The 64,284-nt window shown below is 48.6% G+C and overlaps 2 protein-coding genes across 3 annotated transcripts in view; one reads left to right on the top strand and one right to left on the bottom strand.

Annotated features, from left to right (window-relative positions):
- Positions 1-16,727, top strand: part of PEF1 (penta-EF-hand domain containing 1) — a 17,448-nt gene extending 721 nt beyond the window's left edge. Inside the window, exons 2-5 of the mRNA XM_069068082.1 lie at positions 6,117-6,417; positions 12,613-12,768; positions 13,498-13,641; positions 15,418-16,727. Of these exons, the coding sequence (XP_068924183.1) occupies positions 6,117-6,417; positions 12,613-12,768; positions 13,498-13,641; positions 15,418-15,647 (831 nt within the window). The 3' untranslated portion in view covers positions 15,648-16,727. The remainder of the gene's footprint in view (positions 1-6,116; positions 6,418-12,612; positions 12,769-13,497; positions 13,642-15,417) is intronic.
- Positions 16,728-43,318: 26,591 nt separating this feature from the next.
- Positions 43,319-56,629, bottom strand: TINAGL1 (tubulointerstitial nephritis antigen like 1). 2 transcript variants are annotated; one of them, XM_069068064.1, is made up of 12 exons: positions 56,389-56,629; positions 54,868-55,185; positions 53,347-53,410; positions 52,065-52,157; positions 51,843-51,957; positions 49,476-49,599; positions 49,159-49,309; positions 48,699-48,888; positions 48,496-48,541; positions 47,840-47,963; positions 46,784-46,829; positions 43,319-46,528 (listed from the first exon to the last, which is right to left on the bottom strand). In XM_069068064.1, exons 2-12 carry the CDS (start codon positions 55,169-55,171, stop codon positions 46,385-46,387), a joined length of 1,401 nt encoding a protein of 466 aa, XP_068924165.1. In that variant the 5' UTR covers positions 55,172-55,185; positions 56,389-56,629; the 3' UTR covers positions 43,319-46,384. The 2 variants fall into 2 exon arrangements, with proteins under 2 accessions (XP_068924165.1, XP_068924164.1); XM_069068063.1 differs by lacking the exon at positions 56,389-56,629 and adding an exon at positions 56,172-56,357.
- Positions 56,630-64,284: the final 7,655 nt, after the last annotated feature.

Below are 64,284 nucleotides of genomic sequence, written 5' to 3'. Positions count from 1 at the left end.
AGTCTCCCGCGCCTGCCTCGGTGTCCCCGTCTGTACCGTGATAGGATGTCCGAGATCTCAGGTCGCTTCGACATCCTGTGTTCTAGGGTTCTCTGTCCTAAGCTTCCTCCCCTTTCTGACATTATATGTTCCAAGGACCCTCCCCTCTCTGATATTTTGGGTTTTAGGGCCCTTCTCCCCCACACACATTCTGTGTTCTAGGTGCCCTTCCAGCTCTGACATGTCTTGTTCTAAGGGCCCTCCTAGCTCTGACATCCTGTGTTCTAAGGACCCTCCCCCCTCTAATATTTTGGATTCTAAGGCTCTTTCTCCCTCTGACATTCTGTGTTCTAGGTGCCTTCCCAACTCTGAAATTCTGTGTCCTAAGGACCCTCCCCCCTCTGATATTTTGGGTTCTGAGGCCCTCCCCCCTGACATTCTGTGTTCTAGGTGCCTTCCCAAGTCTGATATGTCCTGTTCTAAGGCAGGGGTGGGGAACCTGCGGCCCCAAGGCCACATGTGGCCCTCTAGGTCCTTGGGTGCAGCCTTTGGACTGAGCTTTGTCCTGTGAAGTCTGGATCCAGTCAAAGAGCCGTACATCAGGACCTAGAGGGCCACGTGTGGCCTTGAGGCTGCAGGTTCCCCACCCCTGTTAGAAACCATCTAGGCCTTCTCTTTCACTTTACTGAAGAAATTGTGATCTGGAAACACTAAGGTCTTGTCCAAGTGAGTTAGTAGCAAAACCAAGACTGGAACTTCTGGTGACCCTCCAGGCCAAGGCCAGGCTCTTTCAATTAATGACAGTCATTCATGTTTATTTGCAATTGTGTTTCTTCACTGTAGACCAGTGAGGTAGGTAATGGTGGTGATGATAACAAAATAACAAAAGTAGTAATAATGCCTGACACTTTTAAAGTTCTTTTAAAAGTCTTTACTCCCATAATTTCTCTTGATCTTCACAACAGATTTGTAAATAAGTTTATCACTGTAGTATTATTTATTATATTATTGAATGTTATAGTAATATACTATTATTAAACATCCTGTATATTTTATTTTCTGCATCTAAAAACATTAGGAGGCTTTGTTTGCCTGCCAAAAGGGTCCATGACACAAAAAAGGTTAAGAACCCTGGATTTCATCCAAACTCCTTAGTTTATCAAGAAGGGAACTGAGGCCCCCAAAGGGTAAAGTACCCTCAGCCACAGAGCTGTCAAGTAGTAAAGCTGAGCTTCAGATCCAACATTCCTTTGTCCATAACAAGGCACCTGAGCCCATGTTATCCTAAACCAGGCTTGTCATTGTCCCTTTCCCTATTTTATCTTGGTAAGGTAAAAAGTGGAGGGTAAGAGCAGCTCTTGCCCATGAGGAACTCCAATCTAGTGAAGACAGGATGTCAGCTCAAGAAACAGCTAGAGAACAGGACCTTGTGTAACTTAGTGCTTCCCTGGAGACAGACACAAAGATGCACTGCCATCCGCCCTCTAAGCCAGCCCTTCAAAACTTCCCTGTTTCTGTGGAGGCCCCACTCTCCTACCCAGGTTCATAACCTCTGTCTTCCTTTTCTCCTCTTCCTTCCTAGTCTTCAGAGCTGATCAGTTGTTGGGTCATGTAAATTAGGCTGCCACACCTCACATCCATTGCCTTTCCCATCATATCTGCTGCCCTGTTACAGGCCCCTATGGCCCCCCCTCATCTGTTCAAATATTGTTCAGGACAAAATTGGTCTCCTTGGTCTCTGTTCCTTCTTCATGCCACTACCAATATCAAAATAATCTTCCTTTTTATATCATTCCCTTGCTCAAATAAGATGGGTCATTCCTGGAATGCAATCCTCACTTTTGCCATTAAGGCTCTTCCATGAATCTTTCCCTACTTCCCCCAATTAGTCACATTTTCTCCTGCCTTAATTTTTCTTATTATAGTTAGCTTTTATATAGTGCTTTAAAGTTTGCAGAGCACTTTACACATATGATCTCCTTTGATCCTCACAACAACCCTGTGAGGTAGATGCTGTTTTGATCCCCATTTTATAATTAGGAAAACTCAGACAGGCAGAGGTAAAATGACTTGACCAAAATTATTTGACCAAGGTCACCCAGCTGGTATGTGTCCAAGGCCTCCAGACCCAGCCTCTCTCTAGCTGTCTCATACATTGTGTATGGTGGGGATGCTTCCTCCCCTTTTCCACCACCCCCACACATACTGCAGGGATGGGATCTTAAATATGTGTTGAATTGCCCAGAGTGAGAAGTTGAAAGAGATTCTTTTATTCTTTTCATTCAACAAATGGCAAATGCCTAACATTAAGTGTTTGCTGTGTGCTATGGCCCAAATCATGAGCAAAACCGAGGACAGGTCTTGTCTTCAAGGGGCTTCCTTTTTGCTGGGGGAGACATGTCTGGGAATTGGTCCATCTAAGACAGGAGGTAACCAGAGAAGGAGAAGCAGCTGAGTCTGGAGAAAAGCCCAGGACTGCCCAGGAGGCAGAGAGAGCATCCCAGGCCTCAGGACCAGTCTGGGCAGAAGTAGACACAGGATGTGGACGTGGGGGTGGCCCCAGACAAGACCGAGATGAGAAATGAGGACTAAGGCTGAACTCAGTTCACTCTCTATTCAGGAGTTTATATTTCCTGTGTCACTGGGGCAGCCTGTCACAGTAGAAATAACAGGGTTTAGACTCAGAATGCCAGAGAGTACCTTCAAGGCCATCTAGTCCACCTGACTAGACAAGGATTCCACATAGAATAAATGCAATGGTGAGTGGGGCTCCTCTTGAAGATAGGCTGAAGGAGCCCTCTGCTGCCTCCTTAGAGCTGAACTAGAAGCCAAGTATGGGAGCTCTAGGGAGGGAGATTTGGGTGTCTCACCCATTTCATGCATCAGTCCTAGTTCAGTCTTCTAGGACCTAGTAAACAAGTTAAATGTCTTTTTCACATGAGGCAGAATGCTGTATTGGTAAGTACTATATTTAGCATCAGGAGCACTGAATTTGAGACTCCTGCTTCAGACAGATGTAACACACATGTATGTCAGTTAACATCTCTGAGCCTCAGTTTCCTCACCTGTAAAAATGACAATGTTACTTGCTTCACATGGTGGTTTCTAGGAATATACTTTGCAAGCCCTGAAGTGCTGTAGAAAGGTAAACTTCTATTGTTGTTCAGGAGTGGCAAAAATCACTGTAGCTGGTTTTAAGTGTGGAGGGGAGTGGATGGGTCTTGGTACAGGACAAGCTTGTGAGGTGGCACCCTGACCAGAGGATGTTTCAAGTCCTCTGTTTACTCTCAAATCCCATCACAGCAGAACTTAAGTTTCTTAAGACTGTCTTAAATGAGACATGTTTGATTTCGTCAGATTTGAATTAACTCTTTTCTTCCCCTTCTTTCCATCTGCCCATGTCTACCATCTTTGGGTATTTGAAGTCTTCCTCTTTCCATAATCCCTAATATTTGAAAGGTAGCAAGATGTAGTAGAGTTAGCCTCTGGATTTGGAGTCAAGAGACCAGAACTAGCTGTGTGACCAGAGGTAAGGCCCTCCACCTCTCTGAGTATCAGTTTCCTCATCTGTAAAATATTTGGGCATCATAAGTAATACCTCCCACCCCACCTCTCATTGTGACATGGGGCATACCACTGTCCATGGAACTTCAGTTCTCTTCTCTGTCAAAGGGGCTGTAAGAAGTATCCTCCCTACCTGCCTTAGCACAGATATATAGGCCAAGGGGTTGGGGGAGGTGGGGAGCAGGTGTGCTTGTTAGGCAGGTGTGAGCATTATTAGGAAATTCCATGAATTACACTCACATATTGTCTGTACCCTCATTGTGGCACTGGATTATAACTAATTTCGGACTTGATTATTTATCAGCCTCTATTGTTGTCTGGGTGTATCCTCCTTATGCCTGTGGTCTCTGGCCCCAGGCCAGCCTCCATAGGGCAGAGTATACTCCTTGGAGGCCATGTGTGGCTTGGTAAAGGTCACTTTATGAATAGTTATTTAATTGAATTACCACAAACTACCTATGACCCCATTTATACCATGTGACTGTTCATTGTGAGTAACCATGCTGGAAGGAGTTTCCACACAAGATGAATTCTCTGAAAGGATCAGCAGAGTAGTGATATATTGACAATAGTGGTGCAACCCAAGGGACAGAAAAAATTATTTTCCCTGCTTCTCCCCACCCCTTGTCCTTTTTCTTCAAACCTCCTGGGTAGCCACACTCATATGTTGTTTCACACCTCACTAAGTCTTGTTCCTGCCCTCCCTAGCCCTGCCTCCCAAGCTGAACACAGTGGGACTCTGGAGAATTCCAACCTGTTCCCGAAGACTCCTGGTAACTTTCCACTGACCTGGAGCTACAGACCTGAAAAGTGGTGCAGATGTTGGAACTCCAGTAGTAGAGGAATCCCTTCTAGCTAGGAGATGGAGGGAGGTGTATGGTGTGGTGATCCTGCTTTGGGGTAGGAAAAGATCAGAAGCTCATGAAGGTCCTCTAGTCCAAACCCCTGCATTTGAGGGCCCAGAGAATCTGTGACTCATCTCAAGGTCACCCCAGGGCTCTCTCTCTTGCGTGGCTCTGGCTCTACCACCATTGTGCCTTAATATAGTAACAGCCCCCATTTCTATAATGAATTAAGGCCTAAAAGTTTTGATTATCATTTTACAGATGAGAAAATGGAGGTTCAGACATGTAAAGTGACTTGCTTAGTGCCATACAGGCAGTTTCCAGGATGGAGTTTAACCCCAACTGTTCTGATCCCATGGACAACGTGTGGTCTTGTCTGGAGTGGAATAGGTACTTCCTGGGGCCCCTGGCCTCAGGTCATGGGTGTGAAGCAGCCATAACAATTGAGTGGTTGCTGGTTTCTGGATTCACAACCTACATTTCTTTTTTTTTTTTTTTAAACAATTGGGGTTAAGTAACTTGTGCAAGGTTACACGGCCAGGTGTTTCTGGGTGGGTGCTAAGTGTCTGAGCCTGGATTCGATCCCCAGGTCATCCCGACACTGGGGCCGGTGCTCTTACTCACTGTGCTACCTGGCCACCCCATAACCTACATTTCTTAGAAGTCTCAGGCTGGTGATTTAAGGAGCCTTGCCATTTAATTGCTCTTTTTAATTTTTTAGTACAGTTGCCCATAATAGTAATAGTTGACATTAATATAGTGCCTTAAGCTTTACAAAGCATTTCACACACACTATATTGTCCCCATTTTGCAGATGAGGAAACTTCGGTTGAGAGAGGTTAAGTGACTTGCTGGGGTTAATGCAACTAACAAGTCGGAGAGAGCATTCTAACCCAGGTGGTCCTGACTTCTGCTACATGAGGCAAGATTTGAACACGTCTCCTGGCCCTCATGTGCATGCACTACTTTGTCCAGTAATGCCTTACTGGTTTACAAATAAAATAAATTGAGGCTCAGAGAGGCAAATTAATTTTCTCGTGATCAAGACTACAACCCAATCACAATCTGATTCCAAATTGAAAATTTTTCTTACTCTACCCCGTTGCCTTCTTATGTAAAATTTGTCTCTTCCTTAATTCCTAGAAGGGGGTGCTATACACAGAAGGTGCTTAATAGATGTTTGAATTAAATATACTAAGTGCAAAAGTGCAATCCAAATGCTGTGAGAGATTTACTTCAATTTGTCAATGGTTTAATTTGAATAATGGGGGAGGAATCACTTCTTGCCCCAGAGCCTTAGTGTATAAGGTCTATAGCCTATTTGAAATCCACTTTGGAGCCAAGGACAGGCTTTTCTTGGCTAGTTTTACACATTAGGGTTTGTGTGTTTTAGATACAGCAAGTAAGGATTTAGTTGTTGTACCCAGAGTATGGAATTTAGCTAAACTTAAGGGTGTATGCCTCAATTCATTGACCTTGAATTCAGTAAATGACAAAAGAGATCACTGCTTCTTCCAGGTGTCACTGATCACTGAGCTCAGGGGACAACCTAGAAAGAGACCTTGCTTGTCACAGTCTTCAATGATCCCTCTAGGATCACTCCAGTCCTTGTCCTGCTTTCTGTAAAGACCAGGAGCTGCTGGGAAGTACCTTTAACAGGTGTGAGGGGGCGTCTTCCGAAGTTTGTGTCACTGGTCTTACTCTTGATATCTTTCTTCCTTTCCACAGGGCTACCCAGGAACTTCTGGACAGGCTCCAGGAGCCCCACCAAGCAGTTATTACCCAGGACATCCCCAGTATGGAGGGGGACTACCCCCTGGTGGAGGATATGGAGGCCCAGCTCCCGGAGGGCCCTACAGACCACCATCTGGTGGTGGAGCCTATGGACATCCCAGCCCGGGGGGGCTCCCTTCATCAGCTCCTGGAGGCCCCTATGGAGGCTCTGCCCCAGGAGGTCCCTATGGCCAGCCTGCTACAAATCCCTATAATACCCCTCAGCCAGGACCTTATGGGCAAGGCCCAGCAGCAGGTGAGTGGAAACGGCTAACGTCCTCTCTTTTCATCTCTATCTCCGCCTCACTCTTCCTGAACATATCCATTGTCCTCATTCTGACTTTCAGCTCATTACCCCTGCTTTGGCCTATTTCCTTTGCTTAATAGACTTGACTGTGTTGGTTCAAGTTGTTTCACCTGTATCTTCTTCTGCTCTGAATCCTCGGTCCCTTTATCCTGTTGTTGCTCACACTTTACCAAGCCCCAGCCCTGGATTACCCCCTCCCCTCCACTCATCTCTCCTTCTGCTGATGTGCTGCGTAATGCCACTGGAGGAAGTTACTCAGCTGTGCCCCCTGGGCCATTACCCATTTAGGAGATCTGATTTCAATTGAGCCCTCACTACTGTGTGGCAGTCTTTTTATTTTCCCTGACTGACCAACATACTTCCAGGCTTTTCCTTCTTTCCTCAAATTCTCTATACCCTCTTCTATTCCTTGGAACCTCTTTACATTCTCCATTCTCCTCCTTTGCTCTGTCTCTGACACAAAATAGCCCCTTCGAGCCCTGCTCGAACCTCCCACCTTCAGTCTCCTCTTATACACTGGCTTCTTCCTTACTACTTTCAGGTCTTAGCGATATTCCCAGATCTCCCCCATTCTAACAAACCAACACCACCTTTAAATTGTCCTACAGCTCCCTTTGTACAGTCAGCCTTCTGAGAAAAGTTGTTTGTGTTCATTGGCTTCTTCTTCATGCCCAGCACCTAGTAGGGTTAATTGTAATTAGTATATGTAACCAGTGAGTTCTGGTTAATTGATCTGCCGCTAATTTTCTATCAGGCATCTCATAAATGCTAAAGCCTTCTCTCAGGCCTCACTCTGCTTGACCTTTCTACAGTTTTTGGCACTGTTATCTACCCCTGCCCACTTGTCTTAGATACTCTCTTGCCTTGGCTTCTGTGACATCTTTACCTTTGGTTCTCCTAACGTTATTTTGAGGAGTCCTCCCTTTCCCATCTTTTGCTGAATCATCATCCACAGCCTCCCTTCTAAACATATGTGTGACCCCCCCAAGGCCCTATCCTCGTTCCTGTTTCTCTCAGAGTGATTTCATCCCCTTGGCAGGGGGTAGGAGTGGGTGTCGGGAAGGAATTCGGTTATCTGTATGCAGGTAGATGATTTCTGTATCCATGTGTCCAGCCTTATTCTCTCTCCTCAACTCCGGTCATGCATCATCAGCTACCTGCTGGCCGTCTTCCCCAGTGTCCCATCAGTATCTCAAGTTCAACACATTCAAAATGGAATTAATTATCATCTTCTTCTAGAAACCTTCCCTCCTTTAGATTCCTGTTGTTCTGTTGAGGCTCTTACTTTATCCCAGTCCCCCAGAGCCATACATATTAAACTGAATTTGGATACCTTTTCGTGTTACTTCCATTGACATCACTGTGATCCTATTTATTGTTCTCCTGGTCTTGCTTTCTTTACTCTGCATCCGTTCATGTAAGTCTTCTATGCTTCTCTGAATTCCTCGTCTACATCATTTCTTAACGTGCAATATTTTATCATTATATTCTTATATCCTTGTATCACACTTTGTTCAGCCATTTTCCACTTAGTTTATTTGCAGGTTTTTGTGCTTCTGTAAATATTTTGGTATATCTAGCTTGCTTTCCTTTTGATTAGATTTCTTTTCAGGATCTTCCCAGTGGTGGGATTGCTGGGCACAAGGGTATAAATAATTTAGTCACATTACTCACTTAATTCCAAATTATCTTCTACAACACTTGACCCAGTCTACCAACAGCTCTATTGTCCCGGTGTTATTAGTCTCCCTGTTTTCCTAGAGCCCCTCTAACATGGGCTGTTTCTACCTTTTTTCATCTTTGTTGATGGAAATTGAGAAAGAAACCTTAGAGGTGTTTTAATTTACATTTTGCACATTATTAGTGATTTGGAGCATTTAAAATGTTTTTTAATGGTTTGAATTTCTTCTTTTGAAAACTTTGTGAACTTATCAGACCAGGTCCCTTGTTCCTGGCCTGGCCACCATGGATGCAGTAGTAGATACTGCTCACTCTAATTCAGAAGGGATATCTGCTCTGTCCTCCTGCTCCACTCAGGTGACCTACTCTCTGGGATAAGTGAGAAGGATATTTTAAAGAATGCCCCCTGATTTGATAACAGACCTCCAAATAGCACTGTGAACACTAACCTTGCATTTTGTGCTTGGTTGTTGATAGGCTTTATGATGCACTTGAAGCTGCTGGCTTAAGAAAGCATCTCTTCAGTGCTCCTCAATAAAACAGCTGGTTCCATGACCATTCATATGACCTCTTCCTTTTACAGAAAGTCAACAGGAAGTCTTTCATTCAGCTTGGTTCAATGAGCATTCGTCTATGAGGCTGTCTATGATGACAGCCTGTGCAGAGTTGCACAGGTCTTGTCTTGAAGGTGGACGCCCTCCCAGGCATCACAGCTTGTGAAGAGATTCAAGGCCTTTCTGGGCTCCATTGAAAAACAGAATCTAGTGTCTCCAGCCAGCCTTTTAATCTCTCCATTCACTGTTGATTGACTCAGAAAGGGTGGGCATTCCCAACTGTAGGTGGGTATTCTGATCTGCACAGTCATCAGAACAGACTTGAAGCCCCAGCTTGCAGAGTTAAGCCAACAAATTAAGATGGCTGATTCCTTTACCTGGCTATAACAACAAGCCAGACTGTAGCTAGTTGCCTTGATCCAGTATATGGATGGAACATTGATGATTCTAGTGGTGACTAGAGAGATTGTGATATTTAGCCATTATGAATGATGTAAGGCAGAGGTATCAAAACTACAGCCTGTAGACCTGCAGCGGTCTAGAGTATTGCCTGAACCAAAATAAAATGGAATAGGGAAATATTTACCAAATGAGAATTCAATAAAACATAGATAATACCGCATTTTAAAACTAAGTCAGTATGGAGCCTGCAGGGATCTTTATGTGCAGATTAATGGCTTCTTTCTATTTGAGTTTAACACCTGATGTAAGGAATTCTGTGGATTCCATGTTCCCATTTAGAAGGGAAATCTGCCACAGTGTAGCAGCAGCTAAGCTGAGACTGTGGAATTATCCAAACTTGGGTAGTAGCAACATATTGCTGGTCAAAGAGTTCTCTTAGATGTTCTCCCTTTCAGGTGCCTGAGGGGCTGAGCAGGGCAACTGTCATGATCGCCATGTTAACATCAGGCTTCCTTTGTTAGATCCACAGAGGGGGCCAGAGAGCAGGAGACATGCCCAAATAGGTCGCTGAAATCCTTCAGGTATTGGAATCACAGGTTATTAGTGGCTCATCACTTAGAAAAAAAGCATTCCTTTGACCTCATATATTAGGAAATGCCTCTTAGTGTACATTTGTATCAGTTCTATATATATCTGGGATATCAGACTTTGAACAGAGATATTTGATGCCAGGATTTTTTACCTAATCAACATCTCATTTTGGTTGTAATGATTTTGTGCAAAAATTTTTTAATATTATGGTATTGAACTTTTCAGTGATCTCTTTCTTTTGTCACATTCTGAACTCTTTCCCAGCTATAGTTGTGAAAGGCATCTGCTTTCAGTTGCCCTTATTTTTTTTTTTTTATCATATGGCCTTTTATGGATAAGTCATTTATTCATTTGGAGCTGATTATGGCACATAATGTAAGGTGCTGATCCGAATGGGTTTTCTGCCAGCCTGCTTCCAGCTATCACAGCAATTCTTGTCACATAGAGAGTATTCCCTTCTTGATTAATTGAACATTGGGCTACTTTCTTTATGTTTATTACTTTCTAAGCCTTGCTTCCCTAGTTTATTTCACTTTTCTGCTTTTTAACCAGTACCAAGTAGTTTGATGGTTGCTGTTTTCTAATATAGTTTGCAGTTTGGGGATATAGACTCCTTTTGTTCTTATCTCCTTTTCATTATTTGCCTTGAAATTCTTGACTTTTTATTCCTCCAAATGAATTTTGCCATTGTCTTGTACCAGTTCTGTCAAGTAACCCCTCATTAGTTGGGGCCAAGTGTTGATGAACATGTCAGCAGCTTGGCCCCTGACCCTCCAGAACTTTACCCATTAATCTGAGTCTTAGTTCCTACATCCCAACTCTGGTCTTGTTTCCTAGGGCTGTGTCATGGGAGCAAAGGGCATGATGGAAAATAGGCAATGATAGAGAGCATGACTAGCCTTTAACTGTGCTGCATTAATTTGGAGACCCTTTAAGCCAAGAGAGAGATACAGTGAGGGAGGAGGAGACAGAAAACAACCTGCAGGGGTGAGAGAGTGAGGGGGGCATAGGACAGGGACTAAGGTGCTATAAAAGGAGAGAATCCTTGGATTGTGGGACTGGAGAGAAAAATTGGGCACATCCATCCAGAGCAGGCATTTCAGACATCCCCATCAGAGAAGCCACCTTGTGCCTCCCTGCTGCTAGCTTGCATCAGCACTGCCATGGCGTGCCAGAACCATGGACACCAATCTACAAGGTTGGCAGTTTGGGGCTTATTCAGGCACCTTCTTGAAGGTCCCCACAGGAATGGTGTTGCTGGGAAAGCAAAAAAATATATATACTTTGAATCCGTCTATGCACATAGGCTGCTCTCAGGGGAGAGGCTCGGGCTTCCAGCAGTGCTGGGCTTGCTGAGCCAGCAGCTTTATCTTGCTGAAGCCCCAAAGCTCCCATCTGTTTGCTCTTAACTCATACAGCTTCAGACTGGATTTTATTTTTCCTCTTTTCTTCTCACCCTAAGCCTAGACAAAGGCTCCAGTGTAATCATCAGGGCCACTTATTCATCCCCAGCATGGTCCTACCTGGGCATTTTAGCCTCAGTTTCTTTATCTGTAAAGTGAGTGGACAGTATCATATAGTGTCTCTAAGATTTCTTCCAGACCTGACATTGTATATCACAAAGCCCCTCCCAGCTCTGAGTCTTCTGAGGACATTTTCAGCTCTGATAGTGGTCTAAGATTCTTTCTTTTCCTGCTGTTCCAATAATCTGTCATTCTTCAGGAGTAGCCTCAAGTAGGCAGCTTCTGTTATGTAGACATACACAGAATCGCAGTTTTCTCCACTCTTTTTGTTGTTCACTTTGCCCCTCTCTTCACCTGTCCACTTTCCCTTCCTTCTCCCCCCATAATTGCTATATTAAGGCATTAGCTGAATTTTTCTTGGATCTCCTAGAACTCAGTATCTATGGAAACCTTGACATTTCCTCATTTGAGCTGGGATAAACAAACCTCCTTCCCTCAACACCCCCAACACCCAACTTCTCCATCATTTCTTAATTTGTGATCATTCGGATCTTCCCCTTCCCGGCCCCAAATGACATTCTCCTTCAGCATCTTATCGTGGTATGGTGGTAACCTTGGCCTCTTGGAGGCCAGTGGAGTGTGAACTCTGGCAGAGCCCACCATACTGGAAAGCCCCCAAGTATGGGCCCAAAGATAGACTCTGTGTCCTCCTGAGGCCCAGAATAGCTGAGTGTCCAGAGGTTCTTACCCAGAGGGAGTTCACAATTAAGGAAGTTTTTCAGCAATAGCAACTAATGAAACTTCCTACATGGGCATCAGAGGTATCTGGGGCTGTATGTGTAGAAGGGAGTACCCATCCTAGGAATCATTGTTCTTCAAGTGATTGTTCATACACAGACTGATTCTTAGTGAATAAAAAGTTCAAAATATACTGCATCATTGAACTTTTCATTTTTACGTATTGTTATGTAATGCCGACCTATTGTTATATTTTTATTAACTCATGCTTACAAATCTATAAACCCAACTTCTTCCTAAAAGAAGACAGACTTATATTTTTACCCTCTTCTCTTTAAGATGTGAGCCTTCCTCCCCAACCCTTCTCCTTGCTCCTTCACTAAAAGGACACTTAGGTTTCGGGAAGTTTAGTGACCTTCCCAAGAGGTCAGACCTCACTACATGCCTAGTGCTGTTTTAACTATACCACATCTCAGGCAATCAACATGCATTTATTAAGCTTCTACTCTATGCCAGTCCTTGTGCTTGGTATTAGAGATATAAAAAGTGAAACAGTCCCTTCTCTCAAGGAGCTTTTGGTCTGTTGGTATGTAGTCTTTTTCCTGCAAAGCAGGGGGGAGATATATCATCCTTTAAAACTCAACCCCTTGTTGCCTGGCCCTTGGGACTGGAATCAGAGGCTTGACCCAGGTTCTACAATCTGCTTGCTCTCCCAGGCAACATTCCTCCTGGTGTAGACCCTGAAGCATACTCCTGGTTCCAGACAGTGGATACAGATCACAGTGGCTACATCTCTGTGAAGGAACTTAAACAGGCCTTGGTCAACTCCAATTGGTCCACATTCAATGACGAAACCTGCCTCATGATGATAAGTGAGTCCCACCCCTTTGCCCCATTCTACCCTTTCTTTTTCTGCTTCCTGAAGGGCAAACCAATGAAATCCCCCACATCCAGGGACCCTGAAGCAGGAGGAAGTTGGGAGGGAGGCAGCTGTTTTTGCAGCCTGAAAAACTGGCTGGTCCTTGGTGCAGCTCTCTAGAGATGGCTGACTCCCTGGAAAATGACTGCATCTGGGGGGTAGAGACCTGACATAGGAGTCAGGAAGGACTTGGGGTTGGGGTGGTCCCAGTGTGGCTTTCCTGACTGGGTGGAGCAGAAGGGCACTGAGCTTGGGGATTTGGGTAAGAGACCTTAGTTTGGATTCTAGATCAGAGGAGACCCATGACCTTTTGTGCGACTCTAGGAAAGTCATATCTACTTTCTGAGGCTCTGTACCTGCGTTCTTCCCTCCAGGAGAAGCTCTGAGGTTCAAAGGAGATGGCCTAGGTGAAGTGATACAGACATGTCAACTCTTATGTTCTAGAAACCCCAGCAAGCTAGTGGTAGAAATGGAGGCACCTGGGAAAACACCCAGAGAACTTAGAGCCAGAAGCTGCTAGTCCATCTTCTAGCCCTGCCTCCATCTGTGTCCTTTCCTGTGTTGAGAGTTGCCTTCCCTGAAGTGGAGATGTGGAAAGTTCCCAGGGCTTACCAGGCCAGGTGCCCAGAGCCCTTGGTTTTCAGTGGTCACAGCCTCTTTAGTCCCAATCCCTTCCTTCCAGACATGTTTGACAAGACCAAAACAGGCCGGATCGACCTCTTTGGCTTCTCTGCCTTGTGGACCTTCATCCAGCAGTGGAAGAACCTCTTCCAACAATATGACCGGGACCACTCAGGCTCCATCAGCTTCAATGAACTGCAGCAAGGTGAGCTGGCCCCTAAGGCTTGACCCTACCCTTCCCTATCAGGGGGTCAAAAGGGATGGTGTGTCCTTTTGCCTCCCCCAGGCCTCATGCCCTGTGACCCCTTGGAACCTGCTGTATTCCCAACTTGGCTGCAGCAACATTTGGGGTGCAAGCCTAGCATTCAAGAATGATGGCAAGGGCTGGACTAGGAGAAAAAAGTACAAGCCTACCTGTAGCCACACTGGGAGGTTTGAGCCCACAGATTCCATCCAGTTCCCCTGGCCCTTGCTTGTTTAACCTAAGACCCAGGGAGTTGGGAGCAGGTCCAGTCAAAGTAGGGGCAAGGTCTCATGTGACTGCCCCATGAAGAGGGAAGATTCGGGGAGATCTTTGCCCTTCACTGCTCCCCCCACCCCAGTTCTTCCCACAGAGACATGGTCCCCAGGGGCAGAGGTTGCAGACTAAGCTGATGATGTTAATGCAGCAAAGGGGGAAATGGTCTTGGGGTTATTTTCCTGCATTAATTTGTTAAGAATTGGACAGTAAGCTCTTGGTGACCTGTGAAGGAAATCCCAGGTAATGAATGCTGTCCTACCTCCTCATGGTTACTGATTGCAGCCCTTGATAAGTAACCTGATCTGCAGGCTTGAGTTTCCTTTCTCTCTACCCATTGGTCAGGAAGACCAGTTGGGACCTATGTAGCTGATACATTGGATAAAGGAGCCTTATCTGCAAGCCCTCGAAGAACCAGTTACGTCGATCTCTGGTGTCACGTGGTTCAGGGCTAAGGGGGCCTGGAGAGTTTTGGAGAACACTTCCTGAGCCTGGGGCTGCTTCCCAGAATGGTTGTGACCTGCAGAGCTTAGTATTGCCCCCAGCTTCTCCCTTCGCTGGCTGAGGATGATGTCTGAAGACAGTTCAGGTCAGGTCAACAGCTTGGGCCCTGTGTGCCCAGCTCCATGTGCTAGGTTATGTGTGGGGTGTTAGAGTAGGACTGCAGGATTTAGAGCTGGGAAGAACCCTGAAGATTGTCTGATCTTTGTTTTACAGGTGAGGAAACTGAGGCCCAGAGAAGTGACTTGCCCATGATCACTCCAGCCCCAAATTTCTGGTTCCAAATCAGGTGCTCTTGCTTCTGCACCACAGTGCCCTTTGTGAAAGACTAGGTCCTTAACAGCACAAAGCCTGCAGTCTTGTTGGGTACCTCACTTCCTCTCTCTGAGCCTCAGTTTCCCCCTGTTTAAATTGAGAAGTTGGCCTCGCTGCTCTTTATATCTGTCTAGTGAGCCTATCCATAACAGCCCAGCTCCTACTCGGGGGTTTGTGCCATCGTGCCTTCCCTCATCAGGTGTCATGGGAGTTGGTGAAGCAGGTGGGCCTGGTTCAGGAGGCTGGTCTCAGGAGGTGGAATGGGAGCAACCTTTGGGTAGAGGGTGGAATGGAAAGTGGAGAGAGTGGAGATAACACTGAACGTCGAGTCCCAGCTCCCTGCCACTTAGTAACTTGGTGACGTTAGGCAACTCTTCTTCCCTGCCTCCCACCTCAGTTTTCCCCTTCTGTGAAATGAGGTGGTTGAACTTAGTGATCTCTTTGGTCCCTTCAAGCAAGAGATCTCTGATGCTGTGATTGGCAGGACAGACAACCTGTTCTGATTGGATTGGGCAGATTTGGGGCCTCCCTCCTGTTGTGTTCTGCCCATGAGTGAGCCCTTGCTTGTCTCCGTGGACACCAGTGGAGCCACGCTTCCATACAGTAAGGTGCTTCTGGGTCAGCCTAGATGTTTGTCCTTCTTTCCAGCTCTGTCTCAGATGGGCTATAATCTGAGCCCTCAGTTCACTCAGCTCCTGCTTTCCCGATACTACCCGCGTTCTGCCACTCCTGCCATGCAGCTGGACCGCTTCATCCAGGTGTGCACCCAGTTGCAGGTGCTGACCGAGGCCTTCCGGGAGAAGGACACAAGCATGCAGGGCAGTGTCCGGCTCAGCTTTGAGGAGTTCCTCATCATGACAGCCTCACGGATGTTGTGACCTCAACACAATGCATGAGTTCTCCTTAGGGGCAGAGCCAGAAGGGACGCCTAGCCTCGGAGATCCAGGGACCTTGAAGAACCTTCCCCCGCCCTCCTAAACTGGAAACAGTAAAGGGGGTTTGTTCCCTGTCCTCTCCTTTCTCTCACCACTGCCCCCAAAAGAAAGTAGATCTCCCCTTTCTTTGAGTGGTAACATTCCTAGAAAGGAGTCTTAGAACCTGATTGTGACTGCCATGCTGTGGACATCAGAGGAGTGACCACCGCTGTAGGCCCTGGGGCCTAGGCCCTAGAGCAAGATGGGGACCTGACCCCTCAGACAGGCGTGTATCCTCACCAGTGGGCAGCCTAGCTTATCTCCAGGCCTGGGAGAAAAGAGGCTCAGCCCTTTTGGCTTAAGACTTCAAGTGACTTGGTCAGCTCAGGCCTTTGTATCCAGGAAAGTCTTGTGACCTTTCCTGATGGCCTACGTCAGCGCTAGCTCATCTCTTACCACCGTATATACTCTCCTCACTTCTTTTGTGTCGTTTTATATTAGACAGACTTGGGTTTTCTGAACATGAAACAGACCAGGGCAGGGCATTTCCCATTGAACCCCCTGCTGCCCAGCCCTCATTGCTGCTTGGGTATCCAGGGGCAGGCACTCCCCAGCCCCGCCTGTGTTGCCTGCTATTGCCAATGCATCTCTATGCTATTTTCAGTCTCTAGGGGCCAAAAGTCCAGCACATCCATAAGCTTCAATAAAGGTGTGCTACCTCAAGCACATCCTCTCTTTTGTCCTCATTTTGTTACCCCCATCAGCAGCAGCAGATAGATGGGGGCTCTCTGACCATTCAAGGAAAAGGAGCTGTTGTGTGTGGCCCACTCAGAAGGGAGAGCAGCAGGCCATAGGGCTCAAATGGTCTGCGACTTCCCTGTAAGTGGTCTGTTCCCCGGGTCCCAGCACAGTGCCTTGTGTGGAGTGGGGGCTTCAGACACATGTTTGCTGGATTGACCATATTCCCTCCCACTCTGGACAGCTCTTTGTCAGGATGTTTTTCCTAACATTGAACTTGACTAAATTCTTTGGAATTATAAAACATCATGTCAGTGTCTGTGCTCTGTTGTTGGAGGAACCACTTATTGTTACCGTCTTTACATTGAGCTGAAATCTGCTTCCATCTAACATTTTCCTCCTTTTCCCCTTGTTATGATTCTGCTATCTGGCTCCAGGCCGAGCAGGCCTAATCCCTCTTCCACGTGATGGCCCCTCACATAACTTGGACATCAGTCACATCCCCAAAACCTTTTTCCAGACCCAGCAGCACAGTTGGATACAGCCCCTGCTGGTGAAGCCGGGCACGTGGGCTCGCTCCCTGCACAGGTTTCTTCCCTTGCCCAGCCAAGTTCATGGCTTCTGCCCCGTGTCCCCAGAGAAATAGTGGATAGGCCAGGGCTGGAGACAGCTTCAGTCAGTGGCAGTTGAGGGCATCCTCAGACAGAGAGGATGCCCATTTGAACCCATTTCCCACTGCTTAGGATCTGTGCTTTCTGATAAGCCAGTCACGCCAGGAGCCTGGCTCCCCTGGAAGAAGGGTTGTCATGGGAAAGACTCTGCAGCATCAGAATTGTTCTGCCCCTCTCCAGAGGGCAAAATTAGCCCTGGGGTGGTGGGGGCTGTTACTGAGGCACAAATTTCAATGCAGATGTGACAAAGTTCCTTAAATACCATCCACAAGTGTAGTGGGCTATCCCATTACCTCTGACAATGAATGACCCAGTGGGGAGAGTGCCAGACCAGAAATTGGAAAGACCCGAGTTCAAATTCAGCCTCAGACCCTAGTTGTGTGACTGAAGAAGTCACTTAACCTCTGCCTCGGTTTCCTCAACTGTTTAAAAAAGAAAGGATAACGACCCCTACCTTCCAGGGCTGTGAGGATCAAATTAGATGGCATTAGCACAGCCCCTGGCACACAGTAAGCTTGTTTTCCTGCCTGGGTGAGCTAGGCAGCACCTTAGGAGTGAGAGTGAAGCCTCAGCAGTGAGTCCGACTGTCCTCACTGAAGCAGCTGCGACCAAGCAGAAGCCATGAGCTCAGCTGGGAATGCTGCAGTCCCATTAATATTGAGTTGAGCAGACACAGTGGTCAGGGCTGCAGCACCTTCCTGAGCCAGATGTCCAGCGTTCCCCTTGACCGAGCTCCACTCCACAGAGGGCAGCTCTGCCTCTGTGAGGGAGTGTGTTGGACTGCTTTCTCATTACCCCCCCCACACACACCCAGTAGATGTGAGGAGTCTGGCAGGGCCCAGCAAGGAGGCCCTCTCGTGGCTGGTGGGTCTGAGCGTTCCAGGGACAAAGCTGCCTGACCAGTGAGCAGAGACAGCTACGTGGTGAGTGAAGATGCCAGGCAGGTCACTTTTCTGGATGCTATTTCCACAGCTCATAGACAAAGTAGCCAACCATATGGCTTTGACTCTCAGCTGGCAGGTGGATGCTGCAACTTAGTCGAGACAAGGCAGTGGCCAGTTTGGATGATGGGCTGCCAGGAGCTAGGCCTGAGCCAAGCCCTCTAACCCCCTGTCCCCTGCTGGCCCACCTTGCTGCCACCATCTCTGTCCAGAGCCTGAGCCGTTCAGATCTCAAGCAGCTTTGACAGGGCAAAGGGAACATTCTGCGCCATCTGTGTATTGTATTAGCTATGACCAGCTTTTAATTAAAACAGCAGTAGGCTGGGGGCCAGTACCTCAAACAGCAGGGAGGCAGCATGGGCTTTAACTCAGGCCACTGGTCTTATCACAAGTTAGAAATGGGATTTGGTGCCACATCAGTCATTGTGGGGTGGGACAGGAGCACCTGGGGAGGAGGCCTCGAAGGGTGTCTAGAGGAGCCTTTCCACCCGTAGTCTCTCACTCATCTATTAGGGTAACCTAGCCATGAGGGAATAGCTGCCTGGCCTGGAGCCCAGAAATTCCACTGTGCCAGCCCTCCTGCAGGGAGCTGCAGGCCTTCAGCTGCAACCAGTCAACGGATGACATTTCTTAAGAGCTGTCTGCAGTTCCAGGTACAGAGACAAAGGGGAAAGACCTTCACTTCAAGGGACTTACCTTCAAAATAACATGTATGGGGGGTGGCTGGGTGGTTCAGTGAACAGAACACTGTTCCTGGAGTCAGGAGGACCTGAGTTCAAATGTGGCCTGACATTTAACACTAGCTGTGTGACCTGGGGCAAGTCACTTAACCCCAATTGCCCTGCCTTCCTCCCCCCCCCCCAAAAAATAACATGTACATGTAAATAGGTGCAAGATAAACACAAGGTGATGTTGAGGAGGGCACAGCTGGGTATCACAGCGGAGAGAGCACTGGGCCTGAAATCAGGAAGAGCTGAATTCAAATCCAGCCTCAGATACTTAGTAGCTGGGTGACCCTGGGCAATCTGCCTCAGTTTCTTCCATTTTCAAATGGGAATAATTCTAGCACCTCTTCCACAGAGGATCAAATGAGGTAATATATGTAGTGTTTAGTACATTTGCCTAGCATATAGTAGGCGCAATAAAAGTTAGCTTTTATTATTATAGCAGTGGGGGATCAGGAAAGCCTCTTGTAGGAAATGGTATGTGAATGGAGCTTTACAGGAGACTAGGGATGGGTTAGGAAGGCTAGAACAGTCCAATGCCTGGTCTGTAGCCTGAGTACTGGAGGATCCAATGTGGATGAATGGAATGACCAGTGGAGCTCCATGAGGCCAACAGAGACCCTCCAGAACGGGCCTTGGGGAAGGGAGACCAGGTCCCTTCCAGGTAAAATAAGGACGATGCCAGTGGTCACCATGTGCTTAGAGCCTGGGCTTGGGCAGCATCTTCTGAAGGCTGGGGAGGATTGTCATTCTCTGAGCTGGCTGGGCCCTGTGTTCTGTGGGGAGCTGCCAGGCCCCAAGGCAGAGAGGTAGAAAGAGAAAGCCGCATCCATTGTTCCCAGAACTTGCCCTTAGACAAAATACACGCCCACAGATGGGGACAAACATCAAGGGAGCTAACACAATGGGGAGAATGTCTCATCTGTGACCCCAGGGTACCTTGCTGCAGATGCGGGGGCGGGGGATAGACAAAGGGAAGCGCTTGTGGAAGACAGCTTTGGGGTACAGGCCCAGCACTGAAGGAGGAAACAGCTCTCCAGAGCTCCCGCCCACCCCAGCTTTCTTTGTGGGCCATAATCCAATGCAACTAGCGTCTGTGTGTGCCCTGGAAGTACAGAGACAAATTAAAAGCAGGATCTGCCTTCAGAGAGCTTACATTCTACCAGAGGAATACAAAATACAGAATTAACATGGAGAAATGGGGGGAGGGGAAATGGGAAGTGAACCTCAGCTGGGCTTGGAAGGAAGCTTCATTCATCAGGCATTTATTGAGCACCTGCTGAATGCCAGAGACTGAGCTAGACTCTGGGGACCCACAGACAAAATGCTCCATGGGCTGACATTCTATGAAGGTATTATGTCATTTAAACAGATAACTAACTTGAGAAAGGCAAGGATGCTAGCAGAGAGATCAGGAAAGGTGACCACAGTCATGAATTCATCCCATTCCCTAAAGGCTTCACCCCTTTTATAGGGTGATTGATTGTAGGCTGGGACCTCTAAGGAGAGAGATGACCTACTCTCCTACTCAAGGACTAAACTGGTGTCTAGGTTCCCAGACCCAGGAACACCTTGATGCCCTTTGCCCTGGGCCAGGGGGATTCTGATTTACATTGAGCTGATGGCCACCCTGGCAAGATGTCAACCACAATGAAAGTACCAGCCCCAGAAGTGCTGGCTCTGAAGGAGGCACCCTACCTCATTTCAGATGGAGAAGGGTAAGGTGCTCTTGAGAAGCAGCTTTGGGCAGATTTCTTCTATGACCACATGCAAACCCTCCAAGACCCCAGATGGCCTAAGGCTACCATGCTACACTGGGCTCATGAAAAGGAGCTGGTGGTAGATTGTGAACCTGCAGTTCTGGGCAACGAAAGTGAGCCGGACTGATGGGGGCACACACCATCTGCCCAGCAGGCCCCTTCTCAAGTATCCCTGCCAGTGTAGAGTAGAGCAGGAGCTCAACAAATCCAGAATCAGATAATACTGTCCAGCAGGAAATCCAGGGAGCCTCTGATAATCCCAACATAGATAATCCTCTAAATGGATAACCCAAAATACCAGATAATCCAAAAATCTTTGCTCTGCAACTCTGGGAGGCATTATGTGATTCCCTTACCACAGATGTCCCTTCTTGCTTCAGTGAGGTGGAGAGAGAACTGAGGGCAATGGGGCAGGGAGGAGAGGAAGAGGCATCCAGAAGCACCCAGGAACCCGGAGGCCCCCAGACCAGGTCAGACTGTGCTGCCTACAGGCAAGTGCCTCGCTAGAGTTTGAATCCAAGAGATCAGGCCATGAACCAGAGACTACAGAGAGGAATCAGAGTTCAGGCTCTGCCCTGGAGGAGTCTGCATAGAAGGGGCAGGAGAGGTCAAGCATCAGACCCCCAAAGATTGATGGGAAATGTGGTTGCATTGCTAGGAACTGGAGTCAGTGACAGTCCCCAAAGGAGGCTAGGCATCCCACCCTACCCCCAACCTTGACATTATTGCCCTCCTCCCCAACTCACCCTCCCCATGCCTGGGCCATCTCACTGGACCCGGCCCAGGCCGAGCTAAGAGCGTGGGAAGAGAGAAAGTCTGCTAGGACTGACTCTGCTTAGTTCAGCTCCCAGACAAATCCTCCCCCTGGGACAGGGATAGAGAGGCCTGGGTACGTGTGTTTGGAGCTGGGTCTGAATCTGTATGTGCAAACGTGCATGTAAGTTTTTGCTTGTTTCTGTATATGTTTTATTGTATACAGGCATGTGCATGCAGGTCTCCAGTGGAACTGTTTCCATGTATGCATAATCATCAGTCTAAAAGCAGTTAATTAAGTGCTTGTTAGCCTCTAGGTACTAGGATACAACAACAGCAAAGACAACAGTAAAACAAACAGTCCCAGCTCCCCACCCCCACCCCCACCCCCATTAGCTCTCATTCTACCAAGGAAGTCAGCCTGCAGAATGGATTTATCAGCAGGTACCCACTTTGGACAACATTAACAGAAGTTAGTCTGAGGCCAGGGAAGATGCTAGCAGCCAGGGGACCAGGGGAAGGCTTCAGGTAGAAAGAAGGTGGCATTTGAAGTGAGTTTGGAAGGAAGTCAGGGATTCCAGGCAGAGGGAAGGAGGAGTGTCTTCTGGGCTCGGGGGATGTGTCAGTCTTTTTGTGTATATGAGTATGTATCTGTATATGCAAGTCTGTGACTGCACTTCTAAATCTGTGCTATGGGCCTGTATGTTGGGCCGCTTCGTGTGGGCAGATGTCTACGTGTGTGACTGTGTGCCTCTGCATGCCGATCTGCTGCCCTTTGTGGCTAAACTACTTGAAAAGGCCATAAGTGACTAATTCTCCCCTCTCGTTCACTTCTTAACCCCTTACAATCCAGTTTCCAACTTGCATCATTCCACTGACACTGCTCTCTACAAAGTTAGTAATGGTCTCTTATTGGCCAAATCCAACGGCTTTCCCTCAGTCCTTATCTCCCCTTGACTTCTCTGCAGCCTTGGACGCTGCTGATCACTCTCTCCACTGGGATACCTCTAGGTTTTCCCCACACCCGCTCTCCTGGTTCTCCTTTTACCAACCTGACCACTCCTTCCTTTTCTCCTTTTCTGAACCTTCCTCCAGGTCACCCCCTCTAACCACAGGTGTCCTTCAGGGCTCTGTCCTGGGTCCTCTCCCTCTTTAACTATTTCACTTGGTGGTTTCACCAGCTCCCATGAATCTAATCACCATCTCTAAGCTGATGACTCTGAAATCTACCTATTCTGCCTTGCATTGTTCATTAATTTTTAGAATTTCAATTGTGACTAAGAAAATGGCACCACAAGGGGGTCTTTGTGGATCCAGTAAGGGGCAAGACCACCTAGTTCCTGAATACTCATCAGGAAAAGCCAGAAGGACAGCAAGTGGGGAGTAATGCTCCAATCACACTTTAATAAGGTGCAGAGGATACAAAGGCAAACAGCACAGAAAGACAGAAACAAATAGCACAGAGGCCACAGAGACAGAGGGCCGGAGGACAGGAATGGGGTGGGAGAGCCAGGCAGTCAGCCTGGGCAGGAGAATGGGGAAGGGAATTGCATTGAGAGTCATAGCCTCTGATTGGCAGCATGGGCTGGAAGCAGATGGAGGATGCTGGAAAGGGAAGCAGGAGTTTATGGGGTTTGGGCTGGGTTTCAAACTAGCTCTTACCCTGCCATTTTAGGATTAGTTCACAAACACATCCACTCGTTTCAGAGTTATCAGCAACACCTTGTGGGTTAGTTCATTAGCATAATGTTTGCCGGCATTCTGCTGGTCCTGCCTTGGACATCTGGAGTTTATCTGAGGCTTATAACGGTGGGTGGTTAGCAGGACAGAGGGGCCCACACAGTAAGGCCTAGTTGGGTCCCCCTGATTTAGCTCATAGTCTTAGGATGTGGTTTTAGTTAATTTGTGAAACAGTTTCCAGTGGCCCCTGTGCTCCCTTAATGTATAAGTGACTACTAGGTTCCCTTTGCAATCTTACCTCTCACCATTGTTACTTTATACTAGTTATTTATAAATTTACTTACCATACTAACTGGAAGAGGAGGAGATGCTCAGGGGGCCAGAACAAGATACAGTTTTAAGGTATGCCCAAACTTTCTGCCGATCTCCAGTCCTGCATCTTCAGCTGCCTTTCAGATGTCTTTAACTGAATGTCCAGTAAATGGCACTTCTCATCTTCCCTCCTAAACCTCCCCCCACTTCTGCCTTTCCAGTTAGGGCAGACAACAGCATCACCCTTTCAGACCCCCAGGCACCCAATCTAGGAGCCATCCTGGATTGCTCACTAGCTCTCATTCCTCACAGCCAATCTTTCCAATGCCTCTTGATTTTGGCTTTGCAACATCTCGAGTCCACCCTCTTCTCTGACCCTGCCGCCACTCTGGTCCAGTCCCTCATCCCCTCACCCCCGCATTATTTCACTAGCTGCTGGTGGGTCTGCCTGTCTTGATTCTCCTCACTCCAATCCATCCTCCATTCAGCCACTGAAGTGATTTTCCTAAAGCATATGTCCGACCATGTCACCGCCCCCCCCCCCCCCCTCAGTAAACTCCAGTGGCTCCCTGTCCCCATCAGGATCAAATACAAAGCCCTCTATTTGGCATTGAATCCCCTTCACCTTAGCTTTCTAATCTTCTTATACTTTACACCCCCCACGAATCCTGCCATCCAGTGACACTGGAGCCCTTGCTGACCCACAGACTGGACACTCCATCTCTGAGCTCTGGGCATTTTCTCTGGCTGTCTCCCATACTTGGAATGCTCTCCCTCCTCATCTCTTCCTACTGTCTGCCCTGTCTTCCTTTAAGTCCCAACTAAAACCCCATCCTTTACCGGAAACCTTTCCCAAGCCTTCAGTTCTAGTGCCTTCCTTCTCTTATGTATTTATTTCCTCTTTGTCCTGTATATTCCTTGTTTGTATACACTTGTTGTCTTCCCTATTAAACTGTAAGCTCCTTGAGGGCAGGCACTGCTCTGTCTTTTGTGTCTTTCACGCGGCGTGGAGCCTTTCCCATAGTAGGGGCATAATAAATGCTTATTGACTGAATGGCTGTGTGCTTCTGTTTCCTATTGAAAACCTCCGGGTGTGACTGTCTGTGTGGACACATGGGTACGTGGGTGTATGTTTTTTGTGTGGTCGTATCTCATAGATTTCTACTATGTCCATATACATATATGTTTACATATCCACTTATCTCTGTTTATGTGTATATGTTTGTATACTGGTACCTGTGCAGGAAGTAACTTAGTGTAGTGCACAAACAGACAGAAACACATTGAATTTGAAATCAAAAGACGTGAGTTCAAATGTGCCTTTTCTCCATTTCAGTGTGACCTTGATGAATCCCAGTTCTGCCACTGACTGTGTGATGCTGGTCCTGTCCATTCCTATCTCTGGACCTCAGTTTCCTCAGCTATAAAACTAAATGGATTGAAGCAGATGATTTCTAAAGTCTGTCCCAGTTCTAAAGCCTCTGTCTAGCTGTGCTCACGGTGTGTGTGTGTGTGTGTGTGTGTGTGTGTGTGTGTGTGTGCTGAAGACAGCACCAAGGAGTGGGAGGGGGGTTGTAGGGGGAGGGGAGGCTGAGCTTTGCTTGCTGCTGAAGGACCCATCACCCACTCCTCTCTGGCCCAGTCCCTCCATGATCCCCCCTCCTCCACCTTTGCACACAGTCAGGGCCTCCCTCTTCTCTGTTGCTCTGCTTCCTGGCTGTCTCATCCCCTCCCATCTCACTGGGGAGAGATGTTATTCATCTTTCTGTACTACTCCTCAGTTCCTTTTCCCTTGCTTGCTTCCCCAGTGCACATCTTTTTAAAATCTATGTTGGAAAGTAAAATGTTCATCGATCAGGAAATGGCTAAACCAACTGTGGTACATGAATATAATGGAGTATTACTGAGCCATAAAAAATGATGGATATGAGCGGGACTGTGGCAGGCAGCTGGCTGTGGTGGCTGAAGACAAAACCTTGGCACCAGAAAGGCCTGCTTTCAAGCCCTGCTCCTGACCCGAGTGACTCTGGCCAAAGCTCTCGCTGACTCTCTAAGGCTCCTAACTTGCAGGTCAGAGGTCCAGGAGTTATCTTGTTTCTGCACCAAGCCTAGACCACCTCCCACTCATAGGCTGCTGGCCTGCTTTCTGATTTATGCCCAAAGGGGATAAATCAGCTGGTCTGATTCTTCCCGCTGGTCACTAGATGTTTCTGTGGGTCAATTGCCTTTATCTAATGACCAAGGCCCATTAATCCTCTCGAGTTGATTAAAGAACTCCTTTACACCATGTTGCAAGCTTACAGGAGAGCTTCTTAAACACTCCCTTCACGGCCTTCAAACTGATGTTGTCTCCTTTACAAATGGAAGTGGAGTTCAGGAAGTTAAAAGGAGGACTGAGTTGAGTTAGATGGGAAGCAGAGAGAACAGAGGGGGCTTGGGAGTGGTAAGGACTGGCATTCAGAACCCTCAGCTGGCACTCAGGATGCCTGACTTGTTCCTGTTCTACTCCTTGTGCTGTGGCCTTGGTTAAATGACTTTCCAGAGGAGGAGGAAGAGGTAGAAGGGGAAAGAGAGAGAAAAGAAAATCCATCCCAGATCAAGCTGAGAGCTGGGTGGGAAGTGAGCAGCAGCCCTTCCTTGGAAGCGTAGGCCTGGGTCAGGCCCTGGGGCAAGCAGGGTAAGGGTGTGTGTGGAAGGGAGGTGCCTGGGTCTCCTTCCCTCCCTGTGCAGGCAGGGCAGACCAAGCCCAGGTTATTTTGAATTTAGGCTAAACTCAGGGCCCCTCCCTCCTCTCCCTTCCCCTCCTCTCTCCTCCACTTCCCACCCTTCCATTGCTTCTTGCCTCCCTCCGGGATGTGCATTTTGGGGTTGAGGCAGAGGATGAAATGAAATGTGCAAAGTGAGTCGCCAGGTGTCGCTGGTGCTCTGCTAACCTCTGCTCCTCCCTCCCCCATGCAGGAACGCTCCCTTGGAGCCACTCCACCCCGTGCATTCCCTGAGCCTTAGGTAGGGGCTAAGGGCATGGAAAGGGATGCCCCTGAGCACCCCTGTCTAGACCTGACTCTCCATGCAGAGGGAGGAGGATCAAGGGTCCTTTGGACCCTGTGGTGGGAACAGCATTAGATCTGAATTCAAATCCAGCCTGCTACTATTAGTTTGACCTTGGGCAGGTTATGTATCTAGCCCTTACAGGCTCTGGACCTACAGTTCCAACCCACACAGGCACCTGAACTTCGGGTGGCTAAATCTCCTCTTTAGGGAGAATGAAAGGAGCAGGCTACTGGCTTGTCCTTGAACTGACTCTGTCTGAAGTCCGTCAGAAAAGATGGCTAGAATGAGATGATGAGGATGATGAGGAGGAGGAGGAGGAGGAGGAAAGAGGAGGAGGGGGAGAGGACGGGGAAGAAGAGAGGAGGAGGGAGAGAAGAGGAGAGGAGGAGGGGGAGAAGAAGGAGGAAGGGAAGAGGAGGAGGAGGAGGGGGAAGGGGAGGAGGGGGAGAAGGGGGAAGGGGAGGAGGGGGAAGGGGAGGAGGGGGAGGAGGAGGATAGCTAGCATTTATATGGCACCTACTATGGGCCAAGTACTGTGCCAGACACTTCACAAATATCATCATTATCAATAATTACCAAAACTAACATGTATGTGACCCTCTAACATTTGTGAAGGGTTTTGATTTCCTTCGATCCTTACACCAGCTCTGAGAGATTGCTGCTGTTATTCTCCTCATTTTACATATGGAGAAACTGAAGTCATGAGAAGTTAAGTGACTTGACCAGGATCACACTGCTTGTATGAGAGACTGCATTCTAAGCCAGCTCTTCCCGCCTTAGAACAGCGAGACAGGCTCCCAAAGTATGGCACAAGGAGATACACCAAAACCAAAACAATAAGGAGAAAAAGAAGAGAAAGGAAAGAAGTCCTCGCAAAGAAGCCTACCCCAGCCCCAAATGCCTACAGAGACTGAACAAATAAGTAAACAAGAAAATCTCATAACATAATGAAGAAATGCTATAGGGTGGAAGCATGACCCACATTTTGAAACAGCTTGTGTTACATCCCCTGCAATTTCCTGAATCTCTGAAGGCTTGAGAGAAGGCAAAATGCAGAGCCTGGGAGTGAATTGCCTGAGTCTTTTATCATAAACACATTAGGGAAAGGTCATATAATGCTGTACTGTGGCAGACCATTTAAAACAAAGAGGACACGTTTTATAGCAGGCATGCCAGGCATACCAGAGGCACACAGCAAGGACAACGAGCCTGTTTCGTAGGGTAGGGTATGTGTGTGGGGGCTGTCTCTGCTCTGCTGGGCATCCATGGATTAGAGACAGAAGCTTTTGAACCTCCATAAGCTATAAAGATGGCAGGCACCCTGAGAGAAGCCTGGCAAGAGAACACAGAGATGATGAGGGGCAGTGTGCTAGGCAGAGATTGGGGCATGAGAAGACGGATCCAGCTCCTGACCTTGGTGCTGACGCCTACCTATTGAAACACCAAGCTCCTTGACCTTGGAGTTATGGGACCTGAGGTCAAATCCTGGTTCTGTTACTTACAACCTCTTTGACCTTGGGCAGGTTATTAAAACTCCCTGAGCCTCAGTTTCCTTCTCTGTAAAATAAGGGAGGAGGTTGGGTGACTTCTGAAGTCCCTTCAAGTTCTTCCAGTGACTCTTTCCCTTTCTTTCAAAGACTGAAAATGCAGCATTGTAAAGTGTTCCCATAAAAACATCAACTGGCTAGGTGGTGCAGTGAATAGAGCACTGGCCCTGGAGTCAGGAGGACCTGAGTTCAAATCCGACCTCAGACAATTAACACACACACACACACACAAAAACTAGCCATGTGACCTTGGGCAAGTCACTTAACCTCAATTGCCCTCCAAAAAGCAAAAAAAAAAACCATTCATTCAGGTGAACTGAAGACTCAGAGGAGGGAAGACATTGAGATTTCAGACCAGATTTGAGAACGGTGGATGGCTCAGGCATTTTGATGTCGTATTTTTTATTCCTGTCTCTGTTCAGTAAATGTACTATAATCTATAATAAGAGTGTATGTTCCTTTGGGTCACATGAAGTTGGCAAAGAGATAAGACTATTAATAGAACAGGGTATGAAGACATTTTGATAAAGCTATGAAATATAGTGTGCTAATCTGTATATTTTAAACCCTAGGCTAAACAAGGCAAGATAGAACCTGGGCAGGCATTAGGAGGCTGGAGATTGAGTTGCAAGCCCTGTAAACTCAGAGAGGGTCCCTGCACAGAGATCCAGGCAGGCAGTCCACATCCATTCATTTTCTAAGGGGAGAATGAAGGGAAGGTGGAACTCAGAGCACCACCTAGTAACATGTAATAAATAAGTCAGTTACAATTAATTGCTTGCTGTGTGCCAGGCATGGTGCTGGGGATCCAAATAAGGGGGGAAAGGTCACCAATTTCAAAGAGTTTACATTCTAATAGGGGAGGATACTTGTACATAAGTAAGGAACACATGAGATACATATAGAACAGACACAAGGTGGCATTAGAAGGGAAGGTGCTAGGTCTGGGAAAGGCTTCCTGCAGAAAGTGGGATTTGATGTGAAAGTCAAAAGAAGCCAGAGATCCTGAGACAGACCTTATAACAGAGGGGGGAGAGGGAAAGGGAGAGAGACAGAAACAGAGAGACAGAGACAGAGAGACACAGAGATAGGGAGAAAAAGACAGAGACAGAGAGGGAGGGAGGGAAAGGGAGAGGGAGAGGAAAAGGGAGAGAGAGGGAGAAGGGGAGAGGGGGAGAGAGCACATATAGCTCTAAGGAAGGGAGAAGATCTCAGGCATGGTGGGCAGTGAGTGCAAAGGCAACAGCAAATAGATCAGTATGGCTTGCCAGTGGAGTGTGTGGAAAGGAAGGGGAAGGAAGGGACTGAGCGTTTATAGAGTGCCCACTGTGCCAGGCACTGCACTAAGTGCTTTAAAATTATTTTCTCATCTGATCCTTCCTACACCCCCAGAAGGCAGGTGCTGTGGCTATCCCTACCGAGCAGTATAAGAAGACTGGAAAGAAAGGAAGGCTGTAAATCCAACCTGTTGTCCAGAGCTCTCACTTTCGCCTTTGCACCTTCTCTCCAATATGCCCCCTCCTCTCCTCTGATGCTGCCACCGCCCCGCGCAGTTCCTCATCCCCTCACTCCTGGATTATTGTACTAGCTGATGCTGGGTCTGCCTGCTCAGGTCTTTCTGCTCTGCTCCAATCCATCCTCCATTCAGCCACTACAGCGATTTTCCCAAAGCCCAGGTCTGACCGTGCCACCTCCCCAGCCCCATTCAGTAATAATAATGATGATGATAGGAAAAAATAATAACAACAGTAATAGGATAGCTAGCATTGCTCTAGCACCTGGTCTGTGTGAGGTGCTATGCAGGGCACTTTACAGATATCATCACTGGGGTAGGTGCTATTTATTATCTCCATTTTACAGTTGAGGAAACTGAGTCAAACAGCCATTAAGTGACTTACCCAAGGTCACACAGCTAGCAAGTTTCTGAGGCTAGATTTGGACTCAGGTCTTTCTGACTCTAGGCCCATCACTCTATCTACTACACCACCTAGCAAACTCAACAACAATAATAGCTAATATTTCTATAGCTCCTACTACATGTCAGGCATTGTGCCTTCATTAACTCCAGGATCAGATATAAAATCCTCTTTTTTATTTTTCACAGCTTTCATAACTTGGCCTCCTGCTGCCTTCCCAGGTCTCTTACACTTTAAAGCTAAATAAAATAATTAAAGGATGATTTCCACCACCACCCATCCTTCCCTTCTCCTGCCCCCCCTCCCCCAGCCCTGTCCTAGCCAGCAGAGGGTAGAATGCCAGATCTGTAGTCAGGAAGACCTGAGTTTAAATTCAGCCCCAGACACACTTATTAGCTGTGTCACCCTGGGCAAGTCACTTAACCTTGTTTGCCTCAGTTTCCTCATCTGTAAAATAAGCTAGAGAAGGAATGGCAAACCACTCTAGTATCTCTGCCAAGAAACCCCAAATGGGGTCAGGAAGAGTTGGACACGACTGAAAAACGACTAAAAAGCAACAACCACAACAAATCTGGATCTGAGGTGAGAGGGAGTAGTTGGGGCCGACCCTGAGGTTGGGAATCTTGGTGATTGGAAGGCTGATGGTGCCCTCAGCAGTAACAGGGGAATTTGGAAGATGAGGGAAATGAGGGGGAGGGGATAGTGAACGAGATCTGTTTTGTCCATGCTCAGTTCAGAATGATGCCTGTGGGAAATCCAGGAACCAGAGCTCAGGAGAGAGACTGGGGCTTGATATATAGATCTAACCCTAACCCTGTAGATCTGGGAACCATGGGAATCAAGATGATAATTGTACTCATGGGAACTGATGAGATCACCAAGTGAGAGAATATAGAGAAAAAAAAGAGAAGAGGGTCCAGGACAGAGCCCCGGGAATACAGCCACAGTCAATGAGGTCAGGGAAACCCTGGTATGAATCCTGCTTCCCCCTCTAGACATCTAGTAAGCTGTGTGAGTCTGGGTAAATAGCTTACCCTCTATTTGCCTCAGTTGCAAAATGGGGATCATAATAGCTCCTTCCTCCAAGGGTCATCATGAGGGTATAATAATATAGCCCTTGTGCCTGTCTTTTTGGGGATGGAGGTGTTTTTGTGGGCAGCTTCAGAGGAGCAGTAGACAGGGCGAGACTGAAAATTAGAATGAGAAAGATAATATCTGATGGGGGAGAGCAGTGGTGTGGAATGCAAACACTGAAGAAGACAAGCGAGGATGGGACCAAAGTATACATGGAGATTAGCTGGCCTTGATACCTTTTCATCAGAGTCTATGCTCTCAGAGATTTTACTCTGAGTACTATTCTAGCCTATTCTGTCAGGCACTTCTGCAAAAAAAAAAAATTGAGGGCAGTACCTGATCCCTTACAAAGAAAGGAAGGAAGGAAGGAAGGAAGGAAGGAAGGAAGGAAGGAAGGAAGGAAGGAAGGAAGGAAGGAAAAGAAAGGAAAGAAAGAGAAAGAGAGAGAGGAAGGAAGGAAGGAAGGAAGGAATTTCCCAAAGAATGGAATAATGCTACAGTAACTACAATCAAGGAGGCAGCTGGATGGCTCAGTGGATAAAGCACCATGTCTGGAGTCAGGAAGATTGAGGTTCAAATCTGGCTTCAAACACTAGCCATGTGACCTTAGGCAAGTCACTTAACCTCTGTTTGCCTTAGTCCACTAGAGAAGAAAATAGCAAACTGCTTCACATCTCTGCCAAGAAAACCTCATGAATATTATTAATATGCTATGGTCCACAAGATTATGAAGAATTGGACACAAAAGAACAACTACAGCCAAAAGGAGCCTCAGAAAACAACTGCAAAGTGACAAAGAATGATTTTGAAGCTAAATAAAGGAATTAAAGGATGATTCTAGAAAGAAGATTATAGCCCTTAAGGATTTCCAAGAGAATCAGTGACTTAGAACAAGATATGGAGGACTTATAAGGTGGCAGACATTCTGAAAAAGAGAACATCAGTGACAGAACATAAAGATGCCATGCATCAGGAAATATTAGAGCAAAATCAAGACAACACAATCTGAAACTCATTTACAATCTCTACAAATCTCTCTTTAGTTCCAACTTTGTCCCTGTCTCTGGCCCTACACCTTTTTCAGTCTCTGTCCCCATCTCTGTTTCTGTCTATATCTCTTACTCCTCTTGCCCCTGTCCATATCTCTTTGCCTCTATCCCTACTTCTGTCTCCATTCGTGTCTCTTTCATTGTCTCTGTCTCCATCTCTGTCCCTGATCCTATCTCTCCCTTTCTGTCCCTTTCGCATTCTTTGTCTTTCTTACCCAGGAGAACTTTCTGTGCCAGTGGTCCATATCAGAGAGTGTATATGGCTCAGGCTTTGACTCTTCTTGGTGCCAAAGATCCATCTCCCAGGACAGGTTCTGCTCACTTTAAAAGACCCTGTCCCACTTCACTGGACATTTGTTAAATGATTGTCTTTTGGCTGGTACAGAGATTCCTGGCACCATGGGTCTTGTGGTACAGAGCTCTTATGAGCCTTTGGAGGCATATAGGGGTGGGAAGGTGAGGACTTTTACCTTGTCCCACACTTTGGAACTCTGTGATCTGTGTTTTGTAGCTCTCAGTAAAGCAGCGTTAAGAGGCACAAGGAAGAGACCAATCCCAATGCTTTCTGCCCCGTTCCAACCCCAGCTGGAATGATGTGACCAAATGTGGGGGCCATGTTTTAAACTGAAGCCGAAGCACATCTAGAGGACAGTGACCAAGGTGGCAAGAGTACTGGAGACTGAATTCTAAAGGATCTGGAGACTGAGTTCTAGAGGATCTGGAGACTGGGTTCTAAAGGATCTGGAGACTGAGTTCTAGAGGATCTGGTGACTGAGTTCTAAAGGATCTGGAGACTGAGTTCTAGAGGATCTGGAGACTGGGTTCTAGAGGATCTGGTGACTGAGTTCTAGAGGATCTGGAGACTGAGTTATGGAGGATCTGGTGACTGAGTTATGGAGGATATGTTGAGAAAACTGGGGATATTTAACCTCATGAAGACTCAGAGATGACATGGTAGCCTTAAGGTATGTCCTGGAAAAGAGGCATCAGACTTGGGTTTCTTGGCCCCGGAGCACACAATCAAGAGAGAAAGGTGGAAGGTACAGGGAGGCATATTTCAGTTTGACATTAAGGACTTCATAACCCAACAAAGCTATTCCCAAGTGGAATGGGTTGCCTCTTAAGGTAGTGAGCTCCCTGTCAATGGAAGTATCCAAGCAGAGGCTGGATGTTCACTGGCTTGATGTGGGAGAGGATATTCCTATTCAAGCAGGGTCTGGACTAGGTATACTCTGAAGTCCCTTCCAGTTTCTGTGATTTTACAGTATTGAATTACCGAGTGTTGCCAAGAGGTACATAGTGTTCCTTGGTGGTTGCTATGCATGCAAGCATGTCTCCCCAGAGAGGGGAGTGCACCCAGAGGACTGCCTAATGAAGACCCACCCTCTTTCCTGTGGCTTGGGTCCCCCACCCTCCCTAGCCCAGGGAGGACCTTGGCTCCTGCCCGCTCCGGGAGTTTTCCAGGCTCAGGACGTCCCCGAAAACAGGAAGTCAGACAATGGCTGCCCCTTATCGGTCCCACATTCCTTTCAGGTGATGCCCAAGGGGGAGGGGCAGGTATATGTCCCTGCCTGAATCCCCTGACCATGACCAGGGCATGGGGGTGGGTTCTCCTTGGCTGGATCCCACAGGAGCCTCAGCAGTCACACGGGCCATCCTCTTGACCTTGTAAGGCGAGGACCTCCCTAGCTTCCCGAGTTGGAAAAACCCCAGCCACCTTCCACCCCCGTCAGCGGTGTCTTCCTGTTGCCTGTCATTGAATCCTCTGGCCCTCTCTTCCTTCTTGACTTGCCTGGGACAGGAACAGGGAAGCTAGAGTTATAGAACATCAGAGCAGAATGTGACCTTCCAGGCGGCAGCAGAACTGCTCACCTATATAACAGTGTTTTAAGGTTTGCAAAGTACTTTACAGATAAAATTTCATCCTAACACAACCTTGAGAGTTATTTTTATGCCCATTTTAGAGATAAGGAAATTAAGGATCAGAGAGGCTAAATGCCTTTCCCAGGGTCATACAGTCAGTAAGTCAAACCTGGGTCTTCCTGACTCTAGTCTCAATACTCCATCCACTACACCAGTGTTTGGACTCTTTTTTTAAAGGAGGAACCTTAAAAAAAAAATAGAATGTTAATTCCTAGAATATCAAGGCAGAAGAGACCTTAGAATTCATCAAATTCAATACTCCCATTGTATGGATGAGGAAACTGAGGTTAACAGAGGTTAAGTGACTTTGCCCAAGACTAGGTGCTGAGCTAATGATCAAGATGGACTGGGGAGACCTGGAAGGATTTTGAGACCCAAAGATCCTCTCTCAAACAGGCAGCTTCGGGTACAGTAGAGCAAGAGGCCTGGAATCAGGAAGACCTGAGTTCAAATTTGACCTCAGACATTTACTAGATGTGTGAGCCTGAGTAAGTCACTTAACCCCCTGCTTACTTCAATTTCCTCAACTGTAAAATGGAGATAATCACAGCAGCTATCTCCCAGGACTTTTGTGAATGAGATAATATTTATAAAGCAAATGCATGTAGTAGGTGTTTAATAAATGCTTATTCCCTTCCCCCTGTCTTCCCTTCCCCAGTGTCTAGCACTGACTGGCTCTTTACCCAGCAGCCTGCACTGTCTGATCCTGGGTAGATGAGAATTCAGCCAGGAGGGAGGGGGCAGCATATGGAGGGACGGAAAGCCTGGGAAAGCTGGAGATTGCCCCCACTTCCAGAGAACAGGGAGACATCTCTCAGCTCATCAGGCCTGAGAGGCTGATCTGTGGGGACAGCAGCTCAGACCTCCTCTCCTCTCCACCCCTCAGTAGGAAGATTTGTGACAGCTCAGCAGATTCCTGGTGGAGTAAAGGAGGGGGACAAAGGTGAGGATTCCACCCATTCCTGCTTCCCTCTGATCTCGCAGGCCCACCTCCATGTCTAGCCCCTTCCTACTCCTAGGTCTAATCCAGGGTCCTGGCCTTTCTGCTCAGTCATTTCAGCATGGGGTAATAGAAAGAAGCCTGGGCTAGGAGTAAGGACATTTGGGTGCTTGCCCTGGCTCAGCCTCCAACTCAGAGGATCTTAGCAAATCACGGCACCTCTCTGGGTCTCGGTTTCTCTATCTGCAAAATGGGTACATTGGACTTAATTAAGCAAGGGTTCTTAACCTAGAGTCTTGACTTTTTTTAAAGTCTGATTACTGTATTTCAGTATGATTAGTTTCCTTTCTTTTTATCTTATGCATTTAAAAACATGATTCAAAGCAGGGGATCATAGGCTTTACCAGGCTGACTGCCAAAGGGGCAGTGGGACAAAAAGAGGATCTCTGAGGTAACGACAGGATTCTAGCAGGTCACTGGCCTGGGAACATGGGGGAGAAAACCTGAGCAAGCCAGCAGAGAGGCAAGGCAGCAAAGTGGACCGACCACTAGACTCGGGCTCAGAAAGACCCAAACTCACAAAATCCCAGAAGATCAGGGCTTGGAAAAGACTTGGGGGCATCCTGAGGCATCAGCAGGCCCCAGGCAGCCCACAACCTTCCTGCGTGCAGCCTGAACTAGATTAAACCCAGACCCTCCATCTCTCCTAGCCTCAACATTCCCATCTATAAAATGGGTGCATTAGGCTAGCTCAAGGTTTCTTGACCTGGAGTTGTGAGCTTGTCGATTGTTTGTTTTAATATTTTGATAGATGAAATGTATTTGGGAAACGATTCTTGACATAACTGGGAAAACATTTGATAAAACAAAAATACGATAGAACATAGATAATATTAATTTGTAGGTTTTTAAGTCAAGATGACACAGTGGCTAGAGCATGGGACCTGAAGTCAGGAAGATTCATCTTCCTGAGTTTAAATCTGGCCTAGACACTGTCTGTGTGACCCTGGGCAAGTCACTTCACCCTGTCTGCCTCAGTTTCCTCATCTGTAAAATGATCTGGAGAGGGAAATGGCAAGGCACTCCAGTATCTCTGCCAAGAAAATCCCAAATGGGGTCATGAAGAGTAGAATGAGACTGAGAAATGACTGAATAAAGCAGGGGATCCTTCTGTCCAGTTTAATGGGACCCATTTCTATTTGAGTTTCAAGCCTCTGCTCTAGTCTGACCTCTTCCTTTTGCAGATGAGGAAACTAAAGTCTAGAGAGGATTAGAGGTACAAAGTCACACAGTGAGTTAGCATCAGCACTAGGACTGGTCGCTGCTTCCCTGAGTTCTGGTTCTGATACTTGCAAGTTGTGACCCTGGGCAGGTCATGGGCTAAAAGGAACCAGACCCACCATCTAGTAACAGGTTCAGGAATCCAGACCTGGAAGGAACCTCAAAGGCCATCTAGCCCAAATGTTTGTTTTATAGAATTCCAGGGAGGTGAGGGACTTGACCAAAGTCATACAGGTAAGTAAAGAACAGTGTTGGATTTATGCTCAGACCTTAGAACTCTGAGTTCAGTGAGTTTGCCCCTGTACACCATGCAATAAATTAACCATTTAATTTATTTTAAAATTATTAATAAATTAATTTAATGTAATTAATTAATTCTACAAAGCACATATACTTTTCTTCTGAGAAAGGGAGGAAAGACCTATTGTCCATGATCCCAAAAAGATCCTGGAACTTCAATCCCAAGGTCAGCAAAATGCTCTAGAAACTCTCATCACTGACTACAAGTGAAAAAGTCAAAGATGCTACCAAAGTGAATCCAGCACCCTTATTGTACAGATGAAGAAACAGGTACAACCACTCTGGAAAACATTTTGGAACTATGCCTCCTCCGCCAAAAAAAAAATCCGCTAAATTGTGAATAGTGTGTTGAATAAGTTCTGACCTCACTCTCCTAGATCAGTACTTCCTGTATCTTTCCTTTAAGGTTCTAGAGTTATCCTGGGGTGGGGGTGAGGGTTGGGGGGGTGTCTCTTCTCTAATGCCATTGAGACAAAACCAGCTGTTTCCCCCACTGTTAGCTGCCAATGAGTACCCAGTTCTATTTAACATCAAGTAACCCCCCCAAAAAATGGGAGGGAATGGATATTTATTTCAAAGATATATCAAGAATATTTCCCCCTAAGACTTTAGGGACGTACTCTCCCCTACTTCACCTTGTTCTCTGGGAAGAGTGGGCTCAAACTTAGGTCAGTTTCTTCATAGCATTAGTCCTACCAAATTCACATCCAGATGCAGCATGATGGTGAAATGAGTCTGTCTCAGCTGCTGCTGGGCTGGGTCCCAAAGGTAAATCCCAGTGGTCACTTCCTGCTCCTTGGGGCATTGATGCTGGGCTGACAGCAACACCCAGATTCTGGAATAGTGTCCCCTCTGCCCCAACCGTAAACTTGTCACGCTCTCCCACAAATATCCACAGTATCAGTAACAAACATGGGCACACACATAAAACCTACTAATAGAAAGGCACACACATTGTGAATGTACATACTAAGGCAACTCACAGCTCCAGAATTTGGGGTCCCAGGGTTTTTCCACGTTTGGTGATTTCCTCGTGCTTCTTACCATACTATCTCTAAGGGGTAAGTCTCTCCGTAAGGCTTCCTCCTCCTCTCTTCAGCTGGACCCTCTGGGCTTGCTCCCTGGGTGTGCTGGTGCAATGTCTCCTGCTGGAGAAATTGTACCACCTCAGGATGCCATCACTAATGGAGGGGCACAAGAACAGAAAGATTCCCTTTCCTCTCCTGCATTCTGAAAGATTTGCAAAGGAAGAGACAAAGAACAATTCCTTCCCAAGAGTTAAGTTCTATCTCCACATCTGGGTCTCTCCTTGACTACCTGAATGAATTCATCTCAGAGTTTAATCATACTTTTTAAGACCCCCAGATATGTTGTTGATCCTTTGGCCAGCCAATGGCTAGCCTCGTGTCCTTCCCCTCCCCCAATAATAATAGCTAGTGAGTTTAAGGTTTACAAAACACTTTGCAAATATTACATCCTCACAAAAACACTGGGAAGGATTTTTCTTTCCTCGCTTTTTGGAGGGGGGAAGGTAGGGCAATTGGGGTTAAGTGACTTGCCCAAGGTCACACGGCTAGTTTTGTGTTTAGTGTCTGAGGTTGGATTTGAACTCAGGTCCTCCTGACTCCAGGGCCAGTGCTCTATTCACTGTGCCACCTAGCTGCCCCAAGGATTTTTTTTAGTCCTCATTTTACAGTTGAGGTAACTGAGGCAGATAGTAGTTTAATGACTTGCCAGGGGGCACACAGCTAATCTGTGTCTGAGACTGAATTAGAACCCAGGACTTCCTGCCTTCAGGCCCAGCACTCTACATACTGTACCACCTATCAATCAAGGAATGACTAAAGTAAACTAAAGAAATATTATACTTCCTTTACACCAACCCTTCCAAGTCTGAAAGGGGCTGAAACCATTGGGCCACTCCTAACTTCACACCCTTTCTGGTTGGAGAGATGGTTATTCAGGGTGTGAGCCACTGAAGGGCTTTTATAGGAAAAGCAACTAATCAGACTCTGAGTGAGACAAAACCATAATACTTCCTTGTGTAGTTGGCCTTCACACACACACACACACACCATCCTGTGCCCCTCCATGACTCTCCAGGTGATACTCATTATGAACCATATAACAGGAAGGAAGGTTCCTTCCTTCCTTCCTTCCTACCTTCCTACCTGTTATATGGTTCAGAAGAGGTAGGAGGTGGGGAGGGAGGGAGGGAGGGAGGGAGGAAGGAAGGGAAGGAAGGGAAGGAGGGAGAGAGGAAGTGGGCACAAAAGTTGGCTGTGATTTTCTCAGTTCCCTGCACTTTTGATGTCTCACCTACTATAGGAATCCTCTCCTGATTCCTGACATTACCAGCCCCTTCCCTGGGTTATCTATCCTGAGTACAATTTTCACTTAGTTTCCCTCATTAGACTGTAAGCTCCTTGAGGGCAGGGATTGTCTTTTAGCCTTTGTATCCCCTTCATTAGCATATTGGGTTCCCTCTTGCTCTAATTCAGGGGCCATGTTCTCCTCATTGCTTGTTGGCACCATGCTTACCCATTCAGTACCGTGATATTGGGCACCAAGCTGTGATGATTCCATTGGCCATGATGGTTCCAAAAGAGTCTCGTGTTGAAATTTTGCAGATCTCTTCCATCTTCACCTGTTGTCTTCCCTGGTTCATCCTTAGTTGCCCTCAGGATGACTTGGCATATTGGGGTCTGCTACCAAACACTCCTTAAGCTGGCTTTAATCCTCTCCCTCCCTCCTCTCTGATTTAGGTGGTTCTCCTCAAGGTCTTTCCTCTCTACTACACCTCCCTCATCAGCTCACTCTCCCACTCTCCTCAGCGGCTCTTCCAGACCTTTCTGGAACTTTTTTCAGACCTCCCTTGCCTCCTCCCCCTCCCCCTCTCTCAGTCCAGAATCTTGCCTCACATTTCACAGAACAAATTAAGGCTGTTCACCATGAACTTCTTCTTTTTCTCTCTTCCTCATGCCCTGTCACTCAGATGCCTTCTGCCACCCTCTCCTCCTTCACCCCTGCCTCACACAATGAAATGGCCTTACTCCTTACCAAGGCTAAGCCCTCTACTTGTTCAAGTGATCCCATCTCATTCGGTTTCCTCCGACAGCTCCCTCTGTCATCCCCAATCTCATTTATTTATTTATTTATTCATTCGTTTTGCTTTTTAGAGGGGGGAATGCAGGGCAATTGGGAATTGGGGTTAAATGACTTGCCCACGGCTAGTAAATATTAAGTGTCTGAGGCTGGATTTGAACTCAGGTCCTCCTGATTTCAGGGCCAGTGCTCTATTCACTTTGCCACCTAGCCACCCCTATCTCATTTATTTTCAATCTCTCCCTGTCTACTGGCTCATTTCCTACTGCCTACAAATATGTCGGTGTCTCCTATCCTGAGTAAAGCCCTGACTTGATCCTCCCATCCCTGCTATCATCCCACATAGCTAAACTCCTCAAAAACTCGTTCTACAACAGGTGCCTTCATTTTCTCTCCTCTCGACCTCGTCTTGTCGGTTTACAATCTGGCTTCCTCCATCATTCCACCAAAACTGCTTTCTCCACAGTTACTAATAATCTCTAAACTTTTTCTCAATCTTCATTCTTGATTTCTCTGCAGGTCTTGACCCAGATGACCACTTTCTCCTCTTTGTTACCCCATTCTCTCCTGGTTTGTTTGTTGGGCTCCCCCCCCCCAGTCTGTCTCTGGATGACAGATCCTTCTCTGTCTCCTTTGCTGGATCATTACGCACACCCTCTAACCATAGGTGTCCCTAAGAATGCCGTCCAGGGCCCTCTGCTCTTCTCCCTTGATAGTATTTCACTTGGTGATCTGAGCAGCTCTGTGGATTTCATTACCATCTCTATGCTGATGATTCTCAAATTTACTTGTCTTACCCTATTTTCTCTGCTGGCCTCCAATCTTGCATCTCCAGCTGCCTTTCAGACATCTCAAACTCAATATGGCCCAAGCTGAACTCATTGTCTTTCTCCCTAAACCCTCTCTTTCTCCTTCCCTTTTACTGTAGAGGGCAACCCCATCCTCCCAGTCCCTCAGGCTCACAACCTACCGGTAGGAGTCATTCTGGATTCCTCACTATCTATCCAAGCTGTTTCCAAGACCCACCTTTCCCATTTTCTAGTACCTGCCATTCTTTGACACTGCCACCACTCTGCTGCAGGTCCTCATTGACTACAGTAGCCTGCTGATGGGTCTACCTGCCTCAGGTCTCTCCCCACTGCAATCCATCCTTCATTCAGTTACCAAAGCAATTTTCCTAAAATGCACGTCTGACCATGCCATCACTATAAACTCCAGTGGCTTCCTATTGCCTCTAGGATCAAATACAAAATGCTTGTCATTCACAGCCCTTCACAGTTCAGTCCCCTCCTACCTTTCCAGCCTTCTTAGCACTTTGTTCCTCACATACTCCTCAATCCAGTGACATTGGTCTCCTGGCTATTCCATGAAGAAGACCCTGTGTCTCTGAACTCCAGGTGTTCTCTCTGGCTGTTCCCCCTAAAGCCTGCAATGCCCTACCTCTTCTGCTCTACCTGCTGACCTCCCTGGCTCTCTTTAAGTCCCAACTAAAATCTGGCCTCCGATAGGAAGCCTTCCTCAACTCTTTTTAATAATTCCAGTGCCTTCTCTCTCTTACCAATCTATCCTGTATACAGACTATTTGTGTCCAACCTGGGGTAGACTCTAGCCTTCTGAGATCATATTGGTCTGGTCAGCCACAGTCAGACACACTATACCTTGATCCTGACGTTATGATGTCACTTTGGTCCTCTAACACATAAAGCTAGCTTTGTATTTGTTTGCATCCTCTCTCCTCTGTTAGATTGGAAGCAGTTTGAGGACAGGGACTATCTTTCATCTCTTTTTGTATCCTCAGGGCTTAGTACAGTGCCTGGAACGTAGTGGGTACTTAATAAATGAACGGCCTTCTATGTAAGATTTTACAAATGAGTTTGTATTGTAAGCCAATATTGCCCTTGGCTATTATATCTCTTCCCTTGGCAAATAAATCAATTGTTTATTGGATGCTTTTGGGGTTTATTTAACTTTTAAATTACATTTACTTTAAATTAAACTTAGGTTTACCTAACTTTCTTTTTTTTTGACAATTGACTTAAATAAGTTTAACTTCTATATAAAATTACTCTCAGAGGTGTCTGTGTCTTTTATTTCATCCAGATTCCATTTTCCATCATTAATTACCTGTCTAAATGGGTTGGGCTGGAGCTGTTGTAAGTATATGTCATAGATTTTTCTCGTTTTAATTTTCTTCTAGCTTTGTACTAATTTGGACCTTTGCTCTAACGAGCTGGTGGTGTGACTATATAAAGAAACAAAAACATGAGAAATGCCTTTCACATCAACAAACAGTAATTTCCTGTCTTTTAAAGTCCAATCAGTTTCACTTTCTGGGATATGTATGATTTGTCACTCTGTCATATGATTCTTTTTTTTTTAATAGAATTTTTTTTTTTGGAGGGGAGAAGGCAGGGCAGTTGGGATTAAGTGACTTAAGTGACACAGCTAGTTTTGTGTTAAGTATCTGAGGTCAGATTTGAACTCAGGTCCTCCTGACTCCAGGGCTGCTACTGTATTCACTGTGCCACCTAGCTGCCCCTGTCATATGATTCTTTTCTAGAGATACTTTGATGTAGACTGCAAGCCTATCACATTCCCCCTCCCTGGTCCATATTTTCCATTGTCTTATATCCTCTTCACATTGTTTCCACTTTTGCATTGAAGTCTCTGAGCACCAAAATCTTTGATGGGAGAGAAGTGTTTGGTAAGATCCCCTTCAGGGGAGCCTTCAACCTTGAGGCCACATGTAACCTCTCTAAGTCCTCAAGACTGGGCCCTTTGACTTCAAGGACCACACTTAAGGACCTAGATGGACCACACTTGAGGACCTAAAGGGCCACATGTGGCCTCGAGGCCACAGGTTCCCACCTCTGTGCCTAGATGAAGAAATTCCTTCTACTAATTCAGGTCATCCTGTTCTTGAACACTGGGCCTGGAGTCAGGAAGACCCAAATTCAAATTTGGCCTCAGCCATTAACTAGCTATGTGACTATGGTCAAGTCACTTAACTTCTGCTTACCTCAGATTCCACAACTGTAAAATGGGGCTAACAACAGCACCTATATCCCAGGGTGCTTGTGAGGATCAGACAAGAGAAGATTTGTTAAGCCCTTGGCACAGTGCCTGGCACAGAGTAGATGGTTAGTAAATACTTGTTTCCTTCCTTCTTTGCAATTTATCAATTTATAAATAGACGCCTTGTGGGGGCACTGAGAAGTCACTTGACCAGAACGTGCCACATTCTGTGTCATCCAGAGGCTGGACTTTCACACCCAGCTCTTCCCGGTTCCAAGACTGGCTCCCCATCCATTACCCATGTTGCCTCTCCTCTTGACGTACATGATTTAATTCAGAGAGCTTTATGGAACTCTTTGTAAAATTTCTCTACCCCTTCTTCTCTTGGGCTGGACTTTGGAGAGTAGACTCAGACAGTCCATTGTTGAGACTCTACTCAAAGTCATCATGGAGAGTCTATTTTCTACTTGCATGTCCTTGTATTTGCTAGCATTTCCCTACATATGTTACATCATTTCAGCCTCAACAACCCTGGAAGGTCAGTGCTATTATGATCCCTGTTTTACAGATGCAGAAACTGAGGCTGAGACAGGGGAACCCAAAGTCACACAACCAATAAGTGTCTGAAGCAGAAATGAACTTAGGTCCTTCAGACTCCACTGTGCCACCTCCGATCATCTCCACCTCAAGATGGCGGAGGCATCAGAGGACTTTGTGGAGGCTGCTGGGTCTTCTGAGGGAGAAGGAAGTTTAGGAATCTTAGAGCACTGGCTGTGACAGCCAGTTATCTGCTCTCAGCTCCTTCTTCGCTGGGGGCTGTATGTGAATCTCCAAGCACAGGTTCAATCAATCAATGGATCAAACACGAGTTTATTAAGCACCAAGTGTGTACTGTGCTAGATGCTGAGAATACAACCACAAAGAACATTGGGCATCCCTGCCCTCAAGGAGCTTACATTCTATAGGGAGAAAAACATATGGATATAAGGAGATACAAGATACACACCAAGTAAATTTGGAGGGAGGCACTAACAGCTAAGGGGCCTTGTATAGGAAACTGATTTGAACTGCAGCCTGAACCAATTTAAAATATAATTGGGAAATTTTTAGAAAATACAATAAAACACAGATAATACTAATATTTGTGGTATTCTGAGTTGATATGTGGCCCATAGAGATCCTTCTCTAAAGCTTAGTGGCTCCTGTTTCTATCTGAGTCTAACATGACATTTAAAAGAAAATTTGGAACTTGAATAGAAGCGGATGTGAGAGGGAGGGCAGTGAGGGGGTGGGAGGTGGTTTGTGTAAAAGCATGGAGGTGAGAGATGGAATGTTGTGCCTGAGAAACAAGACCCCCAGTTCAGTTGGGCCATAGAGTGGGTTGTGGAGTGTCTCTGTGTATGTGAGAATAAAGCAAAATGAGCTTGGGAAGGAAGGTTGGGATGAGGTTGTGAAGGGAATTAAGTGTCAAAGGAATTTTTATTTGACCCTAGAGATACCCTAAGGATGAACAGCTAGGTGGCGCCATAGTGCACAAAGCACCAGGAGTCAGCAAGATTCATCTTCTGGTTCTAAGTTCAAATCTGACCTCAGAAACTTACTAGCTGTGACCCTGGGCAAGTCACATAACCCTGTTTGCCTCAGTTTCCTCATATGTAAAGTGAGCTGGAGAAGGAAACAGCAAACCACTCCAGTACCTCTGCCAAGAAAACCCCAAATGAGGACATGACTGAAATGACTCAACAACAAAAGTAATTGGGAGGCTTTGGAGTTTCTTGAATAGGGGAATGCCTGATGATCAGGCATTGTACTTATCCATTTGGAAGCTGATTGGAAGATTGTGTAAAGAGGGGAGAGAGGTTATAGTAGGAGTCCAGGTGAAAAAAAAATGAGGTTCTGAACTAAGGGGGTGAGCGCAGAGAAGGGGGAACACTTGAGAGAGAGGCTGAGGCAGAATCCACAAGATTGAAGAGGGGGAGGGAGAAAGTGAAACTGAAGAATGGATGACTTTTTAGGCTGTGCCCCCAGGGTAACTGGAAGAAGCAGAACCAGGGAAGCTTGAGAGAGGAGTGGGTTTGGGGATGGAGCATAGGGTCTAGATCTAGAACTGAGGGACCTCAAAAGCCATCTGGTCCAACTCCCTCATTTTACAGATGAGGAAACTGAGGCCTCTGGAGGTTGAAGGACTTCCAGTTACACAGTAACCCTGCAGTAGGAATCAGAGGCAGGTCCTTAGATTACACTATATCTCGCTGACTCTAAGAATAAGTTCTGTTTTGGATATGAGCTTGGAATGTCTATGGGTCATCCAGATCGAAATGTCCTATAGGCAGCTGGAGCTTGAGAGAGTTTAGGGCCAGGACTGTAGATCTGGGAGCCATGAGTGTAGAGATAAAAAACCAAAGCCATGGAAGCTGATGAAGACAGAGATTCAGAGGCAGGAGACAGAGTCAGAGTCAGAGAGAATCAAAGAGATAAACAGAGACACACAGAGATAGGAGAGGGAGAGAGAAAGCAGAGACAGAGAGGGGGAGAGAGAGAGAAATGTAGAGAGAGACAAAGAGACAGATTCAGGGACACAGAGAGAGACAAAGAGATGGAGAAATACAGAGGAGACTGAGAGGGAGAGGAGGGAAAGGAGGGAGGGAGAGAGTCAAAGAGAGAAAGAGAGAATGGACCTGGGCCTAGAAGTTAGCAGGAGCTTCTGGAAAGCAGAGCAGCCAGCAGGGCTGAGCTGGGGACTTGAGCAGCAGCTAGGACAAGGAGGGAGTCCAGAAAGGAAGGGAGCTAAGGGGCAGCCCCTTCACACCAGAGAGCGTCAGGTGGGTCGTCAGGGACGTCTCTGTCCAGGTCCTCATTGGACAAAATGGTCTTTGCTGAGATCCTGTGACTTTTGGGGACATCCAAGGGAGGAAGCTGTGGCCGTGTGTTCCTGTTCCCTGCCTCAAGCTTGGGGAGCTCCTGCCCTGCATGTGAGTTGCATATGTTTACTGAATGGAACTGACCCATCCTCTGTAGGGTTTTGTGGGTCTTCCCCACTTCCTATCCTTAGCCCCCCCACACACACACACATCCTGGGCAGAGCACTCATGCCCAAGGGCCTGCAGGCAACAGACAAAAAGGGGCTCTGCCTAGCACAGGAGGCAGCCCACTGTGTGTAAATCAGGTTTATTTACAGTCAGTAATAAGCAAAATAAATATTCTCAAAGACTGAAAGTACAGGAAAGAGAAAGGGAAAGTGGCATCAGCCTAGGCAGTGGGGTGAGGAGGAATCACAGGTCTGAAGCCAGGCTCCTCTCTCCCGCTGGGGGAAGACCAGCATGGTGCCCATCAGGGCTCAGGGGGTCCCCAGATGCACCTAGTTGGGCTTTCCCTGGCTCAGCAGGCCCTGGGCCATGGAGAAACGAGAGGAGACAGTTTGGTGGCAGGGGTGAGGGGACCTGAGAGAAGAGGCTGGGGGATCAGGGGCCTGCAGCTTCCTCTTTATATTCCTGGGAAAGAGGAAGTGGGAGGGGGGTCCTGGGGGCTCTGAGAACCCCTCCTGCCCCCTCTGACTTCCTTACCCCATGCTCCCATTCTCCTGGGACTGCAACATCATCAGGCAGGGATTAGGGGCAGCTCACGCTTCAGTGAGGTTGAAAGGCAGGATTTGGGGAGGAGGGCAGGGGGTAGAAGGCCCTCAAGGGAACTGCTGGCTCAGCAGACTGGGTCCCCCTCCCTTTGGACAGGGAAGGGGCAGGGATCGGGAGCTCTGCTGTCTGTGGGATCTGAACCTCAACCCAAGCAAACTTCTTAGCACCACTAGGCTGTGGCTCCAGATCTGAGCAGCAGGGGATGGGTGGTGGGCATTTCTTGGAGGATGCCCAAATCGTCATCCAGGAGAAGGCCCAAAGGGCTCCAGGGAGGCCAAAGCTGAGGGGTCAGTGGTGTGGGGTCATGTCTTCCATGCCGACCCTTCCCCACACACCCACCACAAAGCTCTCGATATCACATTCATTGGCCCCTCGGACAATTCGGAAATATCCATTCTCTCCCCATGTTGGGCCCCACGAGTTGGCTGCTGTCTGTTAGAGAAAAGAGGAGGGGTGCAAAGACAGTGGGGGAGTGGGATCCCTGGTCACAACCAGGCCTTAAATTCCTGGATTCAGCATTCAGACCAGCAGCTCCCTGAGTGTAGGGCCATGTCTACTCCCCTCCCCCTGGCTAGGGGCTCCCCGAGAACAGCTCCCCTCTCCTCCCACATAGGGTCTCTCAGAATAGGGGCTTTGGAGTTCTGAAGGTCCCTCCCCTCCCACCTCCCATGACATGTTGGGACTTACCCAGTATTTCAGTTTCTGTCCATCAGGCTGAATTTCCTCTCCCCACCTTTAGGACAGGGGAGGGGAGTTAGAGTCAAATTCACAAAATGTCAGAGCTGGAAAGAGCCCAGACATCATCTAAAGGAGAAAACTGAGGTCCAGAGATGGGCAGGGACTTGTCCAGGGTCATACAGCATGGCCTAGGAGTAGAACCTAGATCTCGTGGTGCCCAGGCCAGGGGCCCTGAGGTACACCACACATTGCCCTGGCCTTCCCAGGGACAGGGCCTCCTCCCCAACCCTCAAAGGTCCTCAGCTGGGCCTCCCTAGGGCTGCCCCCCCTTCCCTTCCTCAATCCCCAATTGCCATGGTGACTGGGGTTGTTGACTACCAGTCTGGCTTTCCTCCTGGAATGTTTACTGCCCTGGGGATCACCCTTTTCCCCCTCCCCTTCATGCCCAGCAAGTGGGGAAGAGGAACAAACCATTCCTTCCTAGTGCCAAGGGGAAGGGTGCTGAGCCCAAGAACCCTGGATTTGGAGTCAGAGGATCTGGGTTAGAATCTTAGCTTTACAAGGCCCTGCTTCATGAGTCTCAGTTTCCTTCTGTGTCCACTGAGTGGGTAAATTAGGACTGGTCACTTTTAACTCTCAATTTCATCCTCTCTGTGTGCCCTCCAGCTGTGGACAAGGCAGGGTCTGGCAGGAAGAGGTGGGCAGGGTGGACACTGCCCCTCAGTGCCCAGGACAGCTACTCCCTCTCAGTTCTACTACCCTTGTAGAAATCAGGGACATCTCTAAGGCACAATGAGAAGAATGACCAGCAACTCATAGAATTCCAGTTCTCCGACATGGTCTGGTCCAACCCACTCATTTTACAGATGGAAAGACTGAGCCTCAGAGAAGGGAAGGGTCTTGACCAAGGTCCAGACGAGTTGGTAGCTGAGCTGGCATTTGAATCCAGAATGCCAGGTTCCAAATGTGGAGCTCCTCCCACTTCACTTGGATGCCCCTTTGGAGCCCCCAGACCAGGCCCTGCCCATGCTGGCCCTGGCACCCTTCCCAGAAGGCACTTCTCACCCTGTGATTTTGACGGAATGAGTCCCATGTTGGTGGTAACGTTCAGGTTTCCCCAGACTGGTCGGTATGTGCTTATAGATACCACTCTTGTATAAGAAGAAATCTTCATGCACTTCCATGAGGGCTGTGGGCATAGGAGTGTCTGATGGGCACTGCTCAGGGCATCCCCTCAGCGCTGCCTCTCTCTACCCATACACCAAGACAGGAGGAGGCTGAAATCCATCAGTGCCCTCTCCACCTTCTCCCCACCAAGCACCATCTCCCTGTCAGAGCCAGAGGTGGGGATGGGTTTCTGCCCTAGTCTGGGATGGATGGGTTGGTGGCCTTGGGGTGCCCACATTGCTTCCTTAGAGCCAGCCAGGGGTGAGCATGGCCCTGAGCCTGTGTTTAATGTTAAAGGGAAATGGGGTCTATGAGGGGGTGTCTACTGTGACCTCTGCTTGACAGGCCTGGGACACAGAGCCTTTCATAACAGGTGGGTATGAGGGGGGAGGGTTGGTCTCAGGACAAGGTGGAATTTCCAAGGTTTCTGCCAACTCCTGAGTGTGAGAGCCAGGGCTGGGGAGAGAGGGAGGGAGGGAGAGAAGGGAAAGGAAGAGAGGGACAGAGAGCAGAGGGAGGAGGATGGTGGGGTGCAGAGGGGAGAAAGCCTTTACCTTGGACAGGCCCATTCTCCATAAGCTCCTTCATGATGTCTTTCTCCTAGGGAAGGGGATAAGGCTGACCTGAGGATCCAGAGGCCAGACCCCCTTCTCCCTGTTTTTGCCTGGGTCACCCTAGCCTGTGGTGGCTCCCACCTCCCCCCCTCCGCATATGCTCCCAAGTTCCCTCCCATCTGCCCCCAAGCCTGGGCTCTCACATGAGAGGAGAGGCGATAGGGAGGTGTGGCCTGGTAGATGTGGTTAGCATGGGCCCGGCTGTTGGGGCAGTGGGCTGTGGCCTGGCGTTTGCCCCGGCCCATGTGGCGACTGTGCATCATGCATGGGGCCGCAGGGGCTGCCCCATTCTGATCTCTCGCAGAGAATGGGTAGCAGTGATTGGACACTAGCCTGTGAAGAGACAGTGGGGAGGTTGGAGAAAAGAAGGTGAAGGAGAACCCTTCACTCTCAGTCCCCTCAGCCCAGCCTTTCAGAGTGTATGCCTTGCCCTCTGCCCCTCCTGCCCACTTCCTCCGCGTCCCCTTAGCCAGGATCCTCTCCTTGGCTGCTTGTCCTGATTCTTCCTCTTATCCCCCAACCCCCAGTATCTAGGCCCATGGACTCCCCCCATGGTCCCTTTCTGCAGCACTCAGGGGCTCCCCTGTGCCCAAGTCTGCTCACCCACGGCGACGCAGGAACCACCAGGCCCCATCGAGCCGCCCACCCCGGCACCCCTGCTGATTGTGAGTGTCACAGGACAGCAGGTTCTGAGGGGACAAGGCAGGGGTCATATGACCCATGGAGTGGATGGAGATGCGGTCTGAGGCCACAGCTAGAGAGAGGAATAGGGTAGGTAGAGATGGTGATGAGGGACACTGAGCAAGGTTCTAGCCTCGCCGGGCTGGTACCAAGCCCACGCCCAACCAAACCCCCTGGCTCCTCCTCCAAAGTCCAGTCCCAGCCCCAGCTTCCAGCCCGGCCTCAGCCCCAGCCCCTACCTGCTGTGGAGAATGCCCAGGAACCTGCACAGTTCCCCTGGTCCAGGGGCTCATGGATCAGGCCAGGCCATTTAGCTGAGGCATTGAAGGCTGAGGGGAGAGTTTCATCTGGTGACATGACCATCTACAAAGTATAAACAAACCAGTGCCCCCTGAGCTTCCCCCAGAAGTCCTGGGCCTCAGGCTAAGTGGAAGACCTCACGCTCTAGGGGCGAGGCCCAAGAACTAGAGCCAGACCCATGGAAGAGAGATGGGCGACGGGACTGGGCCCCTCCCAGGACAGGCCTCAGTAGTACAGACTCTATCTGCGTAAGGGGCGTTTGGGCTAGATCTAAGCCCTTTTTCAGCTCCAAATGAGCTGACCTCATGGTCCCGTCATCTGTGATTTTTTTTGTCCATTTAGTTTCTTTTTTTTTTCCTTTTAGAGGGCAATTGGGGTTAAGTAACTTGCCCAAGGTTACACAGCTAGTTTGTGTGTGTGTGGGGGGGGTCCTCCCAACTCTGGGGTCAGCGCTTTACTCACTGCACCACCTAGCCACCCCATTTCAATTCTTTCAGGGGGGAAGGAAAAGGAACAAGCATTTATTAAGCACCTACTGTGTTCCAGGCACTGTGCCAAGCCCTTTACAAATATTATCTCAGATCCTCACAACAACCTGGGAGGGAGGTGCTGGTATTATCCCCATTTTATAGATGAGGAAACTGAGGCTTGAGTGACTTGCCCAGGATCCTACAGCCAGCAAGTGTCTGAGGAAGGATTTGAACTCAAATCTTTCTGACTCCATGCCCAGTGTACAAGGCACCGTGGTGTCTCCTAGCTCCTGCTGCTTCTTTCAACAAAAACAAGAGCTTCAATACAAACCTGTTTGTGTTAGGGGCACCTCCTGCGACCCACGGGCCCTCCTAACATTGGGGAAGAGGGGAGTCAGACAGTGGTCATTATTCACATTGAACAGAGAGAGAAACTGAGGCCCAGAAAGAGATAATTCATAGGCTCAGAGCTGGAAGGACTTCAGAAGCCTCCTAGCCCACACCTAGAATTTTACAGCTGAGGAAACCAAGGCCCAGAGAGGGAAAGCCAGGGCCTCCTGGCATCCCTCCTGCACCAATCTTCCTTCAGCCCCTCACCTCTATCGCCCCTCCTCAGTCCCTTCCTTGAACATCCTCCCTCTCACGCTAAAAAGCTGTCCAAGGCCACGGGGACCTTTGGCTTGGAGGGAAGGGAACGTCACTGAGGGAGCCCCATGACCTGGCCAGCTACCAAGAGAAAACAAAGGGAGGCAGAAAATAGCCAGGGGCGGGAAGCCCAGGAGACTGGGGTCATTGAGTAGGGGCCATTCCTCTGGCCCCAGAGGCCTCCTGGGGTCATCTCCACCAAGGCCACTATCCCTGCCCCAGCCCATGAGACCGATGGAAGCAGAAGACCCTTGGGGGAAGGGAAAGGGGGAGCACAGGCTCATAGCCTCCAGCTCCAACCCCAAGGTCCCAGACATGGGACCCAGCCTGTCCCTGGGAGCTGCCAAGAGTCCAAGGCAACTGGGGGCTTTCCCAGGATTGGCCAGCTTTGGGGGAGGAGGAGGGAAAAGGCTACAATGGGGCCTCAGTTTCTCCATCTGCAAAACTAGGTAGTATGTGATCTAAATATCTAAGTCTATGAATGGCCCCCTGGAAATATGCAAATGAAGATGCTAACCATACTGAGGCATCACTGAGGATGGCAGGGGGATAGCATGATCAGCATGGAGTCGTACATCTAGAAGGCACGAATCTGAATCCTGATTCAGACAGTTTCTTACACCAAGACCTTGGGTAAGTCACCACACCTCTCCACTCAGTTTTCTCATCTGTAAAATTGTGATGATAATAATAGTGCCTACCTTGAAGGGGTATTGTGAGGATCAAATGAGACAATGTATGTAAAGAGGTTTGAAAATGGAAAGTGCTACAGAAATTGTCGTTATCAGAATGCAGATATAAGAGGGAGCTCAGAGCACAGAATGTCAGAGCTGGGGGAGAGCTTAGAACATGGAATGTCAGAGCTTAGAACATAGATTGAAGGGTAGGGGATGGTCATGGTAGAACACAGAATGTCAGAGCTAGTAGGGCACTTGGAATCTATGAATATAGAATGTTAGAAGTGGAAATGACTCTTGAGATCATCCCAGGGCTTTACAGATAGGACTTTACAGAGGATCTACAAGCAAGGCCAGATAGCAAGTCCAGAAGCCCTAATTCCTGATTCACATTGGAAGCTGTGCTGGGGCCCCAAGGTGGGTGGGGTGTCTTGGGGCAGTAACTGTGGAGCTGCAGGGGAGGCGGCCTCAGGCCTCCATAGTGCACTTGGGGACCCCCATCCCTCCAATTCACCTGTATCTCATTCATGTTCATCACAGAGGATGTGGGTCGCACTGTGCCCAGACGGTACCGGATCCCATCATCAAGAGTCATCCCCCAGAAGGCACTGTGGTTCCCAGCTGTCCACCTAAGGGTACAGGAGGGGCAGGAGTCACAGGGGCTCTGGGAGAGGGCAGGAGATACATGTCATGGCCCCTGTGCACTCATGCCGGGAGCCCCAGAGGTTCATCTTACCCATAGTTGCCACGGTTGATGGCATTAATCAGGTCCGGGTTCACCAGGCAGGGCTCTTGGTCACACTCCCATGTCCCATCCTCCTTGCAGGTGCTGACAAAGAGGGAAGGATAGGGTTAATGCAGAAGCTGGGAGGTGGGGACACAGCCACACCCCCCAGGAGCTCCTGTCCCCTCCTCCCCTGCTCAGAGCCTGCTTCTAGCAATCCCTGGAGGGGGAGGCAGCAGGAAGGAAACCCTCTTGTCATGTCATGTCAGGAAGTGGGGGGGGGGGAGTGATCACTGCTCTCGGCCTTCAGTTTGTATGTGGGGCCTTCCCAGGAATGTGCCCCCAGTGGCCCTGATTCCTGGAAAGGGTTGGGGAATAATGGGGGAGGGAAAGGAACCCTGAGCCCTACTGTGAAGGACGGAGACTCCACACTTGGAGGGGAGGTAACTGATGCTGATTTTGAGGACTCTGCATTCACAGTCCTTCCCACAAGCAGGGCTTTGGCAACTAGCCCTCCCAGAGACTCTGGGGAGGGAGTAAAGGGGGGGAGCAACAGTTCCTTGAGAAGCTGGGAAGGACAGACACTTACAGATACTTTGAGTTTATGGATAGAGGGAGGGAATGAAGGACAAAGTGAAAGGATCTCTGAGCACTGAAGGGTTAAATGTCCAGCCCTCCAACCTCTTCTCCCAACCCCATGCCTGGAATTTGGGACCTGCTCATACACACAGTTGGCTAGGTCCCATTCCATTTCTCTCCTGTTCAGACTTGCTCTAGGAGGCCAGGGTTGGGGCGGGGGGAGACACACTGATAGCCCCCAACTCAAAAAGGGTCATTTTAGTCTCAGTCCATCTGTCTCTAGCACACTTGTCCCTCCCCCACTTCTCCAGCACAACCCCTCCCTCAGAACGTTTCTCCACCCCACCCCACCCCACTCCCAGCCTCCAGCTGGCTCAGCCTCAGCCAAAACTGGGCCTGTGCTTCCATCAGGCTCCTTAAAAGGTATCGATTGAGGCCCATTGGAGCCCCAGGGGGTGTGGAGACAGACACAGTGGGAGAAAGAGACTTGAGACATAGACAGCAGAGGGGCATAGGAAAATCAGGAAGAGGCAGAGGAAGGGTAGGGACAGATGGGAAAAAGGTATATATGGGGGGAAAGGGGCCCCAAGATCCCCTGGCTGCCCAGCTGGAGCCTCTGAAGATGTTATGCTGGGGTCCTGTCCCCCACTGTGCCCTTCCACTCCAGGGGCCCCCAGCCCTCCCTCAGGCATCCCCAAAGGCCTCAAACACTCACCATCGGTTACAATTGTCTTGGTAGGTCCCAAGGGTTGGGTATACTCGTCCCTGATACATACACCCTGGGGATGGGGGAGGGGTCAGGGACTGGGGTCAAGAGAACCAGGCTGGGCCCCTCCCCCAAAACTCAGCCACAGCAGAGACCCCTCCCCTCCCCCACTCCCCAATATAATCCCACACATCCTCTTGTTTCCAGACAGATTTCTGAAAATCCCACCTAGAGTTCAACATCCTTCCCTTTTACTCTAAAGATTTCTAGGTCTCTCAGTTACCAAAACACTTATTTAGGCCCTTGGTGGCTTGCACTATCCTGGATATTGGGAAGAGAGGAGAAATAGAGGCAGAGAGGGTGAGTCACTCCCTCAGGGCCACAGAGCTATTAGAAGTCAAGCCCAGGAGTCCCGGGGCACTGAGGGAGGAAACCAGCTGGGCTTATGATAAGTCATTGGTCAGAATAACCTGTCAGAGGCAGGAACATGTAAATGAGCTGCTAGCATCCCCACCCTCGGGATCCTCAAGGTGGGAGAGAAAAGGATTGGGAGGTGACCCCCTCTGGCCATCCTTGATGGAGACTGGGCACCTTGCTCCTTAAAAAACAGGCAGTAGACCATGCCCCAGTCCAGCAGTAGGCCCCCAGAAACTAGCTAAGGATCTCTCTAAAATAAGTCAGGGCATCCCTAAGAAAGCAGGTGGATGCCCCACACTCCAAAAAAACCACCAAGTCCCACAAAGACCAGTCAGTGAAACTCCAGCTCTACCCCAGGGATATGGTGTATTATTTCCCTCTTCCCAGATCCAGGCATCCGTGGAGCTGGACCCTCCTGCCGATGGGTGAGTCAGGGGGTGGGGCTGGGTGGGGCCACTGGGCCAGGGGTAGGGAGAAAGGGCATGAGGCAGCCAGTGCCTAGCCCTGAGTCTCAGAACAAGGCATTAGGAGAGCATGGGAACCTAGGCTTGGGCCCTGCCTGCGCCCCTTCAGAACCTGGAGAGTCCAGATTGGATAGAATGGTTTCTCATGGGGAAGGAGCGGGGATGAGCCTAGGAAAGGGGTTGAAGGACTTCTCTAAGGACTGTCTTCCTCTTCCTCTTTCTCCTCCCTGATCCCATTTAGAGAAGGCATAATCCTAGAATGTTAGAGCCAGAAGATCTCCAGATAGATTTCTGGGGGTCAAGGAACTTGGATGGAAAAAAAAAAAATATATATATATATATATATCTTTATTTTCATTAATGTCTAATTGAAATTCAAAATTTCCTTCAATATTTTTATGAACTTAAAAACACATGTTATTCTGAGAAGGGCTCAACAGGCTTCACCAGACTGCCAAAAGGGTCTATGACCCCTCAAAAAGAGTTAAGAACCCCTTCTCTGTCTGATCTCTTCATTTTACAGCTGAGGAAACTGAGGCCTAGAGAAGAGACTTGCCCAAGGTCACACAGCTAGATTAGCACCTGGCCTTAGATTCAAACCTGGAGACAAGTCCAGGAGGGGTGCAAGGCCAGGCAGGACCCTACATACCTTGGATAAGAGGGAAGGGGGGTGGAATGCCCAGGCAGAAGTCCCAAAAGTCAGGGCAGCAGTCGGAGACCGTCCGGTTACAGAAGAGGTCACAGTAGCAGAGGGTGCCGAGGTAGGGCATGGCACAGTCATCCTCCCGGCCTGTGCAGCAGAGGTCTCGTGCCTGGCAATAAGAGCCACCTGCATCCCGGATGCCCCTGGAGTGTAAACCTGGTGCCAGCTCCCGGCGACTTCGGCCACTCCGGGCACACAGGGTTCCTGGGCCTGCCAGCAGCAGGGCAGCCAAGAGGGAGTTCAGCCACATAGTGCCCGGAGCCACTGTGTGTGTGGAGGTAGAGGAAGGCTCCTTGTTAAAAGAATTGGAGACCTAGACCCCTGTGCTCTGTTCCCAGACCTCTGCGTCTCTTCCTATTCTTGGCTTCCAAAGCAAACAAGGGGACCCTGGAGCCCAGACTATCGGCCTATGGAAGTGATGTGGTGGGGGTAGGGGGTGAGGCAGCGGCCTCTGGACTAGGAAACTATAAACCCAGCCACAGATCTGGGGAGACTGGGGGAAAGATGGTCCTAGGTGTTGGGAAGCCCACACCAGAGGAAGCCCCTGACTCTTGCTCCTGCCTAGTAAGGCATATGAAGGGGAGGGATGAAGGAAGAATGACTCAACCCATACTCCCACAACCCCCTCCCTTTTCCCAAGAAGGATGAAGCCCCCTGAGCATCCCAGAAATAGCTTTTCTTATGTATTGAGGCTGGATCCAAGATCTTCAGTCCCATACTCTCTCATCTCCAAAACGCCACCTCTATTCTCCCCACCTCAAACCAGCAATCTTCCCTTTGTCCCTCCTTCTTCCATCTGTCCCCAGTTCCACCATCTCAGTCTGTTGTCTTTCCATCCTTTGCCCCCCAATCTCTGTCATCGCCCCCTCATCTTTTCTGTTAATCCCTCTGTCCCTATCCTACCCCCTTCCTTATTCTTCCCCCTATACTTTACTCCAACCCTCCTCCCAATCCATCTGTCCCCCATGTCTGTCTCTATCTTGCCTCCCTCTATCTCCTATGAGTCCCCCTGTATTGTCCCCTCTGTCCTCTCCCCCTTATCTATTCCATTCCTGACTTGTGGTCTTTCTCTCCAACTCTCTGTCATTCTATCAACTCCTTCTTCTTCTTCCCCTCCATCAGACCACCAGTCCTTACCCCTAATCATCTGTCCCCCATTGCTGTCTCTCTGTTCTTTCCTCTCATAATCAGAGCTAAAAAGGACCTAAGTGGCCATCTCAATTAATAGTGCCTGAGTCTCTCTCACTCACCTGCTCCCCGACCTCTGCTGGTCTGCTCCCATCTCTTGGGTCATCTCTGCCCATTTCTCTCTAGGTCACCCCACACTATCCCTTCTCTGCCCCAGCCCCTTTGTCCCCAAACAAGCTCACTTGGACCAGCATGGGCTTGAGTGTGGAGAGCATGGGGAGGCCACCATCTATCTGCCTGTCAAGCTCCCGCCCAGATCCGGCTGGGGAGGGGCCCTACCTGGGTGAGGGGTGTTGGCTCCTGCTCTGGACTGGAAGCAGTCCTGAAGTTCCTCCTCCTTTTCTTCTTCTTCCTCTTCCTCCTCCTCCTCTCCTTCCCCTCCCTTCCTCCTCCTCCTTTCCCCCACTGCCCCAGGCAGCCTTCCAGACGCCTTCCTCCCTCTCGACCCAGCAGTGTCCCTGGACTGGGGCTGGGCAGCACAGTGTGGAACTGAAGGGTGGACCCTGGCTTTAGTAGTGGCCCCGCCCAGCCCTGCCCCTAGAGGGCGGGACCTAGGGAGGGGAAAGGCGGGGAGGTGAGCTCCTACCTGGATTGGCTCTTTGCTCCTGACCCAGCCAAGTGAGGGGAGGCAAGCAGGGGACTGGAAAGCAGGGGGGATGGTGGAGAGGTCAAGACCAGGGAGCCAAGGTAAGGGTCACTTCATTCTCCCCATTCCCATTCCTAGAAGGGGAGATTACTGCGTTCTCCATGGCCCCACCTCAACACCCATAAGCAAACACACCTTTGCTGAAGCAGGAGGGATTTGGGTTAGACACCAGGAGGGACTTCCATCTGGGTTTTCCCCAGTTCCAGGTCATGAGCCAAAGAATGGAGTGGAGGTCCAGGGTCGGGGGAGGGGGAGAACCATTTCTAAGCATCATTTTGGGACAACAGAAGCATCTTGGATGGGGGGGGGGGACTTACCTGTCAACCAGGAATCCCAGGCTTCCCTAACTTTCCAGCTGAAAGGGTCCTTTAAAAGCCACCTTGTCCAGTCCCCTCAATTTGGGCCTCTAACTCCTCTGCCCACCTGCTGCTTCTAGGGAAGGTCATCAGTCACATACATTGCTGCCATGGTGCTCGGACTCGGTCTGAGACGACCCCCCCCCTCCCGTGCCTGTGACTTTCTGTATGGTTCTGAGCTGGCTTCCAGCATGAGAACTACAACAGACCTCTGAGGTCATTTGGTCTGAATCTCTCATTTTACAGATGGGGAAAACTGAGGCCCCAAGAGGAAAGTCACTTGCTCATGGGTCAGATTAGGAGTTCAGATCCAGGGCTCAACACAGGCTGGACTGGACTGGGCCGGGGGAGGGGGTGGGGCCAGGGCTTGGGGCTGAAATAGCCTCAGCTCCTGGGAATGTTTGGCATCCAAAGAGGGGCAGGGGAGGGGGGAGGCTCAGGGCTCAGACTTAGGATCCTGGGGGATACCTTTCAGGGGAGGATCCCCCCCCACAGCTGGGACACAGAGAGAGGGCCCAAGGCCAGAGGAGGCAATATGTACCTTGAGTACCTGGAAGGGAGGTCTGGGGGATACCTGGAGTTCAGGCCAGGCCTAAGGCCTGCGTAATCCTAGGTAAATTGATCTATTCTCTGAACTAGGTGTACTGGCTGCTCTATCTACTCAGGGCATCAACGGGGGTGGGAAGAGGCTTTTCTGTATGCACCCTCTCCTTGGCCCCAATCCTCGAGGGGCCAAGCTGAGACAGACAGACGTTTGCTGGCTGGGTTTCTATAGGGAGAGACTGAGGGTGGGCACCTGAAGTGCCTGGGGCATTGGCCTTGTGCCCAGGCGGTTCCATGCTATTTTCTAGATCTGACTGGTATCCTACCCCCAACCTCTTGTCAGGGAGCTGGCAGAGTCGAGGACTCCTGGGTCCTCCCAAGACTTGGCTTCCTGCCTGAGGTCACACAGGGCCCTCACACCTGGCCACCACGTGCCAGCTTTCTCCTTCCACTTCCTGCTTTCAACTCCAGCTCTTCCTGTGCCCGGGTGCATGGTGGGGGCAGGAGACAATGGGTGCTCTGTACCCCCCGCCCCTGCCTGCTCCGAGCCCTGTGTCCCAGGGCGGGCGGGCAGTAAGCCAGGCAGAAGGTTGGCAGCCAGACAGCAAGGTTAGGCTTATGTCTCTGCCAGTCCTGGCACTCTCTATTCCAGTATCCCTTAGACCTGGCCAAGAGGATAGAAGTCAGGAGGACCGAGGTTCAAAACAACATACGAACTCACTAACTTTTCTGTTCAGTACATAGGTTGGTCTGTTCACAATTATTTAACGTCATCTCCCCCAATAGAGTGTAAGGTCTTTGAAGTAAGGAACATGATTTTTTCCTTTCTTTGTATCCTCAGGCTAAGTGCAGCACCTGGCCCAGAGTAAGTAGTCACTGTCACCCTGGGCAGGTCACTTATACTCTCACTGACTCAGTTTCCTCATCTGCAAAATGGGTATAATCATAGCCCCTACCTCTCAGGGTTGCCATGAGATTCAAATGAGATGTTTATGAAATGCTTTGCATACCTTACAGTTCTGTACACAGTGTATTTTAGCCATTACTGCGTTCTGTGTTAGAAAGTCCCTTGCAGCTGACTTTCCATGTTCTAAGGTCTCTCCCAGTTCTGACATTCTTGGTAGTCTGAAAGCCCTGGGATCTCCCTCATCAGCAGCAGGGGCCTTTTGACCCTCCCTTAAGGCTCTGACAATGGGGTGTCTGTCTGGAGGGCTATGTTAATCCCTCGAGGATGGGAATTGTGAGTCACGGATCCTCTGAGGCGATGGCCGAAAGGGGAACCCTGCTCCAAGTGAACTTGGAGTCCCAAGATCCACTGACTGTCTTGCTGGCCTCCCCCCTCCCTGCGCTGAAATTCTCTCCTCTGTCAAATGACGGTCTTGGACCAGATGATCCCAGAGGCCCCTTTCTGACTCTGTCATTCTATGATACTGTGGGTGAATCAGGTTTAAGAAGCAGCAAAGTAGGATTTGAGCCAAGGTTCTTGCCACTACATCATTCAGTCCCTCAAATAGACCAAATGATCATGGCAAAGTTTCTGAAGCTCTCATCTTTTTCATCATCATCACACATATACACACTTTAAAAAATTTCAAATTATGAATTAGAAAATCATCAACAAATACAAATATTTCCTATACAAAGATGGTCAGAAATTTGGGATTATATATGATATATATATATATATATATCACATAAATCTGTTACGTACAGCTTGTTTTATAGACATATATTTCAGTGTAGGGCAGTAACAAAGGGCAGGTAGGTGGCAGAGCACTGGGACCCAGAATCAGGAAATCTTCTCTTCCTGAGTTCAAATCCATCCTCAGACACTTACTAGCTGTGTGACCCTGGGCAAGTCACTTCACCCTATTTGCCTCAGTTTCTCATCTGTAAAATGAGCTGGAGAAGGAAATGACAAACCACTTATGCCAAGAAAACCCCAAATGGGTTTGGAGAGAATTGAAAAATGACTGAACGTGGAGTCAATCTACCCATGTCCTCCTTAGACTCCTGCCATCCCAAGCAGCTGATAGAGCCTGCTGTCTGCCTGTCTGTCTCCTGGCCTGCCTGTCTATTTGTCGGTCTACCTGTCTGCCTATCAGACTGTCTGGATACCTGCCTACCTGTCTGCTTGGCTGCCTGCCTGTGTCTTCATTAGGGGTAGGACCAGAGGATCAACGTCTCTGCTGACAATTTGTCCTCAAACTGGCCCCATTGGAGACTGTGGTGACTCATGTGTTGCTCAGTCAGTGGAGAAAAGGGAGGGGAAGACCGGAAGACCCCTCCCCCCCAAACACACACATTTCTTCTTCCACGTGACCCCTTCCCTGCTCTAGGGTCAGAGTGACTCATATTCTGATCTCCATCCCACCTACCAGCCTCCCCCCCATACCTGGCAAGACCTCATCAGATAGCATTCTCCCAGCACCCCACCCTGACCTCTCTCCTAGTCAGTTCCCCAGCCCAAGGAAGCAATGGGGCAGATGGATATGGGGAGGGGGGAGTACAATGAGGATGTCTGGGACCCTTTGAGGATGATGAAGAAAATGGCTGAGAAGCCTGGGCACTGCCCCTTTGCTTCCTGCCTTTGTATCCTGAGCAGGGGCACGATTAACCCTTCCTGCCCCACCCTGACAGACTTTGACCCCAGACCCTCTCTGGAGAAGGCATGGAAGAAAGCCAATGCAGGAGTACCCAGGGCCCAATCTAAGCCGTCAGGAAAGGCACCAAGAACTCGAAAGACCTGGGTCCTCACCCTTGCTCAGACTTTCACTGTCTTACTGTGTGACCTTGGGCAAGTCACTTCCCATTTTCCTCATCTGTAAAGTGAGGGGGTTGGATTAGCCACAGTGTAAAGGACTCATTCTTGCTGAGCAGCTTTGCCATGTACAGCACAGTGGTGGGCATTGAGAAAGATACAGCTTCCTGGGGCTCCCAGTCTAGTGAGGGTAAGACAACTCTCCAGATAATATTGGCAATGTTACATGGTCTGGGCATCAGAAACATGCAGAAAACTGCATGAACCCCGAGAAGGCAAGGTAGCTACTGAACCCAGGGGATTGGGGATGACTTCATGGAACAGGAAGGAACTTTCTTTGAGCCAGCTTTAAAAAACGGGCAGGAAAAATGAAGAAAGGCAAGGAGTACATGCCTGGCATATGGAGTAATGTAAGCAAAGGCCCAGAGATGGGAGAGGGAAGCCAAGGGGTCCAGGAGTGTAAAGTGTTCTTGGAAGGAAGTGATACGAGATGAGACTGGAAAGGGAAGATAGCACCATATTGGAGAAAGGCCTTGAATGCCAGGTCAGGAATTTTGAACTTTACTGGATAGGTGATAGGTAACCACTTAAGATTTGGGGCAGGAGAGGGACACGATAGGGCAGCTAGGTGACCCGGTGGATAGAGCATCAGACCTGGTGTCAGGAAGACCAGAACTCAAATCTAGTCTCAGACACTTACTAGCTATGTGACCCTGGATTCATCATTTGCCCCAATTTGCCTCAGTTTCCTTATCTGTAAAATGAGCTGGAGAAGAAAATGGCAAGCCACTCCAGTACCTTTACCAAGAAAACCCCAAATGGGGTCATGAAGAGTCAGACACAACTGAAACAACTGAAAATCAACAGGGACACAACCAGATGGTTCTCTATCTGAGAAAGAGTATACTGGCATCATAGAGGAGGGAGTGAGGAGAGGTGGGAATAGTCACAAGAGGGCTCTTCTTGGGATCAGGGAGATGGGAGCATGTTTGCAGGCAGACAGGAAGGCATCACTAGCAAGGGAGAGATGGCACTCACCCCAGAGAAGGAATGCTTCTTGGAGGAGGTGGGAGTGGATGGGACTGTCGAAATCATATTTTCTGAGTCCAGAACTTTGACACAGGATGGGGAGCTGAAGATCATAGGAACCTGAGAGGCCATCTAGACACAGGTGGGCAGGCCTGCAATTCTCCCAAGTGAAACCCAAACTAGATTAAAATGTAAATGGGAAATAATAACCAACATTTTTATATAGCACTGGCCATGTGCCAGACGCTGTACTAAACACTTTATAATCATTATCTCCTTCAATCTTTGCAACCACCCTGGGAGGTAGGGACCATTTATTATTATCCCCATTTTACAGAGGAGGAAACTGAGGCAAGCCTCTGAGGTTAAGTGACTTGGCCAGGGTCACACAACTAGTAACTGTCTGAGGCCAGATTTGAACTCAGATCTTCCTAACTCCAGGCCCAGGGCTCTATCCTCTGCTCCTCTCAACTATATAAATATTTAAGAAAATAAATAAAAATACAGTAGAACACAGATAATGTTAATGTGTTGTTTTCTAAGTCTTTATGTGTGGTTTAATGGTCCTGTACAACACCACTGATACAGACTAGCACCATAAGTCATCAAGCTAGGACTTGAATCTGGGTCTTCTGCTTTTTAATTAACCAACAGGGTACCCAAGTCCTGATTCTGCCTCCAACTCATCACGTGATCAGGTTGGTCCCCTCTCTGGGCCTCCATGTCCTTCTCTATAAAATCGTACTCTCCTGCCTTACAGAGCTCCTGTGAGGAATGTGCTCTGTAAACCTTAAAGTGATGTGGGCACCTGTGTCAATGCTTGGAGACTTGACTTGACTTGACATGGGAGTTGCTATTATCAGGACCTTCCTTCCCATGACACCACCTTCCTTTTCAAAGCTCCTTCTTGCCCATTCTCTCATTCCTGAGTGGCAGGTTGGGGCAGGGAGTATCTTGTCTGTCTTACAGATGCTGAAACCAAGGGCTGGAGAAGGGGAAATGACTCACCCAAGGTCACCCAGAAAGTCAATGACTGAGGCAGGCCTGACTCTCAACCACAGGGTGCTGCCAGTGGCCTCACTATATCCTGTACACTAGCTCAGTCAGGAAATCTCCATCCTCTCCTTTTACCCAGGGCACAGCTGCTAGGGGACATCAGAATGGACCATTCTCTTCCTAAGCCCAGAGGGGATCCTTGGAGAGACAAAGGCCCCTTTGTGCCCAGGCCCTGGGTGGGAGACCAGAGCTTCACCAACTGGGACTCCCTACTGAGGGATAGGGGGATAGGGGGAGGACAGGGAGAAGGTCTCCAGGCAACAGTCCTTGGGCTCCATCTCTCTCTGACTTTGTGACCTGGGCCTCATAGTCCCTCCCAACCCCCAGACTTATCTGCCTCTGCTCCAGAAGCCAGGGTGGCCTGTGGCCACCCCTCTGCTTCTCCCCATCCTCCAGGGGTGGAAAGGAGGTTTTAACTCAAGAAAAAATGCTGGATCTGGAATCAGAGGACCTAGATTTGAATCCTGATTCTGCCATTGATTGGCCATATGATCTTGGACAAGTCAGTTCCCATCTCTGGGCCTCAGTTTCCCTTCTATAAAATAAAGGGGTTGGATTATATCGGGGGTCCCTAACCTGGTGTATACAAACTTACATTAAAAAAAAAGTTTGATCACTTCAATTTGATTGATTTCCTTTTTAACTTGCTGAATTAAAAAACATGATTCGGGGAAGGAGTCCACAGGCTTTATGCAGGTACCAAGGGGTCCATGATACAGAAAACATTAAGAACTCCTTGGACTAGATGTCTCTAAGCTTCATTCCACTGATAAATTCTATAATTCTGGGACCTATCGCGTTCAGTGAGTTCACCAAGGCCCAGTGGGATCCCACTTTTTAGGAAAGCAGGTGTGAGTATAAAGTCTACAAGCTATACCATGCTGAGCTCTGTTCCCTGGTCTCTCTCCCTGCCCCTTCCAGGGGTCACCTGGGCTCCCCATGACCATCATTAGTGATGGGGAAGCCGTCCAAAGCTGGTCAGACCCCTGCCTGCCTAGCAACCACAAGGGTAGGCTGGACCCAGCAAGAGGACCAGGGACCTCCACTCAGCCCCAGCCTGGGTGCTCAGGCCACCTTCCTGGCAGGGTCTCTGTTACCTGATCTGAGCTAGGCAGCCCCTATCCTCAGCTAGGATATGCTAAGCATGCAGCGCTCCCAGATGACCATGGACCTGAGGCTATGGTTCCAAGGGCTGGTCTCTGCTGCCCTCCAGCGTTGGATAAGAATTAGACACCTGGCACAACTTTGGAGACCAGTCTTCATGGCCTGCCACCCCCATCCACCCCCCACTGGATACAGCAAGAGGGCCCTTGGATACGATCTAGCTCCAGCCCCACCCCTTCACTGTGAAGATGGGGAAACTGAGGCCAAGAAGAGCAAAGGGACTTTTAAAAAAATAAGGTTGGCCATGTGAAAAGATCATTAGATCTGAAGCCAGATCTGGGTTTGAGAACTGTCTCTTTCTAGAATAATAGCACATGTTTCCACAGTGCTGCAAGGTCTGCAAAGTGGTTTCTAAACAATAATCCAGGGGAACAAGTGTGATTATAGCTCACCACGTCTAGCTGGCTCCAGGCCTCAAAGCAGACCAGCAGACATGGTCTTCACATCCCATCCACTCCTGACATCTTGTCATCTACCCTGCAGTAAGGGCCAGCACATGCCTTCCTCCATCTCCTTTTCCACCTCTTGTTCTAGGCACAGTAATCAAATGAAAGCCAGAAGGGAGGGGAGGGAAGGGGAGGGGAGGGGAGGGGAGGAGAGGAGAGGAGAGGGGAGGAGAG

This window comes from Petaurus breviceps, unplaced genomic scaffold (assembly GCF_028583685.1).
Source record: "Petaurus breviceps papuanus isolate PSGF00001 unplaced genomic scaffold, PetGlider_PUasm1.0 90760, whole genome shotgun sequence".
In the NCBI taxonomy this organism is placed as follows: domain Eukaryota; kingdom Metazoa; phylum Chordata; class Mammalia; order Diprotodontia; family Petauridae; genus Petaurus; species Petaurus breviceps.
Note: the sequence above shows the minus strand (reverse complement) of the source record. Positions and strands in the feature narration are given on the sequence as shown.

What these genes read in the sequence shown, in the direction of transcription:
- TINAGL1 (XM_069068064.1), bottom strand. Translation starts at nt 55,171, where the DNA reads ATGTGGCTGAACTCCCTCTTGGCTGCCCTGCTGCTGGCAGGCCCAGGA. An exon ending in ATCAACCGTGGCAACTATGG is followed by an intron (nt 51,958 to 52,064) that starts GTAAGATGAACC and finishes CTGTACCCTTAG; the next exon opens with GTGGACAGCTGGGAACCACA. An exon ending in CATTCCGTCAAAATCACAGG is followed by an intron (nt 46,830 to 47,839) that starts GTGAGAAGTGCC and finishes CCTGTCCTAAAG; the next exon opens with GTGGGGAGAGGAAATTCAGC.